Genomic DNA, 72,089 nt, shown 5'->3' with positions numbered 1-72,089 from the left:
CGGCTACCACCAGGTACTCTACCCTGCACCTTAGAGACTGTTACGAACCGGCTACCACCGGGTACTCTACCCTGCCCCTTAGAGATTGTTACTAACGGGCTACCACCAGGTTACCCTCCACCTTGGAGACTGTTACTAACCGACTACCACCAGGTACTCTACGCTGTACCTTAGAGACTGTTACTAACCGGCTACCACAAGGTACTGTACGCTGCACCTTAGAGACTGTTACTAGCCGGCTACCACCAGGTACTCTAACCTGCACCGTAGAGACTGTTACTAACCGGCCTCCACCAGGTACTCTACCCTGCACCTTAGAGACTGTTACTAACAGGCTACCACCAGGTACTCTACCCTGCACCTTAGAGACGGTTACTAACCAGCTACCATCAGGTACTCTACCCTGCACCTTAGAGACTGTTACTAACCAGCTACCATCAGGTACTCTACCCTGCACCTTAGAGACTGTTACTAACCGGCTACCACCAGGTACTCTACCCTGCACCGTAGAGACTTTTACGAACCGGCTACCAACAGGTACTCTACCCTGCACCGTAGAGACTGTTACTAACCGGCTACCACCAGGTACTCTAACCTGCACCTTAGAAACTGTTACTAACCGGCTACCACCAGGTTACCGTCCACCTTGGAGACTGTTACTAACCGGCTACCACCAGGTACTCTACACTGCAACTTAGAGACTGCTACTAACTGGCTACCACCAGGTACTCTACCCTGCACCTTAGAAACCGTTACTAACCGGCCTACACCAGGTACTCTACCCTGCACCTTAGAGACTTTTACTAACAGGCTACCACAAGGTACTCTACCCTGCACCTTGGAGACTGTTACTAACCGACTACCACCAGGTACTCTACGCTGTACCTTAGAGACTGTTACTAACCGGCTACCACCAGGTACTGTACGCTGCACCTTAGAGACTGTTACTAACCGGCTACCACCAGGTACTCTACCCTGCACCGTAGAGACTGTTACTAACCGGCCTCCACCAGGTACTCTACCCTGCACCTTAGAGACTGTTACTAACAGGCTACCACCAGGTACTCTACCCTGCACCTTAGAGACGGTTACTAACCAGCTACCATCAGGTACTCTACCCTGCACCTTAGAGACTGTTACTAACCAGCTACCATCAGGTACTCTACCCTGCACCTTAGAGACTGTTACTAACCGGCTACCACCAGGTACTCTACCCTGCACCGTAGAGACTTTTACTAACCGGCTACCACAGGTACTCTACCCTGCACCTTAGAGACTGTTACTAACCGGCTACCACCAGGTACTCTAACCTGCACCTTAGAAACTGTTACTAACCGGCTACCACCAGGTTACCGTCCACCTTGGAGACTGTTACTAACCGGCTACCACCAGGTACTCTACACTGCAACTTAGAGACTGCTACTAACTGGCTACCACCAGGTACTCTACCCTGCACCTTAGGGACTGTTACTAACCGGCTACCACCAGGTACTCTACCCTGCACCTTAGAGACTGTTACTAACCGGCTACCACCAGGTACTCTACCATGCACCTTAGAGACTGTTACTAACTGGCTACCACCAGGTACTCTACCCTGCATCTTATAGACTGTTACTAACCGACTAACACCAGGTTACACTGCACCGTAGAGACTGTTACTAACCGGATACCACCAGGTACTCTACCCTGCACCTTAGAAACCGTTACTAACCGGCCTACACCAGGTACTCTACCCTGCACCTTGGAGACTGTTACTAACAGGATACCACCAGGTATTCTACCCTGCACCTTAGAGACTGTTACTAACCGGCTACCACCAGGTACTCTACCCTGCACCGTAGAGACTGTTACAAACCGGCTACCACCGGGTACTCTACCCTGCACCTTAGAGATTGTTACTAACCGGCTACCACCAGGTTACCCTCCACCTTGGAGACTGTTACTAACTGGCTACCACCAGGTGCTCTACCCTGCACCTTAGAGACTGTTACTAACCGACTACCACCAGGTACTCTACCCTGCACCTTAGAGACTGTTACCATCCGGCTACCACAAGGTACTGTACCCTGCACCTTAGAGACTGTTACTAGCCGGCTACCAACAGGTACTCTAACCTGCACCGTAGAGACTGTTACTAACCGGCCTCCACCAGGTACTCTACCCTGCACCTTAGAGACTGTTACTAACAGGCTACCACCAGGTACTCTACCCTGCACCTTCGAGACTGTTACTAACCGGCTACCACCAGGTACTCTACCATGCACCTTAGAGACTGTTACTAACCGGCTACTACCAGGTTACCCGGCACCTTAGAGACGGTTACTAACCGGCTACCACCATGTTACCCTGCACAGTAGAGACTGTTACTAACCGGCTACCACCAGGTACTCTACCCTGCACCTTAGAGACTGTTACTAACCGGCTTCCACCAGGTACTCTACCATGCACCTTAGAGACTGTTACTAACCGGCTACCACCAGCTTACCCGGCACCTTAGAGACTGTTACTAACCGGCTACCACCAGGTACTCTACCATGCACCTTAGAAACCGTTACTAACCGACCTACACCAGGTACTCTACCCTGCACCTTAGAGACTGTTACTAACAGGCTACCACAAGGTACTCTACCCTGCACCTTGGAGACTGTTACTAACCGGCTACCACCAGGTACTCTACCCTGCACCTTAGAGACTGTTACTAACCAGCTACCACCAGGTACTCTACCCTGCACCTTAGAGACTGTTACTAACCGGCTACCACCAGGTTACCCTGCACCGTAGAGACTGTTACTAACCGGATACCACCAGGTACTCTACCCTGCACCTTAGAAACCGTTACTAACCGGCCTACACCAGGTACTCTACCCTGCACCTTAGAGACTGTTACAAACAGGCCTCCACCAGGTACTCTACCCTGCACCTTAGAGACTGTTTCTAACCGGCTACAACCAGGTTACCCTCCACCTTGGAGACTGTTACTAACCGGCTACCACCAGGTACTCTACCCTGCACCTTAGAGACTGTTACTAATCGGCTACCACCAGGTATTCTAACCTGCACCTTAGAGACTGTTACAAAGCGGCTACCATCAGGTACTCAACCCTGCACCTTAGAGACTGTTACTAACCGGCTAGCACCAGGTACTCTACCCTGCACGTTAGAGACTGTTACTAATCGGCTACCACCAGGTACTCTACCCTGCACCTTCGAGACTGTTAATAACCGGCTACCACCAGGTATTCTACCATGCACCTTAGAGACTGTTACTAACCGGCTACCACCAGGTTACCCGGCACCTTAGAGACGGTTACTAACCGGCTACCACCAGGTTACCCTGCACCGTAGAGACTGTTAATAACCGGCTACCACCAGGTACTCTACCCTGCAACTTAGAGACTGTTACTAACCGGCTTCCACCAGGTACTCTACCATGCACCTTAGAGACTGTTACTAACCGGCTACCATCAGCTTACCCGGCACCTTAGAGACTGTTACTAACCGGCTACCACCAGGTTACCCTGCACAGTAGAGACTGTTACTAACCGACTACCACCAGGTACTCTACCCTGCACCTTAGAAACATTTACTAACCGACCTACACCAGGTACTCTACCCTGAACCTTAGAGACAGTTACTAACAGGCTACCACAAGGTACTCTACTACCACTGTTACTAACCGGTACTCTACCCTGCACCTTAGAGACTGTTACTAACCAGCTACCACCAGGTACTCTACCCTGCACCTTAGAGACTGTTACTAACCGGCTACCACCAGGTACTCTACCCTGCACCTTAGAGACTGTTACTAACCGGCTACCACCAGGTACTCTACCCTGCACCTTAGAGACTGTTACTAACCGGATACCACCAGGTACTCTACCCTGCACCTTAGAAACCGTTACTAACCGTCCTACACCAGGTACTCTACCCTGCACCTTAGAGACTGTTACTAACAGGCTACCACCAGGTACTCTACCCTGCACCTTGGAGACTGTTACTAACCGGCTACCACCAGGTACTCTACCCTGCACCTTAGAGACTGTTACTAACCGGCTACCACCAGGTACTCTACCCTGCACCTTAGAGACTGTTACTAACCGGCTACCACCAGGTACTCTACCCTGCACCTTAGAGACTGTTACTAACCGGCTACCACCAGGTACTCTACCCTGCACCTTAGAGACTGTTACTAACGGGCTACCACCAGGTTACCCTCCACCTTGGAGACTGTTACTAACCGACTACCACCAGGTACTCTACCCTGCACCTTAGAGACTGTTACTAACCGGCTACCACCAGGTACTGTACCCTGCACCTTAGAGACTGTTACTAACCGGCTACCACCAGGTACTCTACCCTGCACCGTAGAGACTGTTACTAACCGGCTACCACCAGGTACTCTACCCTGCACCTTAGAGACTGTTACTAACCGGCTACCACCAGGTACTCTACCCTGCACCTTAGAGACTGTTACTAACCGGCTACCACCAGGTACTCTACCCTGCACCTTAGAGACTGTTACTAACCGGCTACCACCAGGTACTCTACCCTGCACCTTAGAGACTGTTACTAACCAGCTACCATCAGGTACTCTACCCTGCACCTTAGAGACTGTTACTAACCGGCTACCACCAGGTACTCTACCCTGCACCTTAGAGACTGTTACCAACCGGCTACCACCAGGTACTCCACCCTGCACCGTAGAGACTGTTACGAACCGGCTACCAACAGGTACTCTACCCTGCACCGTAGAGACTGTTACTAACCGGCTACCACCAGGTACTCTAACCTGCACCTTAGAGACTGTTACTAACCGGCTACCACCAGGTTACCGTCCACCTTGGAGACTGTTACTAACCGGCTACCACCAGGTACTCTACACTGCAACTTAGAGACTGTTACTAACTGGCTACCACCAGGTACTCTACCCTGCACCTTAGAGACTGTTACTAACTGGCTACCACCAGGTACTCTACCCTGCACCTTAGAGACTGTTACTAACCGGCTACCACCAGGTACTCTACCCTGCACCTTAGAGACTGTTACTAACCGGCTACCACCAGGTACTCTACCCTGCACCTTAGAGACTGTTACTAACCGGCTACCACCAGGTACCTACGTCACCTTAGAGACGTTACTAACCGGCTACCACCAGGTTCTACCCTGCACATTAGAGACTGTTACTAACCGGCTACCACCAGGTACTCTACCCTGCACCTTAGAAACTGTTACTAACCGGCTACCACCAGGTACTCTACCCTGCACCTTAGAGACTGTTACTAACCGGCTACCACCAGGTACTCTACCCTGCACCTTAGAGACTGTTACTAACCGGCTACCACCAGGTACTCTAACCTGCACCTTAGAGACTGTTACTAACCGGCTACCACCAGGTACTCTACCCTGCACCTTAGAGACTGTTACTAACCGGCTACCACCAGGTACTCTACCCTGCACCTTAGAGACTGTTACTAACAGGCTACCACCAGGTACTCTACCCTGCACCTTAGAGACTGTTACTAACCGGCTACCACCAGGTACTCTACCCTGCACCTTAGAGACTGTTACTAACCGGCTACAACAAGGTACTGTACACTGCACCTTAGAGACTGTTACTAACCGGCTACCACCAGGTACTCTACCCTGCACCATAGAGACTGTTACTAACCGGCTCCACCAGGTACTCTACCCTGCACCTTAGAGACTGTTACTAACCGGCTACCACCAGGTACTCTACCCTGCACCTGTAGAGACTGTTACTAACCGGCTACCACCAGGTACTCTACCCTGCACCTTAGAGACTGTTACTAACTGGCTACCACCAGGTTACCCTGCACCTTGGAGACTGTTACTAACCGACTACCACCAGGTACTACCCTGCACCTTAGAGACTGTTACTAACCTGCTACCACCAGGTTACCCGGCACCTTAGAGACTGTTACTAACCGGCTACCACAAGGTACTCTACCCTGCACCTTAGAAACTGTTACTAACCGGCCTCCACCAGGTACTCTACCCTGCACCTTAGAGACTGTTACTAACAGGCTACCACCAGGTACTCTACCCTGCACCTTATAGACTGTTACTAACCGGCTACCACCAGGTACTCTACCCTGCACCGTAGAGACTGTTACTAACCGGCTACCACCAGGTTACCCTCCACCTTAGAGACTGTTACTAACCGGCTACCACCAGGTACTCTACCCTGCACCTTAGAGACTGTTACTAACCGGCTACCACCAGGTACTCTACCCTGCACCTTAGAGACTGTTACTAACCGGCTACCACCAGGTACTCTACCCTGCACCTTAGAGACTGTTACTAACCGGCTACCACCACCAGGTACTCTACCCTGCACCTTGGAGACTGTTACTAACCGGCTACCACCAGGTACTCTACCCTGCACCTTAGAGACTGTTACTAACCGGCTACCACCAGGTACTCTACCCTGCACCTAATAGACTGTTACTAACCGGCTACCACCAGGTACTCTACCCTGCACCGTAGAGACTGTTACTAACCGGCTACCACCAGGTACTCTACCCTGCACCCTAGAGACTGTTACTAACCAGCTACCATCAGGTACTCTACCCTGCACCTTAGAGACTGTTACTAACCGGCTACCACCAGGTACTCTACCCTGCACCTTAGAGACTGTTACTAACCGGCTACCACCAGGTACTCCACCCTGCACCGTAGAGACTGTTACTAACCGGCTACCACCAGGTACTCTAACCTGCACCTTAGAGACTGTTACTAACCGGCTACCACCAGGTTACCGTCCACCTTGGAGACTGTTACTAACCGGCTACCACCAGGTACTCTACACTGCAACTTAGAGACTGTTACTAACTGGCTACCACCAGGTACTCTACCCTGCACCTTAGAGACTGTTACTAACCGGCTACGACAAGGTACTGTACCCTGCACCTTAGAGACTGTTACTAATCGGCTACCACCAGGTACTCAACCCTGCACTTTAGAGACTGTTACTAACCGGCTACCACCAGGTACTCTACCCTGCACCTTAGGGACTGTTACTAACCGGCTACCACCAGGTACTCTACCCTGCACCTTCGAGACTGTTACTAACCGGCTACCACCAGGTACTCTACCATGCACCTTAGAGACTGTTACTAACCGGCTACCACCAGGTTACCCGTCACCTTAGAGACGGTTACTAACCGGCTACCACCAGGTTACCCTACACATTAGAGACTGTTACTAACCGGATAACACCAGGTACTCTACCCTGCACCTTAGAAACTGTTACTAACCGGCCTCCACCAGGTACTCTACCCTCCACCTTAGAGCCTGTTACTAACAGGCTACCACCAGGTACTCTACCCTGCACCTTGGAGACTGTAACTAACCGGCTACCACCAGGTACTCTAACATGCACCTTAGAGACTGTTACTAACCGGCTACCACCAGGTTACCCGGCACCTTAGAGACTGTTACTAACTTGCCTCCACCAGGTACTCTACCCTGCACCTTAGAGACTGTTACTAACAGGCTACCACCAGGTACTCTACCCTGCACCTTGGAGACTGTTACTAACCGGCTACCACCAGGTACTCTACCCTGCACCTTAGAGACTGTTACTAACCGGCTACCACCAGGTACTCTACCCTGCACCTTAGAGACTGTTACTAACCGGCTACCACCAGGTACTCTACCCTGCACCATAGAGACTGTTACTAACCAGCTCCAGCAGGTACTCTACCCTGCACCTTAGAGACTGTTACTAACCGGCTACCACCAGGTACTCTACCCTGCACCTTCGAGACTGTTACTAACCGGCTACCACCAGGTACTCTACCCTGCACCTTAGAGACTGTTACTAACTGGCTACCACCAGGTTACCCTCCACCTTGGAGACTGTTACTAACCGGCTACCACCAGGTACTACCCTGCACCTTAGAGACTGTTACTAACCGGCTACCACCAGGTTACCCGGCACCTTAGAGACTGTTACTAACCGGATACCACCAGGTACTCTACCCTGCACCTTAGAAACTGTTACTAACCGGCCTCCACCAGGTACTCTACCCTGCACCTTAGAGACTGTTACTATCAGGCTACCACAAGGTACTCTACCCTGCACCTTGGAGACTGTTACTAACCGGCTACCACCAGGTACTCTACCCTGCACCTTAGAGACTGTTACTAACCGGCTTCCACCAGGTTACCCTGCACCTTGGAGACTGTCACTAACCGGCTACCACCAGGTACTCTACCCTGCACCTTAGAGACTGTTACTAACCGGCTACCACCAGGTACTCTACCCTGCACCTTAGAGACTGTTACTAACCGGCTACCACCAGGTACTCTACCCTGCACCTTAGAGACTGTTACTAACCGGCTACCACCAGGTACTCTACCCTGCACCTTAGAGACTGTTACTAACCGGCTACCACCAGGTACTCTACCCTGCACCGTAGAGACTGTTACTAACCGGATACCACCAGGTACTCTACCCTGCACCTTAGAAACCGTTACTAACCGGCCTACACCAGGTACTCTACCCTGCACCTTAGAGACTGTTACTAACAGGCTACCACAAGGTACTCTACCCTGCACCTTGGAGACTGTTACTAACCGGCTACCACCAGGTACTCTACCCTGCACCTTAGAGACTGTTACTAACCGGCTACCACCAGGTTACCCTCCACCTTGGAGACTGTTACTAACCGGCTACCACCAGGTACTCTAACATGCACCTTAGAGACTGTTACTAACCGGCTACCACCAGGTTACCCTGCACCTTAGAGACTGTTACTAACCGGCTACACCAGGTACTCTACCCTGCACCTTAGAGACTGTTACTAACAGGCTACCACCAGGTACTCTACCCTGCACCTTGGAGACTGTAACTAACCGGCTACCACCAGGTACTCTACCCTGCACCTTAGAGACTGTTACTAACCAGCTACAACAAGGTACTGTACCCTGCACCTTAGAGACTGTTACTAACCGGCTACCACCAGGTACTCGACCCTGCACCATAGAGACTGTTACTAACCAGCCTCCAGCAGGTACTCTACCCTGCACCTTAGAGACTGTTACTAACCGGCTACCACCAGGTACTCTACCCTGCACCGTAGAGACTGTTACTAACCGGCTACCACCAGGTACTCTACCCTGCACCTTAGAGACTGTTACTAACTGGCTACCACCAGGTTACCCTCCACCTTGGAGACTGTTACTAACCGGCTACCACCAGGTTACCCGGCACCTTAGAGACTGTTACTAACCGGCTACCACCAGGTTACCCGGCACCTTAGAGACTGTTACTAACCGGCCTCCACCAGGTACTCTAATCTGCACCTTAGAGACTGTTACTAACCGGCTAGCACCAGGTACTCTACCCTGCACCTTAGAGACTGTTACTATCAGGCTACCACAAGGTACTCTACCCTGCACCTTGGAGACTGTTACTAACCGGCTACCACCAGGTACTCTACCCTGCACCTTAGAGACTGTTACTAACCGGCTACCACCAGGTTACCCTCCACCTTGGAGACTGTTACTAACTGGCTACCACCAGGTACTCTACCCTGCACCTTAGAGACTGTTACTAACCGGCTACCACCAGGTACTCTACCCTGCACCGTAGAGACTGTTACTAACCGGCTACCACCAGGTACTCTACCCTGCAGCTTAGAGACTGTTACTAACTGGCTACCACCAGGTTACCCTCCACCTTGGAGACTGTTACTAACCGGCTACCACCAGGTTACCCGCACCTTAGAGACTGTTACTAACCGGCTACCACCAGGTTACCCGGCACCTTAGAGACTGTTACTAACCGGATACCACAAGGTACTCTACCCTGCACCTTAGAAACCGTTACTAACCGGCCTCCACCAGGTACTCTACCCTGCACCTTAGAGACTGTTACTATCAGGCTACCACAAGGTACTCTACCCTGCACCTTGGAGACAGTTACTAACCGGCTACCACCAGGTACTCTACCCTGCACCTTAGAGACTGTTACTAACCGGCTACCACCAGGTTACCCTCCACCTTGGAGACTGTTACTAACCGGCTACCACCAGGTACTCTACCCTGCACCTTAGAGACTGTTACTAACCGGCTACCACCAGGTACTCTACCCTGCACCTTAGAGACTGTTACTAACCGGCTACCACAAGGTACTCTACCCTGCACCTTAGAGACTGTTACCAACCGGCTACCACCAGGTACTCTACCCTGCACCTTAGAGACTGTTACTAACCGGCCTCACCAGGTACTCTACCCTGCACCTTAGAGACTGTTACTAACCGGCTACCACCAGGTACTCTACCCTGCACCTTAGACACTGTTACTAACCGGCTACCACCAGGTACTACCCTGCACCTTAGAGACTGTTACTAACCGGCTAACACCAGGTACTCTAACCTGCACCTTAGAGACTGTTACTAACCGGCTACCACCAGGTTACCCTCCACCTTGGAGACTGTTACTAACCGGCTACCACCAGGTTACCCTCCACCTTGGAGACTGTTACTAACCGGCTACCACCAGGTACTCTACCCTGCACCTTAGAGACTGTTACTAACCGGCTACCACCAGGTACTCTACCCTGCACCTTAGAGACTGTTACTAACTGGCTACCACCAGGTACTACCCTCCACCTTGGAAACTGTTACTAACCGGCTACACCAGGTACACTACCCTGCACCTTAGAGACTGTTACTAACTGGCTACCACCAGGTACTCTACCCTGCACCTTAGAGACTGTTACTAACCGGCTACCACAAGGTACTGTACCCTGCACCTTAGAGACTGTTACTAACCGGCTACCACCAGGTACTCTACCCTGCACCTTCGAGACTGTTACTAACCGGCTCCACCAGGTACTCTAATCTGCACCTTAGAGACTGTTACTAACCGGCTAGCACCAGGTACTCTACCCTGCACCTTAGAGATTGTTACTAACCGGCTACCACCAGGTACTCTACCCTGCACCTTAGAGACTATTACTAACCGGCTACCACCAGGTACTCTACCCTGCACCTTAGAGACTGTTCCTAACCGGCTACCACCAGGTACTCTACCCTGCACCTTAGAGACTGTTACTAACCGGCTACCACCAGGTACTCTACCATGCACCTTAGAGACTGTTACTAACCGGCTACCACCAGGTTACCCGGCACCTTAGAGACTGTTACTAACCGGCTACCACCAGGTTACCCGGCACCTTAGAGACTGTTACTAACCGGATACCACAAGGTACTCTACCCTGCACCTTAGAAACCGTTACTAACCGGCCTCCACCAGGTACTCTACCCTGCACCTTAGAGACTGTTACTAACAGGCTACCACAAGGTACTCTACCCTGCACCTTGAGACTGTTACTAACCGGCTACCACCAGGTACTCTACCCTGCACCTTAGAGACTGTTACTAACCGGCTACCACCAGGTTACCCTCCACCTTGGAGACTGTTACTAACTGGCTACCACCAGGTACTCTACCCTGCACCTTAGAGACTGTTACTAACCGGCTACCACCAGGTACTCTACCCTGCACCGTAGAGACTGTTACTAACCGGCTACCACCAGGTACTCTACACTGCAACTTAGAGACTGTTACTAACTGGCTACCACCAGGTACTCTACCCTGCACCTTAGAGCCTGTTACTAATCGGCTACCACCAGGTTACCCGGCACCTTAGAGACTGTTACTTACCGGCTACCACCAGGTTACCCGGCACCTTAGAGACTGTTACTAACCGGATACCACAAGGTACTCTACCCTGCACCTTAGAAACCGTTACTAACCGGCCTCCACCAGGTACTCTACCCTGCACCTTAGAGACTGTTACTATCAGGCTACCACAAGGTACTCTACCCTGCACCTTGGAGACTGTTACTAACCGGCTACCACCAGGTACTCTACCCTGCACCTTAGAGACTGTTACTAACCGGCTACCACCAGGTTACCCTCCACCTTGGAGACTGTTACTAACCGGCTACCACCAGGTACTCTAACATGCACCTTAGAGACTGTTACTAACCGGCTACCACCAGGTTACCCGGCACCTTAGAGACTGTTACTAACTTGCCTCCACCAGGTACTCTACCCTGCACCTTAGAGACTGTTACTAACAGGCTACCACCAGGTACTCTACCCTGCACCTTGGAGACTGTAACTAACCGGCTACCACCAGGTACTCTACCCTGCACCTTAGAGACTGTTACTAACCAGCTACAACAAGGTACTGTACCCTGCACCTTAGAGACTGTTACTAACCGGCTACCACCAGGTACTCGAACCTGCACCATAGAGACTGTTACTAACCAGCTCCAGCAGGTACTCTACCCTGCACCTTAGAGACTGTTACTAACCGGCTACAACCAGGTACTCTACCCTGCACCATAGAGACTGTTACTAACCGGCTACCACCAGGTACTCTACCCTGCACCTTAGAGACTGTTACTAACTGGCTACCACCAGGTTACCCTCCACCTTGAGACTGTTACTAACCGGCTACCACCAGGTTACCCGGCACCTTAGAGACTGTTACTAACCGGCTACCACCAGGTTACCCTACACCTTAGAGACTGTTACTAACCGGATACCACCAGGTACTCTACCCTGCACCTTAGTAACCGTTACTAACCGGCCTCCACCAGGTACTCTACCCTGCACCTTAGAGACTGTTACTATCAGGCTACCACAAGGTACTCTACCCTGCACCTTGGAGACTGTTACTAACCGGCTACCACCAGGTACTCTACCCTGCACCTTAGAGACTGTTACTAACCGGCTACCACCAGGTTACCTACTCCACCTTGGAGACTGTTACTAACCGGCTACCACCAGGTACTCTACCCTGCACCTTAGAGACTGTTACTAACCGGCTACCACCAGGTACTCTACCCTGCACCGTAGAGACTGTTACTAACCGGCTACCACCAGGTACTCTACCCTGCACCTTAGAGACTGTTACTAACCGGCTACCACCAGGTTACCCTGCACCTTAGAGACTGTTACTAACCGGCTACCACCAGGTACTCTACCCTGCACCTTGGAGACTGTTACTAACCGGCTACCACCAGGTACTCTACCCTGCACCTTAGAGACTGTTACTAACCGGCTACCACCAGGTACTCTACCCTGCACCTTAGAGACTGTTACTAACCGGCTACCACCAGGTACTACCCTCCACCTTGGAAACTGTTACGAACCGGCTACCACCAGGTACTCTACCCTGCACCTTAGAGACTGTTACTAACCGGCTACCACCAGGTACTCTACCCTGCACCTTAGAGACTGTTACTAACCGGCTACCACAAGGTACTGTACCCTGCACCTTAGAGACTGTTACTAGCCGGCTACCACCAGGTACTCTAACCTGCACCGTAGAGACTGTTACTAACCGGCCTCCACCAGGTACTCTACCCTGCACCTTAGAGACTGTTACTAACCGGCTAGCACCAGGTACTCTACCCTGCACCTTAGAGACTGTTACTAACCGGCTACCACCAGGTACTCTACCCTGCACCTTAGAGACTGTTACTAACCGGCTACCACCAGGTACTCTACCCTGCACCTTAGAGACTGTTACTAACCGGCTACCACCAGGTACTCTACCCTGCACCTTAGAGACTGTTACTAACCGGCTACCACCAGGTACTCTACCATGCACCTTAGAGACTGTTACTAACCGGCTACCACCAGGTTACCCGGCACCTTAGAGACTGTTACTAACCGGCTACCACCAGGTTCTACCCTGCACCTTAGAGACTGTTACTAACCGGATACCACCAGGTACTCTACCCTGCACCTTAGAAACCGTTACTAACCGGCCTCCACCAGGTACTCTACCCTGCACCTTAGAGACTGTTACTATCAGGCTACCACAAGGTACTCTACCCTGCACCTTGGAGACTGTTACTAACCGGCTACCACCAGGTACTCTACCCTGCACCTTAGAGACTGTTACTAACCGGCTACCACCAGGTACTCTACCCTGCACCTTAGAGACTGTTACTAACTGGCTACCACCAGGTACTCTACCCTGCACCTTAGAGACTGTTACTAACCGGCTACCACCAGGTACTCTACCCTGCACCGTAGAGACTGTTACTAACCGGCTACCACCAGGTACTCTACCCTGCAACTTAGAGACTGTTACTAACTGGCTACCACCAGGTTACCCTCCACCTTGAGACTGTTACTAACCGGCTACCACCAGGTTACCCGGCACCTTAGAGACTGTTACTACCGGCTACCACCAGGTTACCCGGCACCTTAGAGACTGTTACTAACCGGATACCACAAGGTACTCTACCCTGCACCTTAGAAACCGTTACTAACCGGCCTCCACCAGGTACTCTACCCTGCACCTTAGAGACTGTTACTATCAGGCTACCACAAGGTACTCTACCCTGCACCTTGGAGACTGTTACTAACCGGCTACCACCAGGTACTCTACCCTGCACCTTAGAGACTGTTACTAACCGGCTACCACCAGGTTACCCTCCACCTTGGAGACTGTTACTAACCGGCTACCACCAGGTACTCTAACATGCACCTTAGAGACTGTTACTAACCGGCTACCACCAGGTTACCCGGCACCTTAGAGACTGTTACTAACTTGCCTCCACCAGGTACTCTACCCTGCACCTTAGAGACTGTTACTAACAGGCTACCACCAGGTACTCTACCCTGCACCTTGGAGACTGTAACTAACCGGCTACCACCAGGTACTCTACCCTGCACCTTAGAGACTGTTACTAACCAGCTACAACAAGGTACTGTACCCTGCACCTTAGAGACTGTTACTAACCGGCTACCACCAGGTACTCGAACCTGCACCATAGAGACTGTTACTAACCAGCCTCCAGCAGGTACTCTACCCTGCACCTTAGAGACTGTTACTAACCGGCTACCACCAGGTACTCTACCCTGCACCATAGAGACTGTTACTAACCGGCTACCACCAGGTACTCTACCCTGCACCTTAGAGACTGTTACTAACTGGCTACCACCAGGTTACCCTCCACCTTGGAGACTGTTACTAACCGGCTACCACCAGGTTACCCGGCACCTTAGAGACTGTTACTAACCGGCTACCACCAGGTTACCCGGCACCTTAGAGACTGTTACTAACCGGATACCACAAGGTACTCTACCCTGCACCTTAGAAACCGTTACTAACCGGCCTCCACCAGGTACTCTACCCTGCACCTTAGAGACTGTTACTATCAGGCTACCACAAGGTACTCTACCCTGCACCTTGGAGACTGTTACTAACCGGCTACCACCAGGTACTCTACCCTGCACCTTAGAGACTGTTACTAACCGGCTACCACCAGGTTACCCTCCACCTTGGAGACTGTTACTAACTGGCTACCACCAGGTACTCTACCCTGCACCTTAGAGACTGTTACTAACCGGCTACCACCAGGTACTCTACCCTGCACCGTAGAGACTGTTACTAACCGGCTACCACCAGGTACTCTACCCTGCACCTTAGAGACTGTTACTAACTGGCTACCACCAGGTTACCCTCCACCTTGGAGACTGTTACTAACCGGCTACCACCAGGTTACCCGGCACCTTAGAGACTGTTACTAACCGGCTACCACCAGGTTACCCGGCACCTTAGAGACTGTTACTAACCGGATACCACAAGGTACTCTACCCTGCACCTTAGAAACCGTTACTAACCGGCCTCCACCAGGTACTCTACCCTGCACCTTAGAGACTGTTACTATCAGGCTACCACCAAGGTACTCTACCCTGCACCTTGAGACTGTTACTAACCGGCTACCACCAGGTACTCTACCCTGCACCTTAGAGACTGTTACTAACCGGCTACCACCAGGTTACCCTCCACCTTGGAGACTGTTACTAACCGGCTACCACCAGGTACTCTACCCTGCACCTTAGAGACTGTTACTAACCGACTACCACCAGGTACTCTACCCTGCACCTTAGAGACTGTTACTAACCGGCTACCACAAGGTACTGTACCCTGCACCTTAGAGACTGTTACCAACCGGCTACCACCAGGTACTCTAACCTGCACCGTAGAGACTGTTACTAACCGGCCTCTACCAGGTACCCTACCCTGCACCTTAGAGACTGTTACTAACCGGCTAGCACCAGGTACTCGACCCTGCACCTTAGACACTGTTACTAACCGGCTACCACCAGGTTACCCGGCACCGTAGAGACTATTTCTAACCGGCTAACACCAGGTACTCTAACCTGCACCTTAGAGACTGTTACTAACCGGCTACCACCAGGTTACCCTCCACCTTGGAGACTGTTACTAACCGGCTACCACCAGGTTACCCTCCACCTTGGAGACTGTTACTAACCGGCTACCACCAGGTACTCTACCCTGCACCTTCGAGACTGTTACTAACCGGCTACCACCAGTTACTCTACCCTGCACCTTAGAGACTGTTACTAACTGGCTACCACCAGGTTACCCTCCACCTTGGAAACTGTTACTAACCGGCGAGCACCAGGTACACTACCCTGTACCTTAGAGACTGTTACTAACTGGCTACCACCAGGTACTCTACACTGCACCTTAGAGACTGTTACTAACCGGCTACCACAAGGTACTGTACCCTGCACCTTAGAGACTGTTACTAACCGGCTACCACCAGGTACTCTAACCTGCACCGTAGAGACTGTTACTAACCGGCCTCCACCAGGTACTCTAATCTGCACCTTAGAGACTGTTACTAACCGGCTAGCACCAGGTACTCTACCCTGCACCTTAGAGACTGTTACTAACCGGCTACCACCAGGTACTCTACCCTGCACCTTAGAGACTATTACTAACCGGCTACCACCAGGTACTCTACCCTGCACCTTAGAGACTGTTACTAACCGGCTACCACCAGGTACTCTACCCTGCACCTTAGAGACTGTTACTAACCGGCTACCACCAGGTACTCTACCATGCACCTTAGAGACTGTTACTAACCGGCTACCACCAGGTTACCCGGCACCTTAGAGACTGTTACTAACCGGCTACCACCAGGTTACCCTGCACCGTAGAGACTGTTACTAACCGGATACCACCAGGTACTCTACGCTGCACCTTAGAAACTGTTACTAACCGGCCTCCACCAGGTACTCTACCCTGCACCTTAGAGACTGTTACTAACAGGCTACCACCAGGTACTCTACCCTGCACCTTATAGACTGTTACTTTAGAGACTGTTACTAACCGACTACCACCAGGTACTCTACCCTGCACCTTAGAGACTGTTACTAACCGGCTACCACAAGGTACTGTACCCTGCACCTTAGAGACTGTTACCAACCGGCTACCACCAGGTACTCTAACCTGCACCGTAGAGACTGTTACTAACCGGCCTCCACCAGGTACTCTACCCTGCACCTTAGAGACAGTTACTAACCGGCTAGCACCAGGTACTCGACCCTGCACCTTAGACACTGTTACTAACCGGCTACCACCAGGTTACCCGGCACCGTAGAGACTGTTTCTAACCGGCTACCACCAGGTACTCTAACCTGCACCTTAGAGACTGTTACTAACCGGCTACCACCAGGTTACCCTCCACCTTGGAGACTGTTACTAACCGGCTACCACCAGGTTACCCTCCACCTTGGAGACTGTTACTAACCGGCTACCACCAGGTACTCTACCCTGCACCTTCGAGACTGTTACTAACCGGCTACCACCAGGTACTCTACCCTGCACCTTAGAGACTGTTACTAACTGGCTACCACCAGGTTACCCTCCACCTTGGAAACTGTTACTAACCGGCGAGCACCAGGTACACTACCCTGTACCTTAGAGACTGTTACTAACTGGCTACCACCAGGTACTCTACACTGCACCTTAGAGACTGTTACTAACCGGCTACCACAAGGTACTGTACCCTGCACCTTAGAGACTGTTACTAACCGGCTACCACCAGGTACTCTAACCTGCACCGTAGAGACTGTTACTAACCGGCCTCCACCAGGTACTCTAATCTGCACCTTAGAGACTGTTACTAACCGGCTAGCACCAGGTACTCTACCCTGCACCTTAGAGATTGTTACTAACCGGCTACCACCAGGTACTCTACCCTGCACCTTAGAGACTATTACTAACCGGCTATCACCAGGTACTCTACCCTGCACCTTAGAGACTGTTCCTAACCAGCTACCACCAGGTACTCTACCCTGCACCTTAGAGACTGTTACTAACCGGCTACCACCAGGTACTCTACCATGCACCTTAGAGACTGTTACTAACCGGCTACCACCAGGTTACCCGGCACCTTAGAGACTGTTACTAACCGGCTACCACCAGGTTACCCTGCACCGTAGAGACTGTTACTAACCGGATACCACCAGGTACTCTACGCTGCACCTTAGAAACTGTTACTAACCGGCCTCCACCAGGTACTCTACCCTGCACCTTAGAGACTGTTACTAACAGGCTACCACCAGGTACTCTACCCTGCACCTTATAGACTGTTACTAACCGGCTACCACCAGGTACTCTACCCTGCACCGTAGAGACTGTTACTAACCAGCTACCACCAAGTACTCTACCCTGCACCTTAGAGACTGTTACTAACCAGCTACCACCAGGTACTCTACCCTGCACCTTAGAGACTGTTACTAACCGGCTACCACCTGGTACTCTACCCTGCACCTTAGAGACTGTTACTAATCGGCTACCACCGAGTACTCTAACCTGCACCTTAGAGACTGTTACTAACCGGCTACCACCAGGTACTCTACCCTGCACCTTAGAGACTGTTACTAACCGGCTACCACCAGGTACTCTACCATGGACCATAGGTGTTCTTAATGTTTTGTATACGGAGTGTGTATCTATAGTGCAGATTCAACTGGTTCTTTTGTGATCCAAGATCAGTTTGCCATTCTCAGCTCTAACTGTTAAGGTTGCGATTTAGGGGGAATAAACTAATCAAATATCTTTGCTTAGGGCCAATTTACAGTCACAATGCAGTCTGGTATACAAATATGTATTGGTTTAGGGATCCATGTCTCGTGAATGACGCAACCAATCAGGTATAAAACCAATCTTATTGGAAAGATAAAACTAATTCCTTGAGAGCACAGACTATTCCTCCTGTACTTGGTCAGTGCAGAGATACTTCATCTTTTTTTAACCTTTATTTAACTAGGCAAGTCAGTTAAGAACAAATTCTTATTTTCAATGACAGCCTTGTTCAGGGGCAGAACGACAGATTTTAACCTTGTCAGCTCTGATATTTGATCTCACAACCATTCAGTTACTGGCCCAATGCTCTAACCACTAGGCGACCTGCATATCAAAACAGGTACTGTAGAATACTCCCACATTTCAAGCATATAAAGCTTTTTTCTAGTCTTGGGCAAGTTGCAGACTACCAAGAAAGTAATCTAAGTCAAAAAATAACATTATTGCAGCTATGTATCTGGGTTCAAGAGGTTCAAAGGAAATACATTATACTTGAAATCAGGTCATTTCTCTATGGAGTAATCCTCAATAGCCCTGAATCCATCCGTATTCATTGACATGTTTTACAGCTATGAATAGAGTGAGATTCCATTCTCCCATTGAATTTCTGTTGGACAGTTGGGTATTCAGGACATTTTGAACATGGTTCTTGTAGGGACATGACTGGACTCTGGACATGCTGTGGCCATGCTCATAGAGTACTGCACAGTGGTGCACCTGTTGGAAAATGTCAGCCCTACTGCTTGATGAGATGACATGCAAATACTATGACACTGAGACAACGCAGCAAATGGCCAATTACAATGTTGACATTTTATTGACTTTCAAAAATTGTAATGATACAATGTCTTCAAAAGCATGGACAGAAGTGATGCAGGGATCCATGTCAAGACAAAAACAAGCCCAGTGGCAGGCTGTCTTCTTGGGCTTGGGTTGTTCAACTGCCCCTGGTTTATGCTGTGTAACATGAAAAAATATTGGTGTAGTCATTATAAGGAGCCCATTGTATGAAGCCATTTCACATGCAAATGAAGGATGTCTGATTCCTTTTGATTCACCACTCAACGTTAGCCGTCTTTTAGTCTGTGGGCACACGACACAAGGGCTGTTCTGGTGTAATTGCCTTTCGGCTCAAATTGCCATATGTTTATCTTGCTTTGTGGAGCACCTGTGCAGAGTTCAAAGCATTTGATGTGTGTGTCACCCAGATTTCAAGAGGATGTCCTTAGAACACCCAATTGACAAGTAATTGCTCCTCAAATACTTTTTATGTCCAGATTATGCTGGAAAAAATATACTGCTCATAATAAAAGGTTATATGATTGAAGTAAAAAAGCAAGCCTTTTATAGGGACTAACCAAATATCATATAAAAGGCTCCATTACACCAACATTAACCTCTAGAGATAAATGAATGGCCTTTGCAAAACATTTAGTCACTTTGTGTCACTTATATATAAAAATAAACACCAACATATACTGTTACTGTTTTTCACAATTCCTGATATTTAATCCGAGTAAAAGTTCCCTGTTTTAGGTCAGTTAGGATCACCACTTCATTTTAAGAATGTGAAATGTCAGAATAATAGTAGAGAGAATGATTTACTTCAGCTTTTATTTCATTTATCACATTCCCAGTGGGTCAGAAGTTAACATATACTCAATTAGTATTTGGTAACATTGCCTTTAAATTGTTTAAATTGGGTTGGACGTTTCGGGTAGCCTTCCACAAGCTTCCCACAATAAATTGGGTCAATTTTGTCCCCTTCCTCCTGACAGAGCTGGTGTAACTGAGTCAGCCTTGTAGGCCTCCTTGCTCCCACATGCTTTTTCAGTTCTGCCCACAAATTTTCTATAGGATTGAGGTCAGGGCTTTGTGATGACCACTCAAATACCTTGACTTTGTTGTCCTTAAGCCATTTTGCCACAACTTTGGAAGTATGCTTGGGGTCATTGTCCATTTGGATAACCCATTTGCAACCAAGCTTTAACTTCCTGACTGTCTTGAGATGTTGCTTCAATATATCCACATCATTTTCCTACCTCATGATGCCATCTATTTTGTGAAGTGCACCAGTCGCTCCTGCAGCAAAGCACCCCCACAACATGATGCTGCCACCCCCGTGCTTCACAGTTGGGATGGTGTTCTTTGATTTGCAAGCCTCCCCCTTTTTCCTTCAAACATAACGATGGTCATTATGGCCGAACAGTTTCATCAGACCAGAGGACATTTCTCCAAAATGTATGATCTTTGTCCACATGTGCAGTTGCAAACCGTAGTCAGGCGTTTTTATGGCAGTTTTGGTGCAGTGGCTTCTTCCTTGCTGAGTGGCTTTTCAGGTTGTCGATATAGGACTCGTTTTACTGTGGACATAGATACTTTTGTACCTGTTTCCTCAGGCATCTTCGCAAGGTCCTTTGCTGTTCTGTGATTGATTTGCACTTTTCGCACCAAAGTACGTTCATCTCTAGGAGACAGAACACGTCTCCTTCTTGAGTGGTATGACGGCTGCGTGGTCCCATGGTGTTTATACTTGTGTACTATTGTTTGTACAGATGAACGTGGTACCTTCAGGCGTTTGGAAATTACTCCCAAGGATGAACCAGACTTGTGGAGGTCTACCATTTTTTTCTGAGGTCTTGGCTGATTTCTTTTGATTTTCCCATGATGTCAAGCACCGAGGCACTGAGTTTGAAAGTGGGCCTTGAAATACATCCACAGGTACACTTCCAATTGATTCAAATGATGTCAATTAGCCCATCAGAAGCTTCTAAAGCCATGACATAATTTTCTGGAATTTTCCAAGCTGTTTAAAGGCACAGTCAACTTAGTGTATGTACACTTCTGACCCACTGGAATTGTGATACAGTGAAATAATCTGTCTGTAAATGATTGTTGGAAAAATTACTTGTGTCAGGCACAAAGTAGATGTCCTAACCGACTTGCCAAAACTATAGTTTGTTAACAAAAGATTTGTGGAGCGGTTGAAAAACGAGTTTTAATGACTCCAAACTAAGTTTATGTAAACTTCTGACTACAACTGTACAATATGTATACAAAGTATTTGGACACCCCTTCAAATTAGTGGATTCTATTTCAGCCACAACCTGTCAGGACCCGGTTACGAACCTGGGTCTCCGGAGTGAGAAACAGTCACTTAACCAACTGAGCCACGAATAGTCAGCAGAACCCAGAAGATGAGGCAGACACAGCAGTACTTAAGACGGTGTATTTAATAAAGTAAAAAGGAGAAGTCCTTAAATACAAAAATGGCAAATCCAAAAGGTGGTAGGAATAGCACAAAAAAGCCTCAAGAGACACTCAAAAACAAAAACAGAATTCCACAAGAGCATCCACCGGAATCAACAGGAAAACACAGAACACTAGGGCTGGGTGCTAACATACAAACACAGAGCACAGAACTGAGGGAAACTAAGGGTTTAAATACAATCAGGGGAAACCAGGCACAGGTGCAAATAATAATGGGGAACAAGGGAAAAAACATAAGGTCAAAAAGCACAATGGGGGCATCTAGTGACCAAAACCCGGAACAACCCTGGCCAAATCCTGACAGAATCCCCCCCCCCTAGGAACGGCTCCTGACGTTCCTACCAGCTCTCTCAGGGTGGAGGGCCCTGAACTGACGAATAAGGTCAGGGTCCAGGATGTCTTTGGCAGGAACCCAGGAGCGCTCCTCGGGACCGTAGCCTTCCCAGTCCACCAGATACTGCCAGGACCGCTGCACCCGGCGGGAATCCAGTATCCGATGGACGGTATAAGCCGGCTGGCCTCCAATGACACGAGGCGGAGGGGGAGGTCTGTCTGCCGGGACAAGGGGAGAAAAAACAACAGGTTTTAACAATGAAATGTGAAATGTGGGATTAATCTTAAGGGATCTGGGTAAGTGTAGGCGATAAGAAACTGGGTTAACTCTCCTGGCAACCTTGAAGTGACCGATGTATTTTTGGGACAGCTTGCGAGACTCCACCCGTAGAGGTAAGTCTCTTGTGGAGAGCCAGACTCTCTGGCCGGGGCGCAGGGTAGGCCCGGGACGGCGACGTCTGTTGGCTTGTTGTTGGTACCTCTGTGAGGAACGCATAAGATTAAGACGGGTCTTCCTCCACATAAGCCGACAGCGTCTGACGAACTTCAAGGCTGAAGGCACTCTGACTTCTGCCTCCTGGTCCGGGAACAATGGAGGAGCATAGCCAAACTGACACTCGTGCGGAGACATACCAGTGGAGGAGGAGCGCAAGGTGTTGTGCGCGTATTCGGCCCAAACAATAAAGGATGACCATGTGGACGGGTTGTCACGAGTCATACATCGGAGGGTGGTTTCCAGCTCTTGATTCATCCTCTCTGTTTGGCCGTTGGACTCCGGATGGTACCCTGAAGATAGACTGGCAGAAGCCCCCATGAGTTGGCAGAAGGCCTTCCAAAACCTTGAGGCGAACTGGGGACCTCTGTCAGAAACCATATCTTGAGGAATGCCGAAGACTCGGAACACATGATTAATTACCAACTCAGCCGTTTCCTTGGCAGAAGGTAACTTAGTCAGAGGGACGAACCTGGCCGCCTTTGAAAACCTGTCGATTATGACTAGGATAGTAGTATTGCCATGGGATGGAGGAAGTCCAGTAATAAAGTCCAATGAGATATGGGACCAGGGTCTGTGGGGAACAGGTAAAGGGTGAAGGAGTCCTTGAGGGCGGAGGTGAGAAGATTTGCCCTGGCAGCACACGGGACAGGCATTGACGAAAGTGGCAACGTCTTCTCTTATGGTAGGCCACCAGAACTTACGCTGGATGAACTCCAAGGTGCGACCTACGCCCGGATGACAGGTGAGGCGAGAGGAGTGCCCCCACAGAAGGACCTGAGTCCTCACTGCCTTGGGGACAAACAACCGATTGGCAGGACCTCCTTTCGGGTCCGGTTCGCTAGCTTGAGCACGTCTCACGGTATCCTCAACTTGCCACGAGATCGGAGCCACAATCTTAGCAGCAGGAAGGACAGGCATGTCCGTGTCATCTCGAATGGCAGGAGCGTAGACTCGGGACAGGGCATCCGGTTTGAGATTCTTCGACCCGGGCCGATAGGTGAGGATAAACTGGAATCGATTGAAGAAAAGAGACCATCTAGCTTGTCTAGAGTTCAACCGCTTCGCCTGCTGGATATACTCCAGATGTTTGTGGTCCGTAAGCACTTGAAACGGGTGAGAAGCCCCCTCGAGCCAGTGTCTCCATTCCTTCAATGCCATCTTAACCGCTAGGAGTTCACGATCCCCCACATCGTAGTTCCTCTCAGTCGGGGTAAGCCGGTGTGAGAAGAAAGCGCACGGATGAAGCTTCTTGTCTTCACCCCTCTGAGACAGGACAGCTCCAACACCAACCTCTGATGCGTCTACCTCCACCACAAATGGTTCATCCGTAGTCGGTAGTATCAGGATGGGAGCAGAGAGAACGCGCTGCTTGAGTCCTTGGAAGGCCGTCTCAGCTTCTCTTCCCCACAAAAACCTTGCATTGCCACCCTTGGTTAAAGCTGAGAGAGGGGCTGCCACCAAGCTGAAGTTCTTGATGAACTTGCGGTAAAAGTTTGTGAAGCCCAGGAAACGCTGAACTTCCTTAACGGATTTGGGGGTGGGCCAATCCGCTACCGCCCCTACCTTCCTGGGGTCCATTTGGACTCGACCGGGTTCCACTACAAATCCCAGGAATTGTACTCGGATGAATGGAATTCACATTTTTCCGGCTTAACGTACAGATGGCTGTCCAGGAGGCGTTTGAGTACTTGTCTGACATGCTTAGTGTGTTCTTGAAGGGAGCTCGAAAAGATGAGGATGTCATCCAAGTAAACGAACACAAATATGTTAAGCATATCCCTAAGCACCTCGTTTATGAGCGCTTGGAACACTGCTGGGGCGTTGGTCAGGCCGAAGGGCATCACCAAGTATTCATAGTGACCAGTAGGCGTGTTGAAAGCGGTCTTCCACTCGTCACCAGGTCTGATCCGCACAAGATGGTATGCGTTCCGCAGGTCAAGCTTAGTGAAAACAACTGCTTCCTGGAGCAGCTCGAAGGCTGTGGCCATAAGGGGTAGCGGGTAACGGTTACGGACGGTTATGGCATTGAGTCCCCGGTAGTCGATGCAAGGACGTAATCCACCGTCTTTCTTGGCCACAAAGAAAAACCCTGCTCCCGCCGGGAGGTGGATGGACGCATGAGGCCTGCTTCCTGAGCGTCCTTGATGTAGGTATCCATAGCAGCTCGTTCGGGTGGAGATAGGGAAAAGATCCGACCCCTGGGGGCAAGTGCCCGGAAACAGGTCGATGGGGCAATCGTAAGGTCTATGGGGTGGTAGCATGGTGGCCCTCTGTTTGCTAAACACCAGTTTGAGGTCATGGTAACACTCGGGAACTCGGGTCAGGTCGATGGATTCTAAAGACTCGGGAGTAGAACTCGGGGAATTCTGGAAAATACAAGTAGCTTGGCACGTAGGACCCCACTGCTTGATAGTGCCCACAGACCAGTCGATGTGAGGGTTATGGCTGTGAAGCCAGGGGTATCCAAGGACGAGAGGGAACTCGGAACAGGAGATCAAATGAAAGTTCATCAATTCCTGGTGTTGTGAAACTGAAAGTCGCAAGAAGGTAGTGACATGAGTGACAAGTCCAGATCCCAAAGGGCTTCCATCCAATGTAGTGACCCTCATGGGTTCACTTAGAGGTTCAGAGGGAACGCCATTCTCCTTCGCCCAGACACCATCCATGAAGTTACCTGCGGCTCCAGAGTCTACCAAGGCTTGAAGGTGAAGCTTGTGGTTGTCCCAGGAGAGGGTGACTGGAATGAGCAGACGGGAGTTGGACGGATGGGAGGAGGTTATGTTTCCCGTTACAGTTCCCCCTGGTCTGTACGGGACAGAGCGTTTCCCTGGAGCCCGGGACACGTGGAACGGAAATGGCCCGGTTTGCCGCAATATAGACAGCGTCGCTCCTCATCCGGCAGTCTCTCTCAGCCTGGGAGATGCGTCCAATCTGCATGGGTTCCGATGGAGCCAGCGAGGATAAAGGTGGGGACTCGGAGCTGGGACTGATAGGGGCTAGAGGTCTACGGTTGAGTTCTCTCTCTCTCAGACGCTGGTCAATGCGTGAGGCCAACTTGATCAGGGACTCGAGATTGTCCGGTGGTTCCCGAGTGGCCAGTTCATCTTGGATAGTGTCGGAAAGGCCTTTCAGAAAGCACACCGTGAGCGCCTCGTTGTTCCAGCCACTTGCTGCTGCCACCGTGCGGAACTGGATGGCATAGTCCGTCACGCTGCGCCAACCTTGGTGGAGAGTCAGGAGCTGTTTGGCTGAGTCAGAACCACTGCTTGGGCCTTGAAACACTCGTTTGAATTCCTCAGCAAAGGCAGAGTAGCTGGCACAGCAGGAACTATGGGCATCCCACACAGCAGTAGCCCAGGCCAGGGCTTTTTCCGACAGCAGGGTGATGATATAAGCGATCTTAGACCGGTCGGTGGGAAACGACGAGGGTTGTAGCTCAAAGGAGAGAGAACATTGGGTGAGAAACCCTTTACAAGCACTTGGATCACCTGAGAACCGTTGGGGAGGTGGAAGACGAGGTTCAGCCAGGGGGTTAACTGCCATGGGTACGTGAATCTGAGGTACTGGAACGGGAACTGTTGCCGGGGTAAGACGATCAGATATTTGCTTAATGGAAGTCAGCATCTCCGACAGAAGATGACAATGTCTAGCCATTAAGGCCTCTTGCTGAACCAGGGCGGCTTCGTGGCGTTGGACAGTCTCCTGGTGGTGGGACAGCATGGCAAAAAGGTCCTGGGAACTGGCTGCCTCTGGGTTCATTTTTGGCTCTGTGTTTCTGTCAGGACCCGGTTACGAACCTGGGTCTCCGGAGTGAGAAACAGTCACTTAACCAACTGAGCCACGAATAGTCAGCAGAACCCAGAAGATGAGGCAGACACAGCAGTACTTAAGACGGTGTATTTAATAAAGTAAAAAGGAGAAGTCCTTAAATACAAAAATGGCAAATCCAAAAGGTGGTAGGAATAGCACAAAAAAGCCTCAAGAGACACTCAAAAACAAAAACAGAATTCCACAAGAGCATCCACCGGAATCGACAGGAAAACACAGAACACTAGGGCTGGGTGCTAACATACAAACACAGAGCACAGAACTGAGGGAAACTAAGGGTTTAAATACAATCAGGGGAAACCAGGCACAGGTGCAAATAATAATGGGGAACAAGGGAAAAAACATAAGGTCAAAAAGCACAATGGGGGCATCTAGTGACCAAAACCCGGAAAAACCCTGGCCAAATTCTGACACAACCGTTGCTGACAGGTGTATAAAATTGAGCAAACAGCCATGGGTTCTCCATACAAACATTGGCAGTAGAATGGCCTTACTGAAGAGCTCAAGGACTTTACATTTTACATTACATTTAAGTCATTTAGCAGACGCTCTTATCCAGAGCGACTTACAAATTGGTGAATTCACCTTCTTTCAACGTGGCACTGTCACAGGATGCTACCTTTCCAACAGGTCAGTTTGTTAAATTTCTGCCCTGCTAGAGCTGCCCCGGTCTACTGTAAGTGCTGTTATTGTGAAGTGGAAATGTCTAGGAGCAACAACGGCTCAGCTGCAAAGTGGTAGGCCACAACTCACAGAATGGGACCACCGAGTGCTGAAGCGCATAGCGTGTAAAAATAGTCTGTCCTTGATTGCAACACTCACTACCGAGTTCCAAACTGCCTCTGGAAGCAACATCAGCACAACAACTGTTCATGGAAGTTTAATGAAATGGATTTCCATGGCCGAGAAGCCTAACTATGTGCAATGCCAAGCGTTGGCTAGAGTGGTGTAAAGCTTGCCACCATTGGTCTCTGGAGCAGTGGAAATGCGTTCTCTGGAGTGATGAATCACGCTTCACCATCTGGCAGTCTGACAGACGAATCTGGGTTTGACGGATGCCAGGAGAACACTACCTGCTCCAATGCATAGTGCCAACTGTAAAGTTTGGTGTAGGAGAAATAATGGTCTGGGGCTGTTTTTCATGGTTCGGGCGAGGCCCCTTAGTTCCAGTGAAGGGAAATCTTAACTCTTCAGCATACAATGACATTCTAGACGATTTTGTGCTTTCAATTTTGTGGCAACAGTTTAGAGAAGTCCCTTTCCTTTTTCAGCATGACAATGCCCGAGTGCATAAAGCGAGGTTCATACAGAAATGGTTTGCCGAAATCACTTGACTGGCCTCAACTCCACTGAAGCCCTGACCTCAACTCCACTGAACACCTTTGGGTTTAATTGGAACGCCGACTGTGAGACAGGCCTCGCAGCAATGTAACAAGATATAGTGGAAAGCCTTCCTAGAAGGGTGGAGGCAGTTATAGCAGCAAAGGTGGGACCAACTTTATATTAATGCCCATGATTTATTTATTTATTTATATATATATATATATATATATATATATATACATACACACACACAGTAGGGAGAACAAGTATTTGATACACTGCCTATTTTGCAGGTTGTCCTACTTACAAAGCATGTAGAGGTCTGTAATTTTTATCATAGGTACACTTCAACTGTGAGAGACGGAATCTAAAACAAAAATCCAGAAAATCACATTGTATGATTTTTAAGTAATTAATTTGCATTGTATTGCATGACATGACATAAGTATTTGATCACCTACCAACCAGTAAGAATTCCAGCTCTCATAGACCTATTAGTTTTCCTTTAAGAAGCCTCCTGTTCTCCACTCATTACCTGTATTAACTGCACCTGTTTGAACTCGTTACCTGTATATAAGACACCTGTCCACACACTCAATCAAACAGTCTACAACCTCTCCACAATGGCCAAGACCAGAGAGCTGTGTAAGGACATCAGGGCTAAAATTGTAGACCTGCACAAGACTGGGATGGGCTACAGGACAATAGGCAAGCAGCTTGGTGAGAAGGCAACAACTGTTGGCACAATTATTAGAAAATGGAATAAGTTCAAGATGACGGTCAATCATCCTCGGTCTGGGGCTTCATGCAAGATCTCACCTCGTGGGGCATCAATGATCATGAGGGAAGGAGAGGGATCAGCCCAGAACTACACGGCAGGACCTGGTCAATGACCTGAAGATAGCTGGGACCACAGTCTCAAAGAAAACCATTAGTAACACACGACGCCGTCATGGATTAAAATCCTGCAGCGCATGCAAGGTCCCCCTGCTCAAGCCAACGCATGTCCAGGCCCGTCTGAAGTTTGCCAATGACCATCTGGATGATCCAGAGGAGGAATGGGAGAAGGTCATGTGGTCTGATGAGACAAAAATAGAGCTCTTTGGTCCAAACTCCACTCCCCGTGTTTGGAGGAAGAAGAAGGATGAGTACAACCCCAAGAACACCATTCCAACCGTGAAGAATGGAGGTGGAAACATTATTCTTTGGGGATGCTTTTCTGCAAAGGGGACAGGACGACTGCACCGTATTGAGGGGAGGATGGACGGGGACATGTATCGCGAGATCTTGGCCAACAACCTCCTTCCCTCAGTAAGAGCATTGAAGATGGGTCGTGGCTGGGTCTTCCGCATGACAACGACCTGAAACACACAGCCAGGGCAACTAAGGAGTGGCTCCGTAACAAGCATCTCAAGGTCCTGGAGTGGCCTAGCCAGTCTCTAGACTTGAACCCAATAGAAAATCTTTGGAGGGAGCTGAAAGTCCGTATTGCCCAGCGACAGCCCCGAAACATAAAGGATCAGGAGAAGGTCTGTATGGAGGAGTGGGCGAAAATCCCTGCTGCAGTGTGTGCAAACCTGGTCAAGAACTACAGGAAACGTATGATCTCTGTAATTGCAAACAAAGGTTTCTGTACCAAATATTAAGTTCTGATTTTCTGATGTATCAAATACTTATGTCTTGCAATAAAATGCTCATTAATTACTTAATCATAAAATGTGATTTTCTGGATTTTTGTTTTAGATTCCATCTCTCACAGTTGAAGTGCACCTATGATAAAAATGACAGACCTCTACCTGCTTTGTAAGTAGGAAAACCTGCAAAATCAGCAGTGTATCAAATACTTGTTCTCCCCACTGTGTGTGTGTGTGTGTGTGTGTATATATATATAAAAACCAAATCAGCTGTTGCAGCACGGCATGATATTGTGGCTCGAGAGCATCTCTCTCAGCTGGGTATCACACTACCCTCAGTGCTGTTAGGAAATACCATCTGCTTGAAATAGCCATATCTCTCAAGAAAAGCCTGAAGTACTCTCGGTCACTAAAATGTGGCTTATAATTTAAGAACCCATATGAGAGTGTCAGATATTCTGGTGCTTTGTTCATCTGACTTTGGCAAACATGAGGCAATTTCACAGAGATGTATCCCCCCCTATCACTCAGGATAGTATACCATGGTGCACACTGCTTTCTCAAGACAGACACAAAAATGAACGAGCCATGTAGCAAATCCACTTAGTTTGTTTTTTACGTGTTTTTTTGACCTTATGAGGTCTATATTGGGCTGTCCTCCTGCACAGACAGGCATGATTCACTAAGTCAATTGGTGAACAGGTGACTGCGGAATAGGAGGCATTGTTCAAATACGTCAGGTGCCTGCTTTCATGCCCCCTCGCATCAAAGAGAAAGATCAAAAGGTCACAAATGAGGCTGCTTTTTTTCTGGCAAATATTGAGATCCGGTTATGACAAACATGGAAATAACAGAATCCATTTAAAAAAAGTAAATATTTAACTGTGAATTGCATACATACAGATCAGATAAGAGCGCTTTCAAGACAGTGCATTATAGGAAATATGAGGCAAATCAATTACACAATTTAAACACAGTTCCCAATACAATCAAACCCAAGGAAAGTGAGTTGAGCACCAGGTAGAACTTTTAAAACCATGGATAAGTAGTACAATTACATGTTTTGTAAATGAGATATTGAGCATTATACAGCCCAAGAGTGATCAAACTGGAGTACAGCTTGCTGCATTTACCTCACCATTTTTTTACACTCAATTATGTACATAGGTTTGCAAAAATCTATTTCATGCAACTCTTTACATGACATAAAAAATGTGCCATATTTCTTAGATACGGCGTAATAATCGTATGAGCTTGAGGATTTGATGGCATTGAGGGGGAGGGGACATGAGGCTGTATGGGGTACTGTAGTATAAAATGCACATTATATTCAGTCAGTGGAGGATCAGTCAGAGAAGGAATAGACACAGCCCTCTATCCAGCTGAACAAATAGATATTTTCTGAGCTCACTCAACAGCAAACGATTATTATTTAATTAAAATATATATTTCTGAAGTAAAATAGGCTTATTTGAATACAGCTTTGTCGGGTATCATTACACTCAATGGATATTTGGAAATTCCAGCTGGTAATAGTTACCCTGTATTCCCTGGTGTATACATGTCAGGGATTGTCTTTTAGTGTTGACAAGGAACACTGGGTATCCAAAGACTGGCAGGTAAGTGAGATTCATATAGTTGATCTATTCATGATTTGAACCAAACACGTTATCACATAGCAATAATTGTCACAATTGTGGAGAACAGAAATCAGGCAAATTAATCAACAACAAAATAATAATCTTGTCTTTAATCTTTTTCCCACGATGAGCCACTGGAGAAGAGGTTGGCCAGCCAAGTGGCTAGTCTGTTTAAGAGATCTAAAGCCCATCAGTTCTACGGGCTTATGGGCAAACGCTCAGGTAACACTAACCTTCTTCCTGTGCAAATCTGTAAAAGGGATCTTATTACAGTTAAGGTAGACTAGAATACACATTTTATGGTGTGTACTGTATTTATGTTCAGTATGTATTATATCTAATTAATAAGCAAAGCAAATCGCTTGTTTTTTTAAACTCAAATACATTTGAGTGCTTAACAGGTACCTTTTATTACAGATGATCAGCCGCAGCCTATTGGAGTGAATAGAAGACGTAAGTATAGAACACTGGAGTAATAACAAACCCTTTTTTGGAATATAGTGGTGGCCTAAACAGAACTCTGTGGTCCACCGTTCACACACTATTAGATTATTCAGTGTCTAAATCCTGTCAGCAGACCAACAGTATGAGCAATTCTTCTGCAGTACATGGATTTAAAACGGGTTTTAAATTGAACAATGCATCTCCTTTTTAAATGAATCTTTCCTGATTTTGTCTTCAACAGGAAATAAAGGGGAGATGTTTGTTGGACTTATGGGAAGAAGAGCATCAAGTGGGGGTAAGAATAATTAAACTCCATATAAAATCTCAAGGTCATTTTATTAAAAATACAAAAAAAGAATGACAAAAACACAGCACAGAGAAGTAAACACCAAAAGGTTTAAACAATAAAACAGGTACCAACAATTCCAGTCGTGCGCCATGAACAAATGCTTTTTTGTTGCTGCAGAATCGTTCACAAGAATCATTCCAGATGCTACAAGCACTGCGATCGATATCGCCGAAGGATCACACACACAACCAGGTATTTCTTCTACATTGATGTTATGGTCAAAACCTGAGAGCACTTTGTAACATTGTAATGTAGTTTGCACAGTAAAACATTTGAAACTGTTAAATATATATGTAAAACCTGTATTTATGATGACTAAATGCAAACCAAACATTTTAACTGGTATTCTGTACTATTTGTACTTCTTCACTTGGCAGATTCACAAGAGGCATGGGACCAACTCCTGTATGACTACAGCTAATAAAAAAGATTCAGATTTGAATGTTTACATGATCTATACAATGTTGATATCAACGCATAAAAAAAAGAAACAACAGTATCTCATACTTTTAAGAAAAAATGCTATGTCTTTAAGGTATCCAAGTTCATGCCGATGATTATTGTGTATCCTATCCCCAAAAAAGCACTTGTCTCTGCAAACAACTGCCACTGTGTTGAATGGAATAAAAGGCCAGGAATGCTGCAGCAGGTCAGAAGTATGTGTTTTTTTATGAGGACAAAGAAGCAAAACATTCATTATGTGATCCACTAGAGCCTGAGCTTTCGGTACAAGGCTCCGACGAGGTGTAAATACATTCGTAGCTTATCTTGATTTAGGTGGATCGTTTAAAACAAGAGTCGTCAACTAGAATTCTCCAACTTTCATTGTTTAACAATATTTAAGCCAAGAATTAATTGAATGGTGACATGGCGACAAATTTCTAAAATATAAATACGAGTCGAAATGTAAAACAGGGGAAGAGAGTTCCTCCAGACAAGAACAACCTAGTAAAGGGCAGCTATACAGGGTGGATAGAGGGATAGAAGAAAGAACACTGTGGCATTGATAGATGATAGGACTCCTATCCTGGCAGGAGTGGTAGAAGAAAGAAGAGTTTATTTTAGCCTATGTCCCTTTGGGCGGGGTCCATTTTAACGAACTGGGGTCAATGGTTTTGTTGTTGCTGCCTCTTTTGGTCTCCTTGGATTTCCACTCATCGATCAGATCCTGTAAGGAGGAGTTCAATTCATAGAATTTATTGGTCTTTTACAGGAATTTGAATCAGATTCAAGAGCACTGAGTCAAAGACAACATTAAGTCATCCACATTCCCAGACAACATGACATGGATGACAACCACATAAAACAGATAGGGTTAAACGCACAAGCTACAGCAAATACAGAGCCTTCAGAAAGTATTCAGACCCCTTCACTTTTCCCACATTTTGTTACGTTACAGCCTTATTCTAAAATTGATTAAATTGTTTTCTTCCCTCATCAATCGACACACAATACCCCATAATGACAAAGCAAAAACTGTTTTCATAAATGTTTTGCTAATTTATAAAAAAAACAAAAAAACAATGAAATATCACATTTACATAAGTATTCAGACCCTTTACTTACTTTGTTGAAGCACATTTGGCAGCGATTACAGCCTCGAGTCTTCTTGGATACGACACCACATGCTTGGCACACCTGATTTTGAGAGTTTCTCCAATTCTTCTCTGCAGATCCTCTCAAGCTCTGTCAGGTTGGATGGGGAGGGTTCCTGCAGCTATTTTCAGGTCTCTTCAGGGATGTTAGATTAGGTTCATGTCAGGCTCTGGCTTGGCCACTCAAGGACATTCAGCCACTCCCGCGTTGTCTTGGCTGTGTGCTTAGGGTCGTTGTCCTGTTGGAAGGTGAACCTTCAACCCAGTCTGAAGTTCTGAGCGCTCTGGAGCAGGTTTTCATCAAAGATCTCTCTGTACTTTGCTTTGTTCATCTTCCCTTGATCCTGACTAGTCTCCCAGTCCCTGCTGCTGAAAAACATCCCCACAGCATGATGCTGTCACCACCCTGCTTCACCGTAGGGATGGTGCCAGATGTGACGCTTAGCATTCAGGCCAAAGAGTTCGATCTTGGTTTCATCAGACCAGAGAATCTTGTTTCTCATGGTCTAAAAGTCCTTTAGGTGCCTTTTAGCAAACTCCAAGCGGGCTGTCATGTGCTTTTTTTACTGAGGAGTGGCTTCTGTCTGGCCACGCCACCATAAAGACCTGATTGGTGGAGTGCTGCACAGATGGTTGTCCTTCTGTAAGGTTCTCCCATCTCCACGGAGTGATCATTGGGTTTTTGGTCACCTCCCTGACCAAGGCCCTTCTACCCCGATTGCTCAGTTTGGCCGGGCAGCCTGCTCTAGGACAATTAATGGTGGTTCCAAACTTGTTCCATTTAATAACGATGGAGGCCAGTGTTCTTGGGAACCTTCAAAGTTGCAGACATTTTTTGATACCCTTCCCCAAATCTGTGTCTTGACACAATCCAGTCTCGGAGCTCTACGGACAATTCCTTCAAACTCATGGCTTGGTTTTTGCGCTGACATGCACTGTCAACTGTGGGACCTTATATAGACAGGTGTGTGCCTTTCCAAATCATGTACAATCAATTGAATTTACCACAGGTGGACTCCGAGTTGAAGAAAAAACTCTGGGATGATCAATGGAAACAGGAAGCACCTGAGCTCAATTTTGAGTCTCAATACTTATGCAAATAAGTTATGTCTGTTTTTTTGTTTTTAACAAATTAGCAAACATTTCTAAAACCTGTTGGGGTATTGTGTGTAGATTGCTAAGAAAATTGTTTTATTTAAACAATTTTAGAATAAGGCTGTAACGTAACAAAATGTGGAAAAAGTCAAGGGGTCTGAATACTTTCCGAAGGCACTGTACATGATATATACATTGCAAAACCAAGGATAGCTCAAATGTCCACAGGACTTCTCCTTCCCAGGTTAAGTGTCTAGTCTAGTGCCTGTTGAATGGGAACAAAGGTGAGGACAGTTCACCTGAAACAGAACCACATTAAAACATTACACTGTTGATTCAATCACCACCTTCCGGAGACACCTGAAACCCCACCTCTTCAAGGAATACCTAGGATAGGATAAGTAATCCTTCTCACCCCCACCCCCCTTAAATGATTTAGATGCACTATTGTAAAGTGGCTGTTCCACTGGATGTCAGAAGGTGAATTCACCAATTTGTAAGTCGCTCTGGATAAGAGCGTCTGCTAAATGACTTAAATGTAAATGTAAATGATTTTATGTGCATTTTACCTTTACTGTAATTTTTTGCAACCATTAGTCGATAACGAAATGTGGAAATAGTTCAATAATATAGCAAGAATATTCATGACAAAACTTGGGGTGGATACAACATGGCAAGACAAAAATTACAATACGCAAGGTCGCAGTTGTAAATGAGAACTTGTACAAGGGTTTGAGTGACAGGTCTAACTGGTGTCTCCAAATGGCCGCACCTCTTCAAAGTGTGCACAGTCATTTCAATACACTTTCATTACTCAGGGGCAGAGCCTTTAAATAGTTCACTTTTTTATCTCCTGGCTGTGCCTTTGGAGGAACTGAAGCAAGCACATTTGTGGTGGTCCCATTTAAAACATTTGTCAGTTGAAAGCTATACGTCGTTGTAAAGCAGAGACCCAATACGTAATGTATAGTATGTTACTGTACAGCCACTGCGTTCCAATTTAAACACTTATCAGTGACCAAGTCACCCATTTTGAGTACAAAGGGTTAACCAATGTTGATATTGTCATGACACGCATCTTCTTCATGAAGGGGACACATACAGTACCTGTCTCTTCAAGACGAGGTGCTTTCCCTTCCAGTACTTGAGCATCTGCAGGGACTGCAGGGTGCTGACAATGTCCACTGGGTTCACGGCTGTCTCCTGGCTGATCTCTGAACACACAAACATAACACACAGCTCTTCACACACTCATTCAAAAAAAGAGAATCCTGCCAAGCGTGTACCATTTCGTATGCTATTCCTAACCATTCAAATGCTTGGTGGAAAATCTGCTAACGCGTTCAAATGACATTTAGGCTAACCTGAAGACACATAATTAACAACAGTAAATCACCAACATTTGCAGACAACATGACACAGATGACAACCACCACATGAAATAGATAAATGCTACATACGCACAAGTTACAGCAAATACTTGCTAAAAACTGTGCAAAATCAAGGGTACCTGTCACGCCCTGGTCGAAATATATTATGTTTATTCATCATTTATTCATTCAGGCCAGGGTGTGACATGGGTTATTGTGGTGTGTTTTTGTCTTGGGGTTTTGTGGGATGTCTAGCGTTAGTCTATGGCTGCCTGAGGCGGTTCTCAATCAGAGTCAGGTGATTATCGTTGTCTCTGATTGGGAACCATATTTAGGCAGCCATATTCTTTGTGTGTTTCGTGGGTGATTGTCCTTAGTGTCCTTGTTCCTGTCTCTGTGTTAGTTTACATTAGTATAGGCTGTTTAGGTTTTCGTTAAGTTCTTTGTTTTATAGTGTTTGTATTTAGATTCGTGTTACGTTTTGTTCATTAAACATGGATCGCAATCTACACGCTGCATTTTGGTCCGACTCTCCTTCACCGCATGAAAACCGTTACACCCAACACAAACAGACCAAGCAGCGTGTCAACAGGCAGGAGCCACAGGAGAAATAGCAAAGGCAGCAGCAGGAGCAGCGTAAAAAGGACTTTTGGACTTGGGAGGAAATCCTCGACGGGAGAGGACCCTGGGCTAAACCAGGGGAGTGTAGCCGCCCCAAGGAGCAACAAAAGGAGGTATCGACATGGGAGGACGAATTGTTTGGAGAAGGACCCTGGGATCAGCCTGGAGAATATCGCCGCCTGGAGGCGGCGAGAGCTGAGAGGCTTTGGTATGAGGAGAAGCAACAGCAGCAGCAGGAGCAACAATATCGGGACTACACTACTTGGGAGGAAATAGACAGGTGGGCGGTCGACCCAGGGAGAGTGCCGGAGCCCGCCTGAGATTCACTGGAGCAGTGCGAAGAAGGGTATAGGAGAATAGAGATGGCGGAGCAAGCACGGCGGCGCGGAAGGAAGCCCGAGAGTCAGCCCCAAAAATTTCTTGGGGGGAGGCTCACAGGGAGTATGGCTACGCCAGGTAGGAGACCTGCGCAAACTTCCTGTGCTTACCGGGGGGCTAAAGTGACCGGGCAGGCACCGTGTTATGCTGTGGAGCGCACAGTGTCTCCAGTGCGGGTGCATAGCCCGGTGCGGTATATACCAGCTCCTCGTATTGGCCGGGCTAGAGTGGGCATCGAGCCAGGTAAAGTTGGGCAGGCTCGGTGCTCAAGAGCTCCAGTGCGCCTGCACAGTCCGGTCTATCCAGTGCCACCTCAGGAGAGGAGGAAGGCTCTGGCTGCGCTAAACAGACGGGAGACTCCGGCAGCGCAGGAGAGGAGAAAGGCTCCGGTAGCGCTGGAGAGGCGAGGCCTCTCCTGCGCTGCCGGAGCCTCCCGCCTGTTCAGCATCAGGCCAGTAGCCTCGCCTCTCCAGCGCTACCGGAGCCTTTCTCCTCTCCTGCGCTGCCGGAGTCTCCCGTCTGTTTAGCGCAGCCAGAGCCTTCCTCCTCTCCTGCGCTGCCGGAGCCTCCCGCCTGTTCAGCGCTACCGGAGCCTCCCGCCTGTTCAGCGCTGTCGGAGCCTTCCTCCTCTCCTGCGCTGCTGGAGTCTCCTGCCTGTTCAGCGCAGCCAGAGCTGCCAGCGTGCATGGAGCAGCCAGAGCTGCCAGCCTGCATGGAGCAGCCAGAGCTGCCAGCCTGCATGGAGCAGCCAGAGCTGTCAGTCTGCATGAAGCAGCCAGAGCTGCCAGTCTGCATGAAGCAGCCAGAGCTGCCAGTCTGCAAGGAGCCACCAGTCTGCCCAGCGCCGCCAGTCTGCCCAGCGCCGCCAGTCTGCCCAGTGCCGCCAGTCAGCCCGGAACCGCCAGTCAGCCAGGATCTTCCAGATCCGCCAGTCAGCCAGACTCTTCCAGATCCGCCAGTCAGCCAGACTCTTCCAGATCCGCCAGTCAGCCAGACTCTTCCAGATCCGCCAGTCAGCCAGACTCTTCCAGATCCGCCAGTCAGCCAGACTCTTCCAGATCCGCCAGTCAGCCAGACTCTTCCAGATCCGCCAGTCAACCAGACTCTTCCAGATCCGCCAGTCAACCAGACTCTTCCAGATCCGCCAGTCAACCAGGCTCTTCCAGATCCGCCAGCCAGCCAGGATCTGCCGGAGCCAACTACCTGCCTGAGCTTCCTCTCAGTGCTGGGCTTCCTCTCAGTCCCGAGCTTCCCCTCAGTGCTGGGCTTCCTCTCAATCCCGAGCTTCCCCTCAGTGCTGAGCTGCCTCTGTCCCGAGCTGCCCCTCTGTCCCGAGCTGCCCTTCTGTCCCGAGCTGACCCTCAGTCCAGTGGGGTTCTGGATGAGGACTACTAGGCCATGGTCGGCGGCGAAGGTGGACTATCCTAGGACGCGAGGAGGGGGGACTAAGACATTTATAGAGTGGGTTCCACGTCCCGCGCCGGAGTCGCCACCATGGACAGACGCCCACCCGGACCCTCCCTATTGTTTTGATGTGCGTCCGGGAGTCCGCAGCTTAGGGGGGGGGGGGGGTTCTGTCACGCCCTGGTCGAAATATATTATGTTTATTCTTCATTTATTCGGTCAGGCCAGGGTGTGACATGGGTTATTGTGGTGTGTTTTTGTCTTGGGGTTTTGTGGGATGTCTAGCGTTAGTCTTTGGCTGCCTGATTATCGTTGTCTCTGATTGGGAACCATATTTAGGCAGCCATATTCTTTGTGTGTTTCGTGGGTGATTGTCCTTAGTGTCCTTGTTCCTGTCTCTGTGTTAGTTTACACTAGTATAGGCTGTTTCGGTTTTCGTTACGTTCTTTGTTTTGTAGTGTTTGTATTTAGATTTGTTACGTTTTGTTCATTAAACATGGATCGCAATCTACACGCTGCATTTTGGTCCGACTCTCCTTCACCGCATGAAAACCGTTACAGTACCGGTAGTCTTCCCAGGTTTAAAGTGCTTAGTGTATGTTGAGCAGATGGATGCGCCTAGAGACACATGAGTTATGAGTGGAGAATTGCCCTATTTGGACAGGCCCAAACTATAATGTGTGTAACAGAAGAAATATAAGAAGGACATGCATAAGCATAGTAGCAATTGAAAAACTTTGGAGATTATGTATGTGTGCGTGTGTGTAAAGTGTGTGTGTGTAACCTGAACAAGCCACATCATTTGACGGCGTCATTTTGACACTAAACTAATTGTACATTCTTACCAAATCCTCTTAACACATTAAAGTGTGGCATTAAGCACACACATTTTCTATGTAAAGTCTTCTCTATCACCTTTGATGGAGATTTCCTTGCCCTGGAAGTTGTACATGTAGCGCAGGAGCACCTCCTTCCAGTAGCTGCGGTAGCTGATGAGGCCCAGGTCCGAGAGGGGCCGCTCCGGGGAGCCCACCTTCTCCTCCACCTTGGACAGCAGGTAACCTATAGAAAGGGGATAGGGTAGGCAGGGTGGTCAGTAGCAGTTCGCATAAACAATGAGATGGACTGCACTAAAATAGCAATGAGACCCAGTGGAGAAAAGCAAAACCTCAAAATGAACTGTAGTTTTACTCTACTGCAATAGCTACTAGAGCTGGGCGATACACCAAATGAATTTGATGAAATATAATTTATGTTTTAGCCTGTATCGCAAGGAAACGTTTTCATGAGCGTTTATGTCCACTTGTTCATGTTGTCTTTTTAGTCTGGTCTCTCTTGCTCCTTCTGGGCTTTGTGCACCTTGCCAGTCACACACCAAGCCCCTGTCGCTGCCACTCACAGTAGAAACATCCATTCTTCCTCTTTGTGCACCTAGCCAATCACACACCAAGCCCCTGCCGCTGCCACTCACAGTAGAAACATCCATTCTTCCTCTTTGTGCACCTTGCCAATCACACACCAAGCCCCTGCTGCCACTCACAGTAGAAACATCCATTCTTCCTCTTTGTGCACCTTGCCAATCACACACCAAGCCCCTGCCGCTGCCACTCACAGTAGAAACATCCATTCTTCCTCTCTGACAACAAGCAGTTTCAACTCACTATTTGCATTTGAGATTTGGTCCAACATAATCGATCACATGGATCCCGAAACACATTGAGGCACACATTTACAGTAATAGAGGAGAACTTAACCTATCTAACTATAACTTGTTTTTGTCTCCACTCCCGAAATGTACGGAGAGCAGACCCTGCTAAAGCTTTGCTGTACCACGTACAGTCCGATAGAACCATTTTTGCCACATACTTGTGCCAACTGTCTAGTTGTTTTATAAATGAGCATAAAAAGACCCATTTAAATAAGGAATTGGCACCTCATTCTCATTCTGAGAAATAAGCATCTTCTTATACAGGTAGGTCACTTGGTTTCAACATCCAATCAAAGTGGACAGGCTGGCATGCTGTTCAAACAGTTGGAGACGGACAGGGTGTGTTCATAGCAGTTCAACTGTTCTACCATGTTGGCTAGCTAATAGATCCAAGTTGGCTAGACTTTAAATATAAAGATTAGCTGGCTATTCACTAGCATGTGGGCTCATGCTTGAGAGAGTGTTTATGAGACCTGTAATGCCCGCTAACATTTATATTTAAAATCTAGCCAACTTGGATGTATTAGATAACCAACAAGATAGACAGTTATGAACACACCCTGTCCGTCTTCAAAATTTTCTAAAATGCCTGCTACAAGAAGTTGGTCATTATTAGTGGGGAATTTGGGGGATGTACACTTACCGTTCAAAAAAGTTTGGAGTCACTTAGAAATGTCCTTGTTTTCCATGAAAATATACATTAAATGAGTTGCAAAATGAATAGGAAATAAAGTCAAGAAGTTGACATGGTTATAAATAATAATTGAAATAATAATTGTGTCCTTCAAAAACTTTACTTTCATCAAAGAATACTCAATTTGCAGCAATTACAGCCTTGCAGACCCTTGGCATTCTAGTTGTCATTTTGTTGAGGTAATCTGAAGAGATTTCACCCCGTGCCTGAAGCACTTCCCACAAGTTGAATTGGCTTGATGGGCACTTCTTACGTACCATACGGTCAAGCTGTTCCCACAACAGCTCTAGGGTTGAGATCTGGTGACTGTGCTGGCCACTCCATTATAGACAGAATACCAGCTGACTGCTTCTTCCCTAAATATTTATTGCATAGTTTGGAGCTGTGATTTGGGTCATTGTCCTGTTGTAGGAGGAAATTGGCTCCAATTAAGCGCCATCCACAGGTTATGGCATGGCGTTGCAAAATGGAGTGATAACCTTCCTTCTTCAAGATCCCTTTTACCCTGTACAAATCTCCCACTTTACCACCACCAAAGCACCACCAGACCATCACATTGCCTCCACCATGCTTGACAGATGGCATCAAGCACTCCTCCAGCATCTTTTCATGTTTTCTGCGTCTCACGAATGTTCTTCTTTGTGATCAGAACACCTCAAACTTAGATTTGTCTGTCCATAACACTTTTTTCCAATCTTCCTCTGTCCAGTGTTTGTGTTCTTTTGCCCATTTTAAGCTTTTCTTTTTATTGGCCAGTCTGAGATATGGCTTTTTCTTTGCAACTCTGCTAGAAGGCCAGCATCCCGGAGTTGCTACTTCACTGTTGACATTGAGACTGGTGTTTTGCAGGTACTATTTAATGAAGCTACTAGTTGAGGACTTGTGAGGCGTCTGTTTCTCAAACTAGATACTCTAATGTACTTGTCCTCTTGCTCAGTTGTGCACCGGGGCCTCCCTCTTCTCTTTCTATTCTAGTTAGAGACAGTTTGCGCTGCTCTGTGAAGGGAGTAGTGCACAGCATTGTACGAGATCTTCAGTTTCTTGGTATTTTCTCACATGGAATAGCCTTAATTTCTCAGAACAAGAATAGACTGACAAGTTTCAGAAGAAAGTGCTTTGTTATTGGCCATTTTGAGCCTGTAAGCGAGCCCAGCTGATGCTCCAGATACTCAACTAGTCTAGTCTAAAGGCCAGTTTTATTGCTTCTTTAATCAGAACAACAGTTTTTAGCTGTGCTAACATAATTGCAAAAGGGTTTTCTAATGATCAATTAGCCTTTTAAATTATAAACTTGGATTATCTAATACAAAAGTGCCATTGGAACACAGGAGTGATGGTTGATGATAATGGGCCTCTGTATGCCTATGTAGATATTCCATAAAAAATCTGCCGTTTCCAGCTACAATAGTCATTTACAACATTAACAATGTCAACACTGTATTTCAAAAACAAGGACATTTCTAAGTGACCCCAAACTTTGAATGGTAGTGGTGTACATTTGTAAAAAAATAAATAATAATAATAATAATTTAAAAAAAATACAATTTTCATAGACATACTTGAAAGCAGATCAGTAATTATTGCAAAAAAGCAGGTTAAAATATTTTGTTAAAATAACGATATTATTAGTGTGTCTTATGGTTGTGGAAAGCTTATATTTAGCCTATGTATAATTTTTACAAGGCCTGCAAAGAACTTGCTTTCAGGGCATATTGAAGCAGCTGAATTTTGTGTCAGCCCTTTCAGTGTTGACTGTGTATTTAAATCACCAATACCCCTTGTTTTCATTCCTGGGGGCTTAATAAAATAATCTAGAAATTCCACCTGGCTGTAGTTAATAAGAGAGAACGAGGTAAAACAAATTGCCTAGAGCGACTTACTGAAGTCAATCAGCATCTTCCCATAGCCCTGTCTCATGTACTGGGGCATGGTCAGGATGCAAGAGACGTTGTAGTTGAGGAAAGAGTTCTTTTCCTGTAAGAACAGAGAATATGTGTATGAGTCTCATCTTTAAAACTAAAGTAATGACAGAGACTTCGTAATAAAAAACAATAAAGCTCTAGCATAAACCGTATCAAAACGTCACGGGAGAAAGATTTATCAGGATCCCCATTAGCTAACGCTAATGGCAAAAACTAGTCTTACTGGGGTCCGACACATAACGTAAAAAACATTACAGACAAAAGACTTACATTTAAAAACATGACCATGTAGTGTGTGTGTGTGTATCTATCAGTTCCACATACATGTCAGTACATACACACAACAAGTAGGTCACATGTCAGTACATGCACACAACAAGTAGGTCACATTTCAGTACATACACACAACCAGTAGGTCACATTTCAGTACATACACACAACAAGTAGGTCACATTTCAGTACATACACACAACAAGTAGGTCACATTTCAGTACATACACACAACAAGTAGGTCACATTTCAGTACATACAACAAGTAGGTCACATTTCAGTATATACACACAACAAGTAGGTCACATTTCAGTACATACACACAACAAGTAAGTCACATGGGGGAGAGGCGTTGTGCAGTGAGGTGTTGCTTTATTTGTTTTCTGAAACCAGGTTTGCTGTTCACTTGCACTATATGTGACAGAAGGGAGTTCCATGCACTCATGGCTCTGTATAATACTGTACATTTCCATGAACTTGTTCTGGACCAGGGGACTGGGAAAAGACCCCTGGTGACATGTCTGGTGGGGTAAGTGTGTGTGTCAGTGCTGTGTGTAAGTTGACTACGCAAACAATTAGCAAGTTCCAACACAATGTTTCTTATTAAAAGAAAAACAAGAAGTGATGCAGTCAGTCTTTCCTCAACTCTTAGCCAAGAGAGACGGGCATGCATAGTATTCATATTAGCCCTCTGATTACAATGAAGAGCAAGACGTGCCGCACTGTTCTGGGCAGCTGAACTAGGTCATTCTTTGCAGCAGTTGACCATATGACTGGACAATAATAATAATAAAACTAGAACCTGCAGGACTTGCTTTGTGGAGTGTGGTGTCAAAAAAAGCAGAGCATCTATTTATTACAGACAAACCTCTCCCCCATCTTCACAACTATTGACTCTATATGTTTTCACTATGACAGTTTACAATCCAAGGAAACACCAAGTAATTTAATCTCCTCAACTTGTTCAACAGCCACAACATTAATTATTGGATTCAGGTGAGGTCTAAAACTTAGGGAATGATTTGTACCAAATACAATGCTCTTAGTTTTAGAGATGTTACTGGTCACCCATTCCAAAACTGACTGCAACTCTTTGCTAAGGGTTTCAGTGACTTCATTAGCTGTGGTTGCTGATGCATATATGGTTGAATCATCAGCATACATGGACACACATGCTTTGTTTAATGCCAGTGGCAGGTCATTGGTAAAACTAGAACATAGTAGAGGGCCTAGAGAGCTGCCCTGCAGTACACCACACTTCACATGTTTGACATTTGTGAAGCTTCCTTTAAAGAAAACCCTCTGAGTTCTATAAGATAGCTTGCCATACCGTGCATTTAGAGCTGATGTTGAATAGCCATAAAACATAAGTTCTCAACACAGGTTATGGTCAATAATACCAAAGGCTACACTGAAATCTAACAATACAGCTCCCACAATCAATTTCTTTCAACCAATCATCAGTAATTTGTGTCAGTGTAGTACATGTTGAGTGCCCTTCTCTATAAGCATGCTGAAAGTCTGTTGTTAATTTATTTACAGAGAAAAAGCATTGTATGTGGTCAAACACATTTTTTCCCAACAGTTTACTAAGAGCTGGTAGCAAGCTAATAGATCTACTATTAGAACCAGTAAAGGCCGCTTTATCACTCTTGGGTAGCGGAATGCCTTTGGCTTCCCTCCAGGCCTGAGGACGAACACTTTCCTCGAGGCTCATATTAAAGACATGACAGATAGGAGTGGCTATAGTCAGCCACCATCCTCAGTAGCTTTCCATCTAAGTTGTCAATGCCAGGAGGTTTGTCATTACTGATCGATAACAATTTTCCCACACTAACTTAAAATTAAAGCTTACAATGTGTTTCTTTCATTATTTGTTTTTTATGCATGAATATGATGGCTCACTGTTCGTTATTGGCATTTCCTGGCAAAGTTTGCCCACTTTGCCAATGAAGTCATCATTAAAATAATTGGCAACATCAAACAGTTTTGTGATGAATAAGCCATTTGATTCGATGAAAGATGGAGTTGAATGTCTTTCTGCCCATAATTTAATTTAAAGCACTGCAAAAAAACAATTATATCATTCTTTATTGCATTGATATTGGCTTCATAATATAGTTCCTTCTTATTTTGTTGAGTTAAGTCACATAATTTTTCAATTTGCAATTGGTCAGCCAGTCAGATGTGCAGCCAGACTTATTAGCCACTCCTTTTGTCCCATCTCTTTCAACCATACAGTTTTAAAATTCTTCATCGATCCATGGGGTCTTAACAGTTCTAAAAGTTTCTAAACAGGTGCATGTTCATCAATAATTTGACGTTTTTTACATCATATTTTTTACATCATCCACATGAGTCACAGCAACATCTTTTGTATAATCTCTTATTCACTATTTTAGGCCCATCTTTTGGAAATGTTGCTATCCTGGATATAATCACTATACTGTGATCACTGCACCCAATGGGTAAAGATACAGCTTTAGAACAACGTTCTACTGGTAGGTTCATTAATAACTTGAACCAGATTACAGGCACTGGTTACAGTGAGAAGCTTCCTCTTGAGCAGACAGCTTGATGAAAACCAGTCAATATTCAGGTCCCCAAGAAAGTAGACCTCTCTGTTTACATACACTATCAAGCATTTCACACACATTATTTAGATTCTGACTGTGAGCACTTGTTGACCTATAGCAACACCCCAAAATAATAGGCTTTAGATGAGGCAGGTGTACCTGCAACCACAACACTTCAATAACTCTTGACGTGATCTTCTCTAAGCATTACAGGGATATGGCTCTGAATATATACAGGCAACCACTATCATTGTGGAAGGAGTACAGTGGATGGGTGCCGTGGTCTTATTTTAAATGTTATTTACCTTAGAGAAGTATCCCACAAGATGGCAGCCTGTGTTGTCTGCCTCGGTCATAACGTAGAACAGAAAGGGTTCCACGTCGTAGTACAGCGTCTTGTGATCCAGGAAGAGCTTGGCGAGTAGACACAGGTTCTGGCAGTAGATCTGGAAAAGGAAACCACACCTTTTAAATTCCCTAAAGGCCTTGTCAGTGATAATACAGCTTGTTTTATAGGACAGCCAGGCACCCCTGGGGTTAGGGACCATAGGCTGAAGAAGTGTGAGACGTTATTTTCTTTTTTTAAAACCATGATTATTTCTTTGCTGTTTAGACCAGTACACCTATTTTGAGGAAAAAACAGACAAAGTAAAGTATGAGTCCAGGGTTAGAGAAATTGTATAGGCCCCTCACCTTGTTCTTCTTGCCATCCACTTCAAAGACAGAGATGGCTCCCTTCCTGTAGACCTCATCTCCGGGTGGATGCTTCCACACACACTTGGCCTAACAAACACACAGGGAGACAACACCATTGATTTGCTAATTCAAATCCAATTATCCACTGACCTAGTCTGATATTTACAGCCTTATAATCATTTAAATCAATGACACACAGGAGTGATGTATACTGAACAAATATATAAACGCAACATGTAAATAAAGTGTTGGTCAAATGTTTCATGAGCTGAAATAAAATACTTTTAATACGCACAAAGCAGACTTCTCTAAAATGTTGTGCTCAAATGTATTTACATACATCTCTGATTAAACAGCATGATCATTACACAGGTGCACCTTGTGCTGGGGACAATAATAGGCCAATAAAAGGCAGTTGTCACATAACACAATGCCAAAGATGTCTTAGTTGAGGGGTCGAGCTGTTGCCAGATAATTAAATGTTCATTTCTCTACCATAAGCCACCTCCAACGTCGTTTTAGAGAATTTGGGAGTACGTCCAACCGGCCTCGCCCCTGCAGACCACGTCTAACCACGCCAGCCCAGGACCTCCACATCTGGATTCTTCACCTGCGGGATCATCTGAGACCAGCCACCCGGACAGCTGATGAAACTGAGGAGTATTCCTGTCCGTAATAAAGCCCTTTTGTTGGGAAAAACTCATTCCGATTGGCTGGGCCTGGCTCCCTAGTGGGTGGGCCTATGCCCTCCCAGGCCCACCGATAGCTGCCCCCCTGCCCAGTAATGTGAAATCCATAGATTAGGGCCTAATTTATTTATTTAAATTGACTGATATCCTTATATGAACTGTAACTCAGTAAAATAGTTCAATTGTTGCACGTTACGTTCATATTTTTGTTCAGTGTACGTAGTAAAACGATGGGGGGAAATTATCATATCTGACATGTAAACAACGCGAAAGCAACGCTACTGCCACCTTCTGACCTGGAGTATTTTAACCAGGCTGAACCCCGATGTACAGCACTACAGTGCCTTCAGAAAGTATTCACACCAATTCACTTTTTCCAGATTTTCTTGTGTTACAAAGTGGGATTCAAATTGATTTGTCATTTTTTGTCAACAATCTCTCCAAAATACTCTGCAATATCAAAGTGGAAGTCAAATTCTTATATTTATAAAAAATGTATAATAAATAAAACATTAATATATTTTGATTAGATAAATAGTCAATAGAATCACCTTGGCAGCGATTACAGCTGTGAGTCTTTCTGGGTAAGTCTCTAAGAGCTTTCCGCACTTGGATTGTGAAACATTTGCCTATTATTCTTTTCAAAATTCTTCAAGCTCTGTCACATTGTTTGTTGATAATTCCTAGACAACCATTTTCTGGTCTTGCCATAGATTTTGAAGCAGATATAAGTCAAAATTGTAACTTTGCCTCAAAACAGAACATTTTGTTTTCAGAACAAAAAGTTAATTGCTTGCCACACTTTTTGAAGTATTACTTTAGTGCCTTGTAGCAAACAGAACAGAAAGTTTTGGCATATTTGTATTTTGTACTGGCTTCCTTCTTTTCACTTTCAATTAGGTTAGTATTGTGGAATAACTACAATGTTGTTGAGCCATCTTCAGTTTTCTCCTATCACAGCCATTAAACTCTGTTACCATTGGTAAAATCCCTGAGTGGTTTCCTTCCTCTCCGGTAACTGAGTTAGGAAGGACACCTGTATCTTTGTTGTGACTGGGTGTATTGATATACCATCTAAAGTGTAATTAATAACTTCACCATGCTCAAAGGGATATTCAATGTCTGATTTTTTTATTTATAGGTGCCATTCTTTGCGAGGTATTGGAAAAAATCTCCCTGGTCTTTGTGAATCTGTGTTTGAAATTCAACGCTCGACTTGAGGGACCTTACAGATTTATTCCACACAGAGTGAGTCTCTGCCACTTATGTGACTTGAACACATTTGTACTCTTGAACTTATTTAGGCTTGCTATAACAAATGAGTTGAATACTTATTGAGAAGACATTTCAGCTTTTCATGTTTTACTAATTTGTAAAAATAAACTAAAAACATAATTCTACTTAGACATTATGGGTTATTGTGTGCAGGAAAGTGACAAAAAAAACGTAATATAATCCATTTTAAATTCAGGCTATAACACTACATTTTGGGAAAAGTCAAGGGGTGTGAATACTTTCTATATGTATTAGTGGGTCAGCTTTTTGATCTCCCGCAATTGCCAATATCCCATTCGCAACCGCCCAACTATATGTGATAAAGTGAAAAGCTCAGGCCCGCAGCACCTGACCCTAACCCACAAATATAATGTGCTGTATAGTCAGAGATGCCAGAACAATTTATTGACAGGGGGTACGGGATTATTATGATTATTAATTTAGATAGGCCTATGTTTCTGCTTATAATTTTCAACGTTTTGGTAGGCTATTTGATAAACGTGTCTATAATTAGATACTTGCAGCATCACTTGTCATTACTTGTTACCCTACATCAATACAATTAATTATTAAATCTAGTTGACATCGGTAAAGTTCTCTTTTACGTCTGCTTCTCTCACACAGCAAAGAGGTTTAGAGACCAGGGAGAGAATACAATAACCAAAAAAAAGGGGGAAAGATCAACCGTGCAAAATGTCCAAATGACATCAGCAGACATGCCAACCTTGAATATTTTTGATGAGTACCACTTCAGTGCAGCGGCGGTACCACCGAACCCCACAACGGTGCACTTGCGACACCCCCACTGGACAAATCATAGGCAATGCACCTTTTTTAGCCTAATAATGATGTTGGCAGAAGACTGCCTCTCTGTGAATGGTAGACTATAGACTGTTATGGGTACTTGGTAATTAGCTGCTCTTCAGTAGGAAACTAGAAATATGTTTAGATGTAAAATCAGAGTTCTCCCTGGGATTTTATGACAAGGTGGTGCTGATGTAGGCATAAGGTTGGGTAGGACAGCAGGGGTCAGTCTACTTCCCCCTCAAGAAATTGGAGCATTTTGCATTTTTGAAAAGCCTGTAACTGCCATTTCCTGAAACCTAGAGCCTTAAATTCTATCATATTTAGCCAGCACAGACGTTTTGTGTTTGATCCTAAATTATATTGAGGTGGTCTCAATGACACACCTGTAGTCTAGTGAAAATGTAAACTGACTTAATTATTTATTTTCAAATCAAATCAAAGTTTATTTGTCACGTGTGCCGAATACAACAGGTGTAGACCTTACAGTGAAATGCTTACTTACAGGCTCTAATCAATAGTGCGAAAAAGGTATATGTGTGTGTGTGTGTGTGTGTAAGTAAAGAAATAAAACAACAGTAAAAAGACATTTGAAAATAAGAGTTGCAAGGCTATATACAGACAACGGTTAGTCAGGATTATTGAGGTAGTATGTACGTATAGGTTTTGGGCTGTTGAGAAGCCTTTTTGTCCTAGACTTGGCACTCCGGTACCGCTTGGCATGCGATAGTAGAGAGAACAGTCTATGGCTGGGGTGGCTGGGGTCTTTGACAATTTTTAGGGCCCTCCTCTGACACCACCTAGTGTAGAGGTCCTGGATGGCAGGCAGCTTTGCCCCAGTGATGTACTGGGCCATACGCACTACCCTCTGAAGTGCCTTGCGGTCGGAGGCCGAGCAATTGCCGTACCATACAGTGATGCAACCGGTCAGAATTTCTGGACTCATGCCAAATCTTTTTAGTTTCCCGAGGGGGAATAGGCTTTGTCGTGCCCTCTTCACGACTGTCTTGGTGTGTTTGGACCATTTTACTTTGTTGTTGATGTGGACACCAAGGAATTTGAAGCTCTCAACCTGCTCCACTACAGCCCCGTCGATGAGAATGGGGACGTGCTCGGTGCTCCTTTTCCTGTAGTCCACAATCATCTCCTTAGTCTTGGTTATGTTGAGGGATAGGTTGTTATTTTGGCACCACCCGGCCAGGTCTCTGACCTCCTCCCTATAGGCTGTCTCGTCGTTGTCGGTGATCAGGCCTACCACTGTTGTGTCCTCTTCAAACTTAATGATGGTGTTGGAGTCGTGCCTGGCCTTGCAGTCGTGGGTGAACAGTGAGTACAGGAGGGGACTGAGCACACACCCCTGGGGAGCTCCAGTGTTAAGGATCAGCGTGGCAGATGCGTTGCTACCTTCGGAATAATTCAATTACTGGATGCAATGTAGTAGTAGTAGCTTACTGTAGGCTATTTGGAATATTATGAAACAACTGAACTAGGCCTATATGAGCTTGTTCCAGATTTCCATTCCTGACCTAATCCATCAAGTTAGGTCTGACTACTAGGCTATCATTCATTCAACATGCCTTGTCATTAATGAACTGGCTATTATCACATCATTGGCAATCTACTGTTGACCATACAGCTATATCAAGAGGACAGATCAAGAATTGGTTCATTAACATCGGCCTACTAATCTTTCACCCTCTAACATAACTTTCTGTGAAGGTCGTATTAGCTGAACAACTCTCTCGGCCTTTCCATCCAGGCAGAGGTGCACACTGAACTACCACAACGCCGCATGTTTCCTTGCTTTACAATGCGCTCGTGCCTACTATGGTGGCGGAGATCAAAGCATGTGCGGGAAAGAAAGTGCTTTCGCTTCGTTGACTAAACGCTGTAGCTAACTACCTTCTAAGTAATGAATGACACCTTGGTTTAGGAACTAACTCTGAAATAGTGGTTGTGCTTGACTAACATATTTTTATTTTATTTTAACCTTTAACTAGGCAAGTCAGTTAAGAACAAATTCTTATTTTACAATGACGGCCTACATCGTCCGAAGCCTCCCCTAACACGGAATGACGCTGTGCCAATTGTGCGCCGGGTTGTGATACAGCCCTGGATCGAACTAGGGTCTGTAGCCATTCGGGAGCTGCGCCACTCGGGAGCCTTACATTTTGGAAAATGGATTTCGCAAACAGTTCGTTCTCCTTGTTCACTACCCTTTTTCCTCACACATCAGTGATATCAATGGTGGAGAGCTGCCATCGAGCTCGAGGGAGGAAAAATAGTCAGAGGTGACACCACATTTCCCAGAGTGATGTGGCTGAAAAAATATTCTGGGGCCTGTAGAATTTCCTGATCTGATAACCTACCCAGTTAAAACCCTGGAACTTAAACGGTATGATGTGATTAATCTGTTGTAAAAAGGTTGAAAATGGGCTATGATGGAGTTTTTGCTAATCAGGTCATATGGTTTTAAAAAAGCTCCTGGCCTTGTGGAGGATGGTGCCCAGGCCCGATTTTGGGAAACCCTGGGGTAGACTATACAGCAGCTGTTGTTAGTAGCCTACAGTTGATCAGTCTGAAAAATAGTCTTTGTTTTCATGCAATACAGCATGTCAGATCGCTAATGTTAAGGTGTGTAAACGGCTACATTTATGAAAGAGTTTTTGCTTGTGTCTGTCGGGAATGATGTGTTATCAAGCTTGCTAAATAAATACCGGAGGAAAGTGGAGAGCACGCTTTGTACACGATCCGCGCGACCTGCGATTTCTGTGAATCTGATTGGTCAAGACACGCAGAGTGCAGTTACATGCACACAATAATCTGATTATTGTGGATAGTCAGATTAATATAATAGTTTGATTAAAACACTTACATACCTTGCAAGAACGATTTTCCTAAAAATCCTGTTTACATGGCAACATCTGAAATCAGGCTACCTGATGGCACTCTGAAAATGCTGAAAATCGCCAATCAAAATAAACATTTTAACACAGAGTTTGGACATACCAACTTTATATGTGAAAACGACTTCTAAGACACATTCATCCAGTTGTTCCAAAATGACTTTACTCGCACTAAAGAGGGAGGCTTGCTCAGCTGGTGCTACTGTAGCACATGCACTGATCAAAAACACCGCTGGACATCTGAAAGATTGCTCAGAAAACCAGATGTTTTAATTGGCGTATGCTTACTTCGATTTTGACCTTATGCCGATTAAGATAAGCAGAGTATTTCATTATTAGTGTGCATTTAAACATACTCAAAAAGCCTGCAGCAGGACTCTGATATGAAGGACAGACATTGTGAGCGAGTTCACAAACCATGAGGCAAATTGGTTAAAATAAAAATACACTTTGCCCCTATTTTTAACGCTTTTCATCAATATATTTTATTAAACTAGTGCTGCGGCAAATACTGCCTCGCCACATATGTTCCATTGGCCCTGAAAATAGTACTATGAATACGGGGAGTGCCTAGACATTTTTCTCCTTGCCCAAGTCCTCCGATTAGCTCAGCACCAACTTCAGACACAATGTTCCGACGAGAAGCATATTTTTGGTGTCGTTTTTTTGTACCAGCATACTTTGATGTCAAAATGCGTGCAGTTCTGCATTAGTTTGACCAGTTTAAAGGGAATTAAAAGCAGTGAAAACACCAACATATTTCCGATAAGATTTTAGTTCGGGTTGGATGTATAACTTATGTGGTTGAAATACTAGCAGCTTTTATGATGCTGATAAAGATAGAATCTTTAGATACATTCTCTAACAGAGCATTTATTCTCTCAAGATTCTGAAATAAATATATTATATTTCTCTACTCCTGTTCCCGAGTCAAAATTTACATTTGGTGTAACATTTTACTACAAGAACGGCTTAATCTTGGATCGATATTAACTTTTTCTGCCCAAGTTCCCAAAAGCATTTGGCAAATGGCGATTATTTGGCACGCATACAGTTAAGCCTAAACTTTAGGGCATATGGACCAACTCCAGATAAAAATTATGACAGAATAAACTAAATGTAGCCCATAGATATGAATTGCACAAGAATTATACATTTGTGATTTTGAATGCGTTGTTCTCTCTTTATTTAACCTACCCACCCACCTTTAATACACACAATATTTCATGACCCTAAACCCGCCCGGCACATGGATATAACCGCGGAGACTGCGAGTTATGAATCAACCCATGCATCACTAATGTGTACACAGAAAAAGCATTGACTGACATTCTGGGCAGAGGTGTACCGCAGCCGACAGTCTTGGTGATCTGTTCATGCCTTAAGGGTGTAGTTACACGTAGCAACTTGGACGCAGCTTTAGTTGCTTGCAACTATGTTGCATTACGATTGATTTGTGCAACACTGCTACTGCTACTGATAAGCAATTCATCTGCGACTTGGTTGCATCCAGTTGCAAACAATTCAACTTTGTGCAACTAGTTGCAAGAAACAGCCAATCAAAACAAATCATTTTGTCACATGATCCATTCCAAGGTTCGAACCCTATGTTTTTATGTCAACACAGCTACCAGTGTTGCGGGAACCAATACAGAAGAGACATTAAGCCCAACGGGAGCTGTATAAATAAATATTGTCATCAGATGGGACTAGATTCAACTGAAATTGTCCAACATGAACTGCATTAGTTGGCATAGCTCGTTGCTAGCTTGGTTAGCTTGTAGTTGTGCTGAAACGGTGCTGGCAATTTTATTTTGGCTGGCTAGCTAGCTAAATTGTACAGGCAGCTTATCTAACTCGATCCTTAGCCTAGTGGTTAGAGCGTTGGACAAGTAACCGGAAGGTTGCAAGTTCAAACCCCCGAGCTGACAAGGTACAAATCTGTCGTTCTGCCCCTGAACAGGCAGTTAACCCACTGTTCCTAGGCCGTCATTGAAAATAAGAATTTGTTCTTAACTGACTTGCCTGGTTAAATAAAGGTAAAATAAAAAATACAAAAACCAAACAGCTGGATGAACAAATAATTTGTGAATTCACAATGTAATGCAGCAGATGACATTGGGTAAGTTTAGAACTTAAATTTGATTGGCTGTTGCATGCTATTTCAATTGCATTTGAGTTGTTTTGTGCACCAGCAGGGCTTGAGAAGATGTCACTCGTAACCTGCAACTAAAATTGCGTGAAAGTTGCTTTGTGTAACACAAGCCTAAGAGGTGATAAGCCTGGCTCTTCCTTGTCTTACCATGTGTCGTCTCAGAATGGTCTGGCTCTTCATGTACTTGAGGCAGAACTCGCAGACGTAGAGGCGTCCCAGGCGGGCGTACTCCTCGGGGTAGGGCGAGTGGTACCAGGTGTCCAGCTCGTAGCGGCCGAACAGGATGGTCTTGATCATGTTGCTGCCCTCCGTGATCTGGCCCTGAATCCGCAGCCTCTCCTGTGGCGTTTTCAATAAGTGCGAAACAAGAGAGGTGAAATATTAAATTCTTCTAAACAACCAAGATGACCTTATCTACAATACAATCTATATCACTATTGGTTAATTATGAATGAAGGAGGTAGGTGCACCGAGGTTTTCCTCTTACCAGATCTTCAGATGCACGTGCCTGGGCTTTTCTGAAGAGCTCCAGGTCATATTCACTTGTGATGTTCTCCAGAAGAGGTTCTCTGGTGTTGCCGTGGCTCTGTCGATGCTCCTGTGGACGAGATGGAGAAATAAAACTGTTGGGTGATGGAGTGTTGATTGTGTCAATAAACCAAGTCTACATGACAACATCACAAAAACGACTTTTGAAATACGTTTCAAATTCCAAGACACCAAAATGTAAGATCTCCATAGCAAACATAATTGTCCCTTTAGTCATTTGAATATGTCTCACCATGTATTTCTCCTTCTGCTCCTTAGACAACCCAGAGTTCCTCCCTTTCCTCATCTCAGTCACCTGCTCTTTGTATCTAGTCTGTCTTGAAGTGGGCGTCTGGTGGACACAACAGAAATTCATTGCGATTTTTTTCCCCACTTCCAACGTGATAAAATGTATCACCCTTAAAAAGTATTCAATATTAATTTTACCTGGTGTCGTGTGGCGTGTCTGTTGCTTTCCTCCTGCACCTTTGCCTCTTCTTCGTGTTTCTCACGAGTGGTTGCTTTCACCTGTCAATAAAAAGGAAGAATACATTTATTGGGGATTTGAGTCTCTGTGGCTCTCATCGTAGGAGACAATGAAGTTAATTTACCTCAAAAAACACATAACCAATGGAAAATATTGTTTTGACATATACCTTGCATTCATCAGCAGAGAGGTTGTGGTATAGTGGGCATCCTGATACCGCAAAATGCCGTTCATGTTTCCCTGTTAGATGTCCTGCAAGAAACAAGAGAGGAAGAAAAGCAATGAGTTTACAGAGAATACATTTTATTGACTAGAATCATAACACGAATCATAACAAGTCTTGTTGAGCATCCAGTAAACTAGCAGTGGCGCCACTAACCAAATGGTGACTTATCTTACCCAATGAGTTGCATCCCGGCGTGGGACACTTCATGTTAAAATTGTAGGTCTCGTGGCAGCGACGGCGCTTGGGCCGGTGGGAGAGGTCCTTGTCAGAGTCTCTGAGGGCAGGGTCTTTGGCCAGGCTCTCATCGTGGGAGGCATTGGGGCTGGAGATGTCCAGCTCAGACTCAGACGACGGGGCGTTGCCTGTAGGCGTCAACGGTGGAGACTCGTCTTGCTTCACATCAAGTGTGTCTACATGGGTAGGTGGGAGAAACGGCACAACATTTAGGGTGTCCAATAAAAACATAAAATGATGGGACCAATGTAAAATAACATGTTAAATGTGTAGATACTCCTCTAAGAAAACCAATGCTCCATGTCTATCATAATCTGTTCAAAAGTTACTTTAGTTTTAACCCTTGTAGGATGGCCAAAACATGGGTGAATAATTCAATGGAGGCCAGAGAAAAAAAGCGGTAAAAAATCTGGAAAATATAATTGCGCCAGTTAGACTGGATTCTTTGTGAGAATTGTCATGCTGAACAGACCGCTCTCGTCACATGCGTTGCAAAATAAATGTACACATACATGTTATTCAATCATTGCAGCCACACTGCTCACGCGCGCCAACGAGCGTCTGCGTTGCCAAGCGCTAAAATAGAAGTTGGTTCTATTTGTGGCGCAGAACGCACTGGAAGTCCTGCCTCTCCCATCTCCTCATTGGCTTTTAGAAGCATATACCCACATACCATCTCATTGGTTATACCCACGTGGGTGATTGAAAGATGAACGGAGGTCAGTCGGTTGTGGTAATACACCTTATTATGAAAGTTAGATGCCAATTGAAATATAAAGTCCAAAGAAGAAAAAGCATGGAAGGAGGACTTGAATGTTTATTTATTTCACCTTTATTTAACCAGGTAGGCAAGTTGAGAGCAAGTTCTCATTTACAATTGCAACCTGGCCAAGATAAAGCAAAGCAGTTCGACACATACAACAACAGAGTTACACATGGAGTAAAACAAACATACAGTCAATAATACAGTAGAAAACCGTATATATACAATGTGAGCAAGTGAGGTGAGATAAGGGAGGTAAAGGCACAAAAGGCCATGGTGGCGTAGTAAATACAATATAGCGAGTAAAACACTGGAATGGTAGATTTGCAGTGGAAGAATGTGCAAAGTAGAGATAGAAATAATGGGGTGCAAAGGAGCAAAATAAATAAATACAGTAGGGAAAGAGGTAGATGTTTGGGCTAAATTACAGATGGGCTATGTACAGGTGCAGTAATCTGTGAGCTGCTCTGACAGCTGGTGCTTAAAGCTGGTAAGGGAGATAAGTGTTTCCAGTTTCAGAGATTTTTGTAGTTCGTTCCAGTCATTGGCAGCAGAGAAGTGGAAGGAGGGGCAGTCAAAGGAATAATTGGTTTTGGGGGTGACCAGAGATATACCTGCTGGAGCGCATGCTACAGGTGGGTGCTGCTATGGTGACCAGCGAGCTGAGATAAGGGGGGACTTTACCTAGCAGGGTCTTGTAGATGACCTTGAGCCAGTGGGTTTGGCAACGAGTATGAAGCGAGGGCCAGCCAGCGAGAGCATACAGGTCGCAGTGGTGGGAAGTATATGGGGCTTTGGGTGACAAAACGGATAGCACTGTTATAGACTGCATCCAATTTATTGAGTAGGGTATTGGAGGCTATTTTGTAAATGACATCTCCGAAGTCGAGGATTGGTTGGATGGTCAGTTTTACATGGGTATGTTTGGCAGCATGAGTGAAGGATGCTTTGTTGCGAAAGAGGAACCCAATTCTAGATTTAACTTTGGATTGGAGATGTTTGATGTAAGTCTGGAAGGAGAGTTTACAGTCTAACCAGACACCTAGGTATTTGTAGTTGTCCACATATTCTAAGTCACAGCCGTCCAGAGTAGTGATGTTGGACAGGCGGGCAGGTGCAGGCAGCGATCGGTTGAAGAGCATGCATTTAGTTTTACTTGTATTTAAGAGCAATTGGAGGCCACAGAATGAGAGTTGTAATGGCATTGAAGCACGCCTGGAGGGTTGTTAACACAGTGTCCAATGAAGGGCCAGAAGTATACAGAATGGTGTCGACTTGGCCAGGTCAATGAATGCACAGTATTGTTTCTTATCGATGGCAGCTAAGATATCGTTTAGGACCTTGGGCGTGGCTGAGGTGCACCCATGACCAGCTCGGAAACCAGATTGCATAGCGGAGAAGGTATGGTGGGATTCGAAATGGTCGGTAATCTGTTTGTTGATTGGCTTTCGAAGACCTTAGAAAGGCAGGGTAGGATAGATATAGGTCTGTAGCAGTTTGGGTCAAGAGTGTTCCCCCCTTTGAAGAGGGGGATGACCGCAGCTGCTTTCCAATCTATGGGAATCTCAGACAACACGAAAGAGAGGTTGAACAGGCTAGTAAGAGAGGTGGCAACAATTTCGGAAGATAATTTTAGAAAGAAAGTGTCCAGATTGTCTAGCCCGGCTGATTTGTAGGGGTCCAGATTTTGCCGCTCTTTCAGAACATCAGCTGACTGTATTTGGGAGAAGGAGAAATGGGGAAGGCTTGGGCGAGTTTCTGTGGGGGGTGCAGTGCTGTTGACCGGGGTAGGGGTAGCCAGGTGGAAAGCATGGCCAGCCGTAGAAAAATGTTTATTGAAATTCTCAATTATAGTGGATTTATCGGTGGTGACAGTGTTTCCTATCCTCAGTGCAGTGGGCAGCTGGGAGGAGGTGTTCTTATTCTCCATGGACTTTACAGTGTCCCAGAACTTTTTTGAGTTTGTGTTGCAGGAAGCAAATTTCTGCTTGAAAAAGCTAGCCTTGGCTTTTGTAACTGCCTGTGTATATTGGTTTCTAGCTTCCCTGAAAGGTTGCATATCACGGGGGCTGTTCGATGCTAATGCAGAACGCCATAGGATGTTTTTGTGTTGGTTAAGGGCTGTCAGGTCTGGAGAGAACCAATGGCTATATCTGTTCCTGGTTCTAAATTTCTTGAATGGGGCATTTTTATTTACGATGGTGAGGAAGGCATTTAAAAACAATAACCAGGCATCCTCTACTGATGGGATGAGATCAATGTCCTTCCAGGAAACCCCGGCCATGTCGATTAGAAAGGCCTGCTCGCTGAAGTGTTTCAGGGAGCGTTTGACAGTGATGAGTGGAGGTCGTTTGACTGCTGACCCATTACGGATGCAGGCAATGAGGCAGTGATCGCTGAGATCTTGGTTGAAAACAGCAGAGGTGTATTTAGAGGGCAAGTTGGTTAGGATGATATCTATGAGGGTGCCAGTGTTTACGGCTTTGGGGTGGTACCTGGTAGGTTCATTGATAATTTGTGTGAGATTGAGGGCATCAAGCTTAGATTGTAGGATGGCTGGGGTGTTAAGCATGTTCCAGTTTAGGTCGCCTAGCAGCATGAGCTCTGAAGATAGATGGGGGGCAATCAGTTCACATATGGTGTCCAGAGCACAGCTGGGGGCAGAGGGTGGTCTATCGCAGGCAGCAACGTTGAGAGACTTGTTTTTAGAGAGGTGGATTTTTAAAAGTAGAAGTTCAAATTGTTTGGGTACAGACCTGGATAGTCGGACAGAACTCTGCAGGCTATCTTTGCAGTAGATTGCAACACCGCCCCCTTTGGCAGTTCTATCTTGTCTGAAAATGTTGTAGTTAGGGATGAAAATGTCAGAATCTTTGGTGGTCTTCCTAAGCCAGGATTCAGACACGGCTAGAACATCCGGGTTGGCAGAGTGTGCTCAAGCAGTGAATAAAACAAACTTAGGGAGGAGGCTTCTAATGTTAACATGCATGAAACCAAGGCTTTTACGGTTACAGAAGTCATCAAAAGAGAGCGTCTGGGGAATAGGAGTGGAGCTAGGCACTGCAGGGCCTGGATTCACCTCTACATCACCAGAGGAACAGCTATGAGAAAAAAAAGCTAAAAGCTATGAGAATTGGACGTCTAGAACGTCTGGAACAGAGAGTAAAAGAAGGTTTCTGGGGGCGATAAAATAGCTTCACGGAATAATGTACAGACAAAGGTATGGTAGGATGTGAATACAGTGGAGGTAAACCTAGGTATTGAGTGGTGATGAGAGAGATATTGTCTCTAGAAACATAATTGAAACCAGGTGATGTCATCGCATGTGTGGGTGGTGGAATTGAAAGGTTGGATAAGGTATAGTGAGCAGGGCTAGTGGCTCTACAGTGAAATAAGCCAATAAACACTAACCAGAACAGCAATGGACAAGGCATATTGAAATTAAGGAGAGGCATGCTTAGTCGAGTGATCATAAGGGTCCAGTTAGTAGTGAGGTTGATTGGGGTAAAATGACTAGAAACGATTCAGATGACCGTTTTATGTGTGGACTAATTGTCGGAGTAGAGAACCTTGTGCATTTCAGGCAAAATAACAACTCAACGTTTATATCCCAGGACAAATTAGCTATCAACAACAAGCTAGCTAGCTAAATTGCCATAAATATTTAATGCTTTTCGACCTGTCCCCAAATTAATATAGTATAGGGCTGGGAGTTCCTCATTGAGGACCATGTATGTTGCATTGATCCGTTCAGAGTTCATTTTGATATTTCAACCTGCGTGTCCTGATCGCGTCTGGTGTGGTTGGACAAAATAAACATGCGGTGAGCGGTCTGGATGTAACGCTAACTGACAGGCTCACTGTTGAACTCGTCTTTCTTCTCAAATCAGAAGAACAGAAAACAATATAGAAGTAAGTTAGATATTGATTTTGAGACATGGCATGCAGTATGTTCATATTGTAGTATACGCTTTTAATATTAATGCGAAATTCCATTCACAAAAACAAGTGTATTTTTGTAAATTGTCAACGGAGCACTGAGCAAGCTTTTTAATTTTCAAATCCTTTTACATTTAATCTAGCTCATATCATATTAATTTTGCGACCCGTGGATACAACTATGCAGACACCACCACAACATGTAAAATCCACAAAAGTCGATGGGAAAATGCGGAGGCACTCTGTCAACAGAGCTCGGTGCTTATTATCGGATGTGTTAGGTTACGAAATCTGTAGTTTTGTATATAATGTTAATGATATGTCAGAACATTGTCCGGTAACTTTTTATTTTGCCGGTCACATGTCCGGACAGACTCTTTCCTAACAGAAACCCTGGTGGGTGGACACCCTACAATGTAGGATACAATAATGGAATCTTTTAGCAATTCTTAGCCCCCACAAGGTCTCCTCGACAGGTGACTGTCTCACTGTTAGCTAGCAAAACTATTTCAATTGCAATGTAGGTTTTGATTCACAGCTAAAGCATCCATCCCATGGCTTTACCTTGTGAGCTTTGGCTGAGGCGCAGAGATGCTCTTGTGAGGCGTGTTCTCTTGGGTATGTTTCCATCACTCTCCGAGCTGTTCGTCTGTTCCCGCTCAGCAGAAGAGTCTGAATCTTCAGTCCCATCAGAGCCGCTCCCCACATGCACTCTCTGTGAAAAAATGAAATGAAGCAGGATTAGTAAGGTTCATTTTTATTTTACCTTTCTTTATAACCTTTATTTAACCAGGCAAGTCAGTTAAGAACAAATTCTTAGAATGACAGATTTGTACCATGTCAGCTCGGGGGTTTGAACTTGCAACCTTCCAGTTACAAGTCCAACGCACTAACAACTAGGCTACCCTGCCGCCCCAGAAGATAGAAGAAGCTAGATATTTACTTTCCATGGTGGCTCTAACGTTAGCTATAAGTTAGCTTGCTAGAAGATACTCACCCTACCGTTAAGCTTGTTTACACTGAGCTGCCCTGAGGTCGGAACGCAACCGTGGATACATTAACACAGGGAGCCAGAAAGCGCACCTCGATGCAGGGATGGGATATGCCACTGTACTCCAAAATGTACCTTTATCCATACTGACAAGATTGAAATACTGATAGTTTTCCTGGAAAACTACCCTTGCTGTCCTCATGCTAGCTAGCAGTAGCCACCACAGCCATTTTGGAATGGCAGTGTCAGCCAATCAGCTCCTTTGTTGTTAAACATTCTGTAATGGTTTCTGTGGCTACTGGTTGGGTGTTAGGGAACTTAATGAAACTGGGGTTGTGGTGTTATATTTTGTATTCCATGTTATATAGAAGCTGATTAGGAACACATGATACTTTATTTCATGAGGATAGGATTCTTAACTTCTACACATTTTGTTCAATATCTCAAGATAGGGTGGTCATATTATTCACAAATTATTCAGTTAAAATGCTCTATTATGCAAATTAGGCAGTACGGAATACATAATTACAGTCATTTAAGACCAATCATTTAAGGTAGGCTTGTCATATTATTAACAAATCTTCATTATTTATGCAAAACTGAGTTTGTAACCATTTGAAACATTTTATGAAACTAGAATACTACTTTATGCAAATTAGACACACACACACCATCCCCACCCACTCACACACACTACCAACACAGCCTTACACAGACACACACTTCTCAGCAAGCCCACACACTCACACAGCAGCACCCCCACCAACAGACACTCACAGCCTAACACAGACGCCCACTTCTCACTAAGTCAGAACTGTAACACAGAAGGCTACAGTCTATAAAATTGCTTACTTCTGGTAGGCCTAGACCTGAGTTGGGTTACATTGTAATGATATTTTCAGTCAAAAGATGTCCGGTGACCCTGAAACACCTTTAGGACTTTCCCATACTCCTTGGCAATACAATATCACATAAATTTTACTCTGATAGCTTGAGGAATACCCATCGCAAAGAGCAAATATGAACACACCGATTTCGAGGGTTTCACAAAAAAGTCTGTCCAACAGATTTGAACGTTCTGGGCACAGCGCTTGCTTTAAATTTAGGCTCATATCATGTTAATATCATAACGTATAGTATTGGGATTTTAAGACATGGTTAACAACTGCCACGTTGTTTCCAAATGATTTATCATGTATTTTGACGACCACATTATTGACATTTAGTGAAAACAGATTTGTTTACTGCGTTTTTTTTGTATAATTATTGTATTTCGTCCATTGTTTGTTTCTTCACCTTAGCCCAATATTGGACTAAAGGAGCCTAACAGTAGTCCTATGTCCAAGGACCTTACATTTTCTGTTTAAAGGGTGAATTGGCTCTGGAAGTCAAAACAGGCAAATACTCCATCTAAATGTGAATCGATTCTCAATTGCAGTACGGTCCGAGAAACATAAATCCCTTTACGTTCATATCACATCAAAATAATTTCACAAATGCAAAATAAACACTTACTGTACACTGTTTTAACTAGTTTTTACACAGTTTCAGCTGACAGTATTTTTGAGTGGCAACACATTTGTGGCATCTGTCTTCGTTTACACACAGGTGTTCCAAAAATGCAAACAACAAATTAGCACAGATAGTCCACTGTGTCTTTCTTCTGTTTTCCATAAACAAGCACTGTAACATAGAAATATGGCTGTGTGGAAATCCTAACCCTATAAAAAGGTGTGTATCAATAAAAAAAATAGTTTTTTGAAAACTATTTCTCGGCAATATGAAAGATAAGGTCCGTATTGTTCCAAAACCAGCCATGCGTGTCAAAGTTCTGACCGAGCTTTGTGGCTCTTAACAAAACTCCCCCCTACAGAAGACACCTTCCGCCAATTACTTTTATGTGTAATATAATAGAACTGAGAGTCATAATCAAGGCAGACTAACATCCTACTACTGGTAGCTAGCATGAGGACGAACATTTTCAGTAGGAAACTATAAGTATTTCAATCTTCTCGGTGAAGTAGTGTGGAAAAGTTAAATGTGGGATATCCCAACCTTGCATTGAGGTACATTTTCCGACCCATATCTCGCTCTGACTCCATGGTGTCTAAAAGGCGCTGCCTGGTCAAGCAGAGGTCTGCATTGACCGTGCAGCATTTAAAGTGATACGGCCTCTGCAGAAGTCAGGGCATTCATACTTGTGTTGTGAATGAAGTCAAGGAAGTGAGTTTGTGTTTATAAAGGACCCACCTACTGTAAACCAATCATGTCAATGAGGAGCTATATATGGAGCCCTCAACATTGTTACAACATTTGGGAGGCGCACAGCAATGCGGTATGGAGCTCAATTTGGCCTCTGCATGCCTACGGAGGCTGCGCAATTGAGTCACACCCTCCATACAGAACCTCCCCCACATTTTCGGGATCAAGTACACATGGGCTTTTAATGTAAGCAAGATTGTGTTCCGACCTCAGTGCAGCTCAGTGTTAACAAGCGTAACGGTAGGGTCAGTATCTTCTGCCATTATCTAAATGAGCTAGAAGTAGAATTATTGCTACTTCATCAGTAGCTAATAAACAATTTGCCAACGTTAGATTATTTAACGTTAATGTATCAAATTCTAATAATTGAGATATACCGTTAAGTAGTTAGTAGCTACCCGCGCCACGATAAAATATGACCTTAAACACAGCCTAGCTAGTTGGTAACGTTAGTACAACACAATATTAGCATCAGCTATCTAGCTTATAAGCGTAAAAAGAGGCCATCTTGGCTAGCTAACTAATGGTTGTGCATTTTGTTTATATACAAGATAACGTTAGCTAACAACGTAAAATACTTTCAAATCGACACAATAGAAACGCGCCTTTCAGCAACGTTATGCTAGCATAGCTAACTGTTCTAGCTAGCTAAGTTACCGGTATTTGACTTGGTTAGCTTATCCAGCTAGCCATCTTCCGACATATATTTGCCTTACCTGTCTTCTACGGGGCATTTTTGCCTTGAGGAACTACGTATAATAGCTGCTGTGGTCGGACCTAGTTTAGATTCGATTTTTACTTTAAAAGTTTGTATGTACACACAATATTAGCTAGCTATGTCTCGCGCCACATCTTCTGGTTAGAACACCTTTTGTGTAATGTGGGACTGTCTCCACTGGGTGGCGTGGGTGGCATGACACAGTACATGGTCCAAGCCAATGATCTACATAAAACCAAAAATCATTGGTCTAAACCCAAAACCTTTGAAAAATACAGTACAATTCTGTGTCTTTCTTACCAATTTGTATGACTCCTTTACAGTTCTACTAGCTTACATACATTGATACGAGTTGTAAAGCTATCTGTGCTATGGGAGGACTGTGTTGTCTGATACCAATGCAAATGTTATCCCACTGGTTGGTTGTAACAATAGTCTACATGGTAACAAACCTATTTGTTCTTCTCAAGGTCACTGCTCATCAAAGGGTAAATACATACATTAGCTGCTACACCATCAAAGCCTAACTTTGCATCTATTTGATATTTGTCTCTGGACCATTGTTTGTGGTAACAAAGTAGTTAGTATCACTGCAAAACAGAAACTTCCTTTATCATCTTATGACACTGTTTGTGTCATTCAATCAAACAGTAAGTACCATGGCACTAGGCTCAATCATTTACAGTTGAAGTTGGAAGTTTACATACACTTAGGTTGGAGTCATTAAAACTCGTTTTTCAACCACTCCACACATTTCTTGTTAACAAGCTATAGTTTCGGCAAGTCGGTTAGGACATCTACTTTGTGCATGACACAAGTAATTTTTCCAACAATTGTTTACAGACAGATTACTTCACTTAATTTGAGTCAATTGGAGGTGTACCTGTGGATGTATTTCAAGGCCTACCTTCAAATTTAGTGCCTCTTTGCTTGACATCATGGTAAAAATCAAAAGAAATCAGCCAAAACCTCCACAAGTCTGGTTCATCCTTGGGAGAAATTTCCAAACGCCTGAAGGTACCACGTTCATCTGTACAAACAATAGTATGCAAGTATAAACACCATGGGACCACGCAGCCGTCATACCGCTCAGGAAGGAGACTTGTTCTGTCTCCTAGAGATGAATGTACTTTGGTGCAAAAGTGCAAATCAATCCCAGAACAACAGCAAAGGACCCTGTGAAGATGCTGGAGGAAACAGGTACAAAAGTATCTATATCCACAGTAAAAAGAGTCCCTATATCGACATAACCTTAATAGCCGCTCAGCAAGGAAGAAGCCTCAGCTCCAAAACCGCATAAAAAAGCCAGACTACGGTTTGCAACTGCACATGGGGACAAAGATCTTACTTTTTGGAGAAATGTCCTCTGGCCATATTGACCATCGTTATGTTTGGAGGAAAAAGGGTGAGGCTTGCAAGCCGAAAAACACCATCCCAACCGTGAAGCTTGGGGGTGGCAGCATCATGTTGTGGTGGTGCTTTGCTGCAGGAAGGACTTGTGTACTTCACAAAATAGATGACATCATGAGGGAAGAAAATTATGGACAACGACCCCAAGCATACTTCCAAAGTTGTGGCAAAATGGCTAGAGCGAAGGTATTGGAGTGGCCATCACAAAGCCCTGACCTCAATCCTATAGAAAAGTTGTGGGCAGAACTGAAAAAGTGTGTGCAAGCAAGAAGGCCTTACATACCTGACTCAGTTACACCAGCTCTGTCAGGAGGAATGGGCCAAAATTCACCCAACTTATTGTGGGAAGCTTGAGAAAGGCAACCTGAAATGTTTGACCCAAGTTAAACAATTTAAAGGCAATGCTACCAAATACTAATTGAGTGTATGTTAACTTCTGACCCACTGGGAATGTGATGAAAGTAATAAAAGCTGAAATAAATAATTCTCTCTACTATTATTCTGACATTTCACATTCTTAAAATAAAGTGATGATCCTAACTGACCGAAGACAGGGAATTTGTACTCGGATTAAATGTCAGGAATTGTGAAAAACGGAGTTTAAATGTATTTGGCAAGGTGTATGTAAACTTCTGACTTCAACTGTATATTCAGCAGTAACCTTGGTAAAGCAAGAGAGAGAAAAATCCTAGTGCTGTGCCACATTTCCTAGAGAACAGATGATGAACAATAGCATGTTAAAGAAACCACTTGAATTCCCTCCATCTAATTTATCTCTCATGCATTCTTAATTTTCTATTTTTCTATTGCTGAACAGTGCACACACATCCTTTCTTTAGAATAATAACACACAGGACAATGTGTAGGACAACGCTGTACCTAAAACAAAAAAAGTAGGCCTGGATGCTGCTGATAGCATGAACAATGCCAACGCCTTGGGCGAACCTCCAAAGAATGTGAAGAAACTAACATTTGGAGAAGGTAAACAGCCTTTATTAAATGACATACATAGCATAGGGCCTGAGCCAAGGCCTATTGGGCAGACAGACATAGGTTTTATTAAATGACATACATAGCATAGGGCCATAGCCTAGGCCCTTTGGGCAGACAGACACAGCCTTTATTAAATGACATACATAGCATAGGGCCCTAGCCTAGGCCTATTGGGCAGACAAATGTAGGCTTTATTAAATGACATACATAGCATAGGGCCATAGCCTAGGCCTATTGGGCAGACAGACACAGCCTTTATTAAATGACATACATAGCATAGGGCCCTAGCCTAGGCCTATTGGGCAGACAAATGTAGGCTTTATTAAATGACATACATAGCATAGGGCCATAGCCTAGGCCTATTGGGCAGACAGACATAGGCTTTATTAAATGACATAAATTGCATAGGGCCATAGCCTAGGCCCTTTGGGCAGACAGATGTAGCCTTTATTAAATGACATGCATAGCATAGGGCCCTAGCCTAGGCCTATTGGGCAGACAGACACAGCCTTTATTAAATGACATACATAGCATAGGGCCCTAGCCTAGGCCTATTGGGCAGACAGACATAGCCTTTATTAAATGACATACATAGCAAAGGGCCCTAGCCTAGGTCTATTGGGCAGACAGACATAGGCTTTATTAAATGACATACATAGCATATGGCCCTAGCCTAGGCCCTTTGGGCAGACAGATGTTGCCTTTATTAAATGACATACATAGCATAGGGCCCTAGCCTAGGCCTATTGGGCAGACAGATGTAGGCTTTAATAAATGACATACATAGCATAGGACCATAGCCTAGGCCTATTGGGCAGACAGACGTAGCCTTTATTAAATGACATACATAGCATAGGGCCTGAGCCAAGGCCTATTGGGCAGACAGACATAGGTTTTATTAAATGACATACATAGCATAGGGCCATAGCCTAGGCCCTTTGGGCAGACAGACACAGCCTTTATTAAATGACATACATAGCATAGGGCCCTAGCCTAGGCCTATTGGGCAGACAAATGTAGGCTTTATTAAATGACATACATAGCATAGGGCCATAGCCTAGGCCTATTGGGCAGACAGACATAGGCTTTATTAAATGACATAAATTGCATAGGGCCATAGCCTAGGCCCTTTGGGCAGACAGATGTAGCCTTTATTAAATGACATGCATAGCATAGGGCCCTAGCCTAGGCCTATTGGGCAGACAGACACAGCCTTTATTAAATGACATACATAGCATAGGGCCCTAGCCTAGGCCTATTGGGCAGACAGACATAGCCTTTATTAAATGACATACATAGCATAGGGCCCTAGCCTAGGCCTATTGGGCAGACAGACATAGGCTTTATTAAATGACATACATAGCATATGGCCCTAGCCTAGGCCCTTTGGGCAGACAGATGTTGCCTTTATTAAATGACATACATAGCATAGGGCCCTAGCCTAGGCCTATTGGGCAGACAGATGTAGGCTTTAATAAATGACATACATAGCATAGGACCATAGCCTAGGCCTATTGGGCAGACAGACAGATCCTTTATTAAAAGACATACATAGCATAGGGCCTGAGCCAAGGCCTATTGGGCAGACAGACATAGGCTTTATTAAATGACATACATAGCATAGGGCCATAGCCTAGGCCCTTTGGGCAGACAGATACAGCCTTTATTAAATGACATACATAGCATAGGGCCCTAGCCTAGGCCTATTGGGCAGACAAATGTAGGCTTTATTAAATGACATACATAGCATAGGGCCATAGCCTAGGCCTATTGGGCAGACAGACACAGCCTTTATTAAATGACATACATAGCATAGGGCCCTAGCCTAGGCCTATTGGGCAGACAAATGTAGGCTTTATTAAATGACATACATAGCATAGGGCCATAGCCTAGGCCTATTGGGCAGACAGACATAGGCTTTATTAAATGACATAAATTGCATAGGGCCATAGCCTAGGCCCTTTGGGCAGACAGATGTAGCCTTTATTAAATGACATGCATAGCATAGGGCCCTAGCCTAGGCCTATTGGGCAGACAGACACAGCCTTTATTAAATGACATACATAGCATAGGGCCCTAGCCTAGGCCTATTGGGCAGACAGACATAGCCTTTATTAAATGACATACATAGCAAAGGGCCCTAGCCTAGGTCTATTGGGCAGACAGACATAGGCTTTATTAAATGACATACATAGCATATGGCCCTAGCCTAGGCCCTTTGGGCAGACAGATGTTGCCTTTATTAAATGACATACATAGCATAGGGCCCTAGCCTAGGCCTATTGGGCAGACAGATGTAGGCTTTAATAAATGACATACATAGCATAGGACCATAGCCTAGGCCTATTGGGCAGACAGACGTAGCCTTTATTAAATGACATACATAGCATAGGGCCCTAGCCTAGGCCTATTGGGCAGACAGATGTAGGCTTTATTAAATGACATACATAGCATAGGGCCCTAGCCTAGTTCTATTGGGCAGACAAATGTAGCCTTTATTAATTTAACATACATAGCATAGGGCCCGAGCCTAGGCCTATTGGGCAGACAGACGTAGCCCTTATTAAATGACATACATAGCATAGGGCCCTAGCCTTGGTCTATTGGGCAGACAGACACAGCCTTTATTAAATGACATACATAGCATAGGGCCCTAGCCTAGGCCTATTGGGCAGACAAATGTAGGCTTTATTAAATGACATACATAGCATAGGGCCATAGCCTAGGCCTATTGGGCAGACAGACATAGGCTTTATTAAATGACATAAATTGCATAGGGCCATAGCCTAGGACCTTTGGGCAGACAGATGTTGCCTTTATTAAATGACATGCATAGCATAGGGCCCTAGCCTAGGCCTATTGGGCAGACAGACACAGCCTTTATTAAATGACATACATAGCATAGGGCCCTAGCCTAGGCCTATTGGGCAGACAGACATAGCCTTTATTAAATGACATACATAGCATATGGCCCTAGCCTAGGCCCTTTGGGCAGACAGATGTTGCCTTTATTAAATGACATACATAGCATAGGGCCCTAGCCTAGGCCTATTGGGCAGACAGATGTAGGCTTTATTAAATGACATACATAGCATTGGGCCATAGCCTAGGCCTATTGGGCAGACAGACGTAGCCTTTATTAAATGACATACATAGCATAGGGCCCTAGCCTAGGCTTATTGGGCAGACAGATGTAGGCTTTATTAAATGACATACATAGCATAGGGCCCTAGCCTAGTTCTATTGGGCAGACAAATGTAGCCTTTATTAAATTACATATATAGCTTAAGGCCCGAGTCTAGGCCTATTGGGCAGACAGACATAGGCTTTATTAAATGACATACATAGCATAGGGCCCTAGCCTAGGCCTATTAAGCAGACAGATGTAGCCTTTATTAAATGACATACATAGCATAGGGCCCTAGCCTAGGCCTATTGGGCAGACAGACATAGGCTTTATTAAATGACATACATAGCATAGGGCCCTAGCCTAGGCCTTTTGGGCAGACAGACATAGGCTTTATTATTAGACATACGTAGCATAGGGCCCTAGCCTAGGCCTATTGGGCAGACAGACGTATCCTTTATTAAATGACATACATGGCATAGGGCCCTATCCTAGGCCTATTGGGCAGACAGACATAGGCTTTATTAAATGACATACATAGCATAGGGCCCTAGCCTAGGCCTATTGGGCAGACAGACATAGGCTTTATTAAATGACATACATAGCATAGGGCCCTAGCCTAGGCCTATTGGGCAGACAGACACAGCCTTTAAAGAATTTGAAGGGGTAAACAAGGGTGGGAAAAGTACTCAGTTGTCATACTTGAATAAAAGGAAAGATACTTTAGAAGATACCAGTCTCTTTAGCTATCATTACACTCCTTATCCTTGCCAAATTATATGGAGTACATGGAGTGACATTTTAGCTAAAGAGACTGGTACCAAGGCTCGTTAATTACTACTTGAGTAAAAGTCTAAAAGTATCTGGTTTTAAAGGTAGTGGTGGATAAAGTACTAAATTGTCATACTTGAGTAAATGTAAAAAGTACAAGTAAATGCTATAAATCAATTTCCTTATATTAAGCAAACCAGATGGCATGATTTTCTGTTTTTAACGAACAGCCAGGGGGCACACTCCAACACTTAGACATAATTTACAAACACAGTATTTGTATTTAGTGAGACCGCCAGATCAGAGGCAGTAGGGATGACAACGCATTATATTGATAGGTGTGTGAATTGGACCATATTTCTCTCCTGCCTGTGCATTTAAAATATAACAAATACTTTTGGGTGTCAGGGAAAATCTATATTTTCTTTAGGAATGTTGTGGAATCTTCAGATACCCCCCAAAAAACTACTACTAGTACTTCAAAGTAGTTTACACCACTGGGGGTAAGAGTATGCTAGAGCAGAAAGTTGTCCTATATTGCCAAGTGAAAATACCAGTGCATATGTATGATTCTGGAAGACTTCTGCAACCAGACTATTTATCCAAAAAAAACCTCACTGAACAGGAATGAGAAGCATTTTATAGGGCACTATTGGTCCAGTAGATGGTCAGTCACATCTAGTTGCTTGCAAGCACAGATATCTTTGCTGCAACAAGTCTGCAAGATCTACAAGTACAGTAGATCCAGACATATCCCATGACGGAATGAAATTATTCCTGTTGAGGTGTCGAAAGATGGCGGAAACGGATGATGAAGTGGATTCTGAATCAAGGAGAATGGTAGAATCAAGGAGAATTGGTGGTAGAATCAAGGAGAATTGGTGGTAGAATCAATGAGAATTGGTGGTAGAATCAAGGAGAATTGGTAGTAGAATCAAGGAGAATTGGTGGTAGAATCAAGGAGAATTGGTGGTAGAATCAAGGAGAATTGGTGGTAGAATCAATGAGAATTGGTGGTAGAATAAAGGAGAATTGGTAGTAGAATCAAAGAGAATTGGTGGTAGAATCAAGGAGAATTGGTGGTAGAATCAAGGAGAATTGGTAGTAGAATCAAAGAGAATTTGTGGTAGAATCAAAGAGAATTGGTGGTAGAATCAAAGAGAATTGGTGGTAGAATCAATGAGAATTGGTGGTAG

General features: G+C 45.3%; 2 protein-coding genes across 3 annotated transcripts; one reads left to right on the top strand and one right to left on the bottom strand.

Annotated features, from left to right (window-relative positions):
- The first annotated feature begins 31,203 nt into the window (after positions 1-31,203).
- LOC135523961 (protachykinin-like) lies at positions 31,204-32,931 on the top strand. The gene is made up of 6 exons (XM_064951002.1): positions 31,204-31,472; positions 31,625-31,715; positions 31,911-31,946; positions 32,179-32,232; positions 32,404-32,478; positions 32,664-32,931. Exons 1-6 carry the CDS (start codon positions 31,359-31,361, stop codon positions 32,705-32,707), a joined length of 414 nt encoding a protein of 137 aa, XP_064807074.1. The 5' UTR covers positions 31,204-31,358; the 3' UTR covers positions 32,708-32,931.
- LOC135523960 (histone acetyltransferase KAT7-like) lies at positions 32,255-64,762 on the bottom strand. Of its 2 annotated transcripts, none has more exons than XM_064951001.1 (14): positions 64,591-64,762; positions 61,186-61,336; positions 55,859-56,095; positions 55,629-55,711; positions 55,420-55,500; positions 55,226-55,324; positions 54,932-55,042; positions 54,592-54,783; positions 46,613-46,702; positions 46,225-46,365; positions 43,032-43,125; positions 39,665-39,811; positions 36,084-36,190; positions 32,255-33,454 (listed from the first exon to the last, which is right to left on the bottom strand). In XM_064951001.1, the coding sequence occupies exons 1-14, from the start codon at positions 64,606-64,608 to the stop codon at positions 33,353-33,355; spliced, it is 1,653 nt and encodes a 550-aa protein (XP_064807073.1). In that variant the 5' UTR covers positions 64,609-64,762; the 3' UTR covers positions 32,255-33,352. The 2 variants fall into 2 exon arrangements, with proteins under 2 accessions (XP_064807073.1, XP_064807072.1); XM_064951000.1 differs by having other exon boundaries at positions 54,592-54,797; positions 54,934-55,042.
- Positions 64,763-72,089: the final 7,327 nt, after the last annotated feature.

The sequence above is a fragment of the Oncorhynchus masou genome, chromosome 31 (assembly GCF_036934945.1).
Source record: "Oncorhynchus masou masou isolate Uvic2021 chromosome 31, UVic_Omas_1.1, whole genome shotgun sequence".
In the NCBI taxonomy this organism is placed as follows: Eukaryota; Metazoa; Chordata; class Actinopteri; order Salmoniformes; family Salmonidae; genus Oncorhynchus; species Oncorhynchus masou.
The sequence above is the reverse complement of the archived record's forward strand: the minus strand, read 5'-3'. Positions and strand labels throughout refer to the sequence as shown.

Bases quoted from the DNA above. Each gene is read 5' to 3' on its own strand.
- LOC135523961 (XM_064951002.1), top strand. From the start codon at position 31,359: ATGGATATTTGGAAATTCCAGCTGGTAATAGTTACCCTGTATTCCCTG. The intron at 31,473-31,624 runs GTAAGTGAGATT...TCCCACGATGAG, and splicing joins GGGTATCCAAAGACTGGCAG to CCACTGGAGAAGAGGTTGGC. The intron at 32,233-32,403 runs GTAAGAATAATT...TTGTTGCTGCAG, and splicing joins AAGAAGAGCATCAAGTGGGG to AATCGTTCACAAGAATCATT.
- LOC135523960 (XM_064951000.1), bottom strand. The intron at 55,501-55,628 runs GTATATGTCAAA...TTTTATTGACAG, and splicing joins TCTCTGCTGATGAATGCAAG to GTGAAAGCAACCACTCGTGA. The intron at 46,366-46,612 runs GTGAGGGGCCTA...TTCCTTTTCCAG, and splicing joins TGGATGGCAAGAAGAACAAG to ATCTACTGCCAGAACCTGTG.